General features: G+C 32.5%; 6 protein-coding genes and 1 non-coding gene across 7 annotated transcripts; 4 read left to right on the top strand and 3 right to left on the bottom strand.

The window, feature by feature from the left end:
* Window positions 1-4,478: 4,478 nt before the first annotated feature.
* On the top strand, window positions 4,479-10,600 carry LOC11422765 (dentin sialophosphoprotein). Its single transcript, XM_003589463.4, has 2 exons — window positions 4,479-4,766; window positions 6,931-10,600. The coding sequence occupies exon 2, from the start codon at window positions 7,047-7,049 to the stop codon at window positions 10,107-10,109; it is 3,063 nt and encodes a 1,020-aa protein (XP_003589511.1). The 5' UTR covers window positions 4,479-4,766; window positions 6,931-7,046; the 3' UTR covers window positions 10,110-10,600.
* An 8,169-nt stretch (window positions 10,601-18,769) lies between these two features.
* LOC112418040 (protein FAR1-RELATED SEQUENCE 5-like) lies at window positions 18,770-23,578 on the top strand. Its single transcript, XM_024774226.1, has 3 exons — window positions 18,770-18,809; window positions 21,106-23,312; window positions 23,399-23,578. The coding sequence occupies exons 1-3, from the start codon at window positions 18,770-18,772 to the stop codon at window positions 23,576-23,578; spliced, it is 2,427 nt and encodes an 808-aa protein (XP_024629994.1).
* Window positions 23,579-35,848: 12,270 nt separating this feature from the next.
* Window positions 35,849-41,261, top strand: LOC11445571 (endoplasmin homolog). The gene is made up of 15 exons (XM_003589457.4): window positions 35,849-36,007; window positions 36,184-36,304; window positions 36,399-36,552; window positions 36,964-37,044; window positions 37,393-37,504; window positions 37,595-37,721; window positions 37,825-37,963; window positions 38,551-38,671; window positions 38,799-38,995; window positions 39,103-39,318; window positions 39,413-39,578; window positions 39,720-39,858; window positions 39,955-40,105; window positions 40,208-40,612; window positions 40,720-41,261. Exons 1-15 carry the CDS (start codon window positions 35,941-35,943, stop codon window positions 40,978-40,980), a joined length of 2,457 nt encoding a protein of 818 aa, XP_003589505.1. The 5' UTR covers window positions 35,849-35,940; the 3' UTR covers window positions 40,981-41,261.
* Window positions 41,262-43,181: 1,920 nt separating this feature from the next.
* TRNAL-CAA (transfer RNA leucine (anticodon CAA)) lies at window positions 43,182-43,265 on the top strand. Its single transcript has one exon. It is a non-coding gene; the product is annotated as a tRNA-Leu (tRNA).
* A 3,841-nt stretch (window positions 43,266-47,106) lies between these two features.
* On the bottom strand, window positions 47,107-49,294 carry LOC11428091 (thaumatin-like protein 1). The gene is made up of 3 exons (XM_003589456.4): window positions 49,069-49,294; window positions 48,271-48,967; window positions 47,107-47,792 (listed from the first exon to the last, which is right to left on the bottom strand). Exons 1-3 carry the CDS (start codon window positions 49,121-49,123, stop codon window positions 47,573-47,575), a joined length of 972 nt encoding a protein of 323 aa, XP_003589504.2. The 5' UTR covers window positions 49,124-49,294; the 3' UTR covers window positions 47,107-47,572.
* A 6,127-nt stretch (window positions 49,295-55,421) lies between these two features.
* On the bottom strand, window positions 55,422-56,050 carry LOC112419819 (ananain). Its single transcript, XM_024777771.2, has 2 exons — window positions 55,732-56,050; window positions 55,422-55,618 (listed from the first exon to the last, which is right to left on the bottom strand). The coding sequence occupies exons 1-2, from the start codon at window positions 55,979-55,981 to the stop codon at window positions 55,506-55,508; spliced, it is 363 nt and encodes a 120-aa protein (XP_024633539.1). The 5' UTR covers window positions 55,982-56,050; the 3' UTR covers window positions 55,422-55,505.
* A 3,992-nt stretch (window positions 56,051-60,042) lies between these two features.
* On the bottom strand, window positions 60,043-60,699 carry LOC11411581 (ananain). The gene is made up of 2 exons (XM_003589451.4): window positions 60,376-60,699; window positions 60,043-60,262 (listed from the first exon to the last, which is right to left on the bottom strand). Exons 1-2 carry the CDS (start codon window positions 60,623-60,625, stop codon window positions 60,219-60,221), a joined length of 294 nt encoding a protein of 97 aa, XP_003589499.1. The 5' UTR covers window positions 60,626-60,699; the 3' UTR covers window positions 60,043-60,218.
* Window positions 60,700-64,501: the final 3,802 nt, after the last annotated feature.

Here is a 64,501-nt window from a genome sequence, read left to right as displayed (position 1 = left end):
AAGACACTCTTTAACGATAATTAGCGAAATATTTAAATTATCAGATAAAGTTAAAAAAATAAAATTAGGTATGATCCGTTTCCGGGACACTCCTTATCGATAATTAGCGAAAAATTTAGATTATCGGATAAAGTTAAAAAAAAAACAAAATTAGATACAATCCATTTTCAGAACACTTTTAACGATCATTGGCGAAAAATATAGCATTTAATAAAACCCTGTTCCAATTAAAAAAAATTACCATTTTTTAACGGTTAACAAAAAATTACAATTTTAATGGGTGCCTTATTAATGATGTAAGCAAAATTTTATTTAAAAAGGTACCATAACAAAAATAAATCCAGAATAATAACTTCATATAAAGAATTTTTTATGATCAGTGATTTTATATTTTTAAGATTATTAATTCTTTTTTGGTTAAAAAAAAACATTATTAATTCTTTGGTGAAAAAAACATTATTAATTAAAGCCCAACAACTCAAACAAAATGAAATAATATTGTTTAATCTGTAGGTGGGGCCGTTGCTTTTGGTGTACCATGTGCCAGCAAAAAATTAAAGCAAGTTGCATGTGATAAATCTAAACGGTTGGAATAAAAAATCAATATATCAATGATTCATATTAAACTTTCCCATCATAAAAAAGAACTCCTCATTCTCATACTAAACCTCATCTTAAGTTTGAGGTATTAAACATTGTTATACCAATTTTTATTTTGAAACTTTTTGGTATCTGGTTCTGGGCCAAGAAGTAACTAATTGGAGGGCTCAATGGGTTGCAAATATTCGTGGAAATAATACAAATTTAGTGACTGGCGGTTGGTTTGAATTAAGGATCAATACTAATATTTATTTAACAGGGTTGCTTTTGCTTGAGATGTTTGATCAACTTATAATTTTTTTTTAAACATTTAGTGCCTTCTCAAATACGAGGTCGTATAGTACACTAACATCTTAAGGTAAGAATTGTTGTCCACTGTTTTGAGTACTGTTCTGTTGGGTTTTATTTTGTAGCCATTGGCTTTTTGGTGAGTAGAGTCAAGAAGAGAACCATTTGTACTTATTTCCAACTTCTACTTTGAATATATTGATACTATGCTGTTCAAAAGATAGTACCATTTGTACTTACTTTCACTTTGTATATGTTGATACTTTGTAGCTCAAAAGAAAATCTTCTATAACCAGATAAAATTTTGAAGTTTTATATGGTAGTGAATTGGGCTACAACTATATATGCTCTCTCTAATCCCACTTTCAAGATTTTTGTATAATTTCTTTCGGGAAAAAAATTATTTGTTTATAATCAATAGTCATATATACACTTTTTTTTTTGTGTAAAAAGAAATATATTATTATACATTATGTATTATAAATAAGAAGTGCAATTATCAATTCCTTTAGATTTGGTCATGTAGGAAGATTTGAAAATGTAGTCACCCATTTGCTTGTTTTTCATGTATTGTCTAGGTCCATTTTCTTCTTTTAATAAACTCAAATGCTATTTGTACATCAACATCTATCTTTTGTAGATCTTCATAACATTGTTTTTGATGTGAACCATATATATCCTTTGTACGCAATTGTCAAGATCAATTCCTCAAACTGCTAATGAGCAAGATGAGTAAAAATATTCACTTAAAAGGTTTAATATTGTTGCATTTACTAAACTGAATTTGAACTAGAGATTCTAACTAAGCCGGGAGAAATCTATTATCATTTATTTAAAACAAATAAACCAATTCATTAAGAATTTTTAGATGCAGATTATTCCATTTACATAGCGGGCATAGAGATTTCAATATTTTGCTATGAGATAATAATCCTCATATTTTTTTCTCTCTTATTTTATTCATGTTTTGAACGTACACCCTTAATCAACCATTCTCTTTTTTTTTTCTCCCTTCAAAATTCCAAAACCGTATCCTCTTTATAACTTCATTCTCTCACATTCTTTCCTCGCAATGGTTTCAAAATGAATGGATCTTTGATCCCTTGTTAAGCTTAGTAATTTTTGTGTAGTATCTGACTATCTGTTAAGCATCATACTAAACGCTAGGGGTGTTTGCGGTGCGGTTTAGTTCAGTTTTGAAGGTAAAAATCATCCGAACCGCAGGATAAAGAAGCATGCGGTTTGGTTCGGTTCGGTTGACTTTAAAAATAAAATCTGAACCAAACCAAACCAAACAAATGCGGTTTGGGTTGGATCGGTTATTGCTGTTTTTTTTAGCCGATATTATTTTTTGTTTCCAACATTAAAGTTAAGTTAAAAAGCTGAAACACAACCTATTTTTCGTAATGTTTTAAATTTCATCAAACATTACAATTTAATTTTCATTTTACAATGTTTCCAACAACATAGACCAAGTTAAAAACCTGGAAAAAAAGTATTCATATTTTTTAAGAAATGAAAAGACTAAGATTTTATCATTATCTAAGAGTTCAAGTAGCACATAAATACGTTTTTGAAATAAAAAGCAAAGAAGGAACTTAACGAGAGAGAAAAATGTCATTTTATAAAAAATTTCATTGAGTTTATATGAGTATTGATCTAGGTGACATATGTTTAATTAACATTTTTATTATGTTGCGGTTTGGTTTGGTTTGGTTTGGTTCGGTTGATAAAATGAAAACCACAAACTAAACCAAACCATATGTTGAGTAAAAAAATGATATGATTACATCCGAACCAAATGCGGTTTTTTGTGGTTTCGGTTGTGATTGGTTCGGTTTGCGATTTTTCTATTGGGTTGGTTCGATTTTGAACACCCCTACTAAACACATCCCTATCACGAGGAAATATCCAAATTAAGATACTACTTCACAAAACATTTTATCTAAAATTAACACATACCGACAATAAAGTACATCTTAGTTGAGAAAACGTTTCACCTACCTTCAAAAAATTATGAGTCCGAGTTATGAATGGGGAAATGGAGAACACTAATAATTTTTTTTTTAAGATATTTTATTTTATCCCTTAGTAATCTCATTTATAAATTAAATCCATCTTTTTAAAGATAATTTTTTTAATAAGTTTTTTCAGCAATATACAAAATGCTTAAGAATCTTGTACCTAAAAAATGCTTAAGATTCAAATACTTTTTGTATTTTTTTTATAAACCAAGGTATCATCTTTTTTTTTTAAGAACCTAAAATGGAATATATTACTGAAAATCTAGAAATTTCAAAACAAGAAATGCAAAAAAAAAAAAAAAACAGCAAAAAAGGTATCAATTTTCATCACAAAAATAAGAAACTAAGAAAAAGGTGAAAAAACCACCTCATTACAAATGAATATCCAAACAAGATAATGGGTTAAGACACCGCAAATGATAAGAAAAAGTAAAATTTGGACGATTTGTTTTTAGCCACCATTAAGATTGCAGTTTAATTTTATCATGTAATTGTTGTTATGAAGGCTCTTTTTGTTGGAAAACACGAGTATTTATTTCATCTCAGATCACTCACACACAATGGAGCCAAATGAGATTGAGAGCTAAGCAGATACCCTTTAGAAAGCCGTCTAAAGTCCCAAACTGAAGTAAGTGATTTGATAATTGAGCAGGGTGAACCGTAACGAAACCCCGTACCAAATTTTCCCAAAAAAATCGTAGAAGAGGAATAAGTGATTAACATCCTCCATTGTACCACACTTACCCGTACAAAGATGAGCATTTGGTTGAATGTTGTATTTCCTAATTAAGTTGTTTGTTGTAGGTAATTGATTACGCAGAAGACATCAATCATTACGCAAAAGACATCAAGCAAATAAAATGACTTTGAGAGAAACCTCCTTGTTCCAAATTGGGACATTGTTATCAATTGGTGAAGTGTTGTCCGATGACATCAAGTAATTGTAAGCACTTGAGACATGTAATTTTCGAAAACTTGTAATTGTCAAAGCCACTTGTTAGGAAGATTAAGCTGCAAAACAATAGTAGCTAAAATCACATTACACTCCCTAACTTTACCCTCCTCCCAAACTGATAACCTTCGCCTTCACTTCCACGCAAAATATTATCAATTAATTATTAGATTAATTTTTTTTCTCATTCTTTCAAAATCTCCAACTCTTTATCTATTAGTTCAAACCAATTGAACAATCAAACCTCAAACCAAAATATCATCTAAATGCAAATTCTTTGGAGGTATGAGACTTATTTAAATAGTTAACTTCTCTCAACAATTTTTTTCATAGACATCAATAAAAAATCAAACACTAAACTAAATATTTTATTATTATTAAAATTGTGTCACTGCTGCTATGTTATGTTAGTAAGAATATATGTATTTGTTGTTTAAATTTCTAACTAAATAGATACATGTATGTAAGTTTATGAAGAAAGGGGTGAAATGAAATGAATTTCATTGAATAACACGCAAGCTCACATCACATCAAATGTGAACAAACAACTTATGAAGTCGCACGTGTTAATGCCCAACTCAACTCTAACTTTACAAACCAAAGAGGAAACTCACATAAACAAGAAATCAAAAAAATAAAATCCGAATATCATTATTATTATTCTTCACTTCTTACTTAGTATTTTCTTTTCCAACATCAAAATCAACAAATTTCAATAACAACTAAAAACGTTCGTTCTTTCTTCTTCTCATTCATTCAATTTCTTCTTTCAACATTCTTCCAAAACACACAACAATTAATTCCAACACAAAAACCCGAAAAAAGAACATTCTAGATAAATTCTCCATAAACCTAAGACTGTCCAATTCAGCTTAACTAGGGTTTCGATTTGTTTCACCGAGGTAATACTCAACAGAACATTCTTCAATTTTGTTCTTACAGTACTTTTTTTTTTCTCGTACTTATTCTTAATTCATGTCTTTTGTTTTATTTTTTATTTTTTATGATTCGTGCTCCTCGTAACGCATCTTAGATTTTCTCGTAACGTATTAACTTCATTTAATTTTTACATTTCGATACAACAATTAATTTATTTTCTCTTCTTTTCGGGATTTTTTTAGTAAATTTAGGGTTTTTCAATTTTTCCCCTTTTACATTAGAATTTATTATGTGTTACTCTTGGTTCAAAATTAAGGATTGAAATTAGGTTTATTTGCTATTTTTGATTCTGAATTTGTTCTTAATCATGATTTATTTGTTTAATTAAATTAGGTTAAAAAAACATTTTTGTATGTTTGGGATTATGATTTTGATTCTGGTTTGGCTGTTACAAACTTGCAATGATGAATTAATGTTGATGTGAATTGAAAGTTAGTAACTTTTCATTAATATTGCTTTTTTAAGTGTGACTTGATACCTGCTATTGAAGTGATTGCTAATCTTATTATTGTTCATAGATTTATTTAGGTTTAGTTAACTTTATCACTCATCAACGTTCTACTTGATTTTTTCGATGTTGTTTGATGTTAGGTAGTTTGTGAGTGATTGCTGAATCTGCTTAAAATATTTCCCTGAATTGGTTGTCGTTGTTTAACTAATTCTGAAAACAATTCTAGATTGTTTAGTTCTGGCGCGTAACGCTTCTTTTGGCGGTAATTAAGTTACTTTGTGAATATTACAAAAATAATATATTTTTCTTTGTTTGCCTCGAGAATTCAAAACCATGTTCAAATATGAAACATTTTACATGAACTAAACTTTAGGGTCTTCCAAACTTGTGCTCATTAATTCCACTCATGTTGATTCAAAACCTGTTTGAATCAAAGAAGTTACAAAAACAGAGAATTCTCGGGAAGTAGAAATCTATATTCAATTGAAATAAATGTAAAACAAAGGTGTTTCCATGTTGAACATTTGATTTTATTGGAAATTGCAATGATGGGGAAATCTCTGCAATTGCATATGGGGTTCAATTATTATTATATATGCTAATTAGAACTAAGATTCTGCATTTGGCATTCCTTCAGTTACGGTTTTGTCAATATAGATTTGATATGCTTCTCTGCTGTCATTGCAAAAGGCTGATTTTGCGATTTTTTTTGTTTAGAATTATATAGATTGGAATTAGGAGTAACCACAGACCTACGTTTTCTTTTCCAATTATAGGGTTGTGAACTGTCCAAACTATAAATTTGCATCATACAGTAACAAAAGTTACTACATTTTGCTGTAATCTTTTATTAATCAAACCATCAAATAATAGGATCTTGAGAACTCTTATATTTATCACATCAGACATATAACAGTTCTTACATTTTCTTTCTGACATCTTAAGAGAACTTGATTTTCTCAATATAAGTTGTGACTAATTTACGATATGATAGGTTGCAGCCAAATGCAGTTGGTACCGTAACCATTACCATTTAAAACAAGACTGACAGAAAATTATATTTATCTAATGAGCTAGAGTAGCTGATTTGCATTACTGAATCTGCAAATATTTATAGTTGACAATTTTTTTCAATAAATATCCCCTTTTTCCACCGCTTCAAAACAAAGAAAGGCGCTTCAAAACAAAGGAAGGCGTTGGCCGTAGGCTTATGGACTAGGTTCCAGGGGCAAGGATTTGTTTGATATTTTAGACATGTTATATGATAGGAATAATATGCTGGTTCTGGACACTGGAATGCTCTTCTTTTATCTTGTTTTGTGGCCATAATCCTTCACTTTGAATTTTTTGTTCCAAAGATGTTCTATGAGCCATAGCTGTAGTTGTGGTTTATCCTTTATTATTCACTACTGTCTAGCTATTTCCAGTGTCTAAAGACTATCAACAATGTTATCTGTTGTTCATCTTTTGCAAAAAGCAGAGTGTGACTGCAAGTTTTGGTGCATATATTCTTTAAATGATACTTTGCTTACTGTTACTGTAATTTGGAACTTGATTTTATGTTACAAAACTGTGTGAAGTAAATTTCCTCAATACTTTCTTTAAATGACATTAAACTGCTTGTTGAGAATAATGTGTTAACAGGCATACTTACTTTGTTATTGTATTTTTTGCAGTGCGCGTTTTTGGAATTTTTTTCCTCTTAAATCCCAAATATTTATTAATACAGGAAAAAGTTCTGGCGTACCAAAAAGACAACTTTGACACGCTGAGATAGCTTATGTGAAACAATATGACTCTTGAAGACTTCTTTACTTTGACCGAGATGAAAGATGGGCTCACAACCCCTTCTCGAGTGCAGGAGTTGGTCTCTGTGATGAAGAAGGAGCAAGACAGTATTGTGAAGAACACTGGTGATGCAATAAGACAATGGGCTGCTGTTGCAAGCACTATTGCTGCTACAGAGAATAAAGATTGCCTTGACCTTTTTATTCAATTAGATGGACCGTGGTTCATCGATAGATGGTTAAATGATGCTCAAAAATTGGGTGGTGGTACAAATGATAGTGTCATGGAAGAGTCAATTACTGCAATGTTACGAGCAGTTGAAAAGCTATATCAAGACAGTGAGAAGCTAATTTCATCAGGAATGTGGGCCACTGTAAGTAACCTTCTTGGTCATCACAGCTCCAAGGTTCAAGATAGAGCAAGAGCACTATTTGACAAGTGGAAAGAAGTTGGAAATGGAGATGCTAAGTCTCATGATATGGATACTGGTCAAAGAAACCATATGATTGATAAGAATCTCAAGGAGGAAGGCCAGTTGTCTTCAGTGAGCGGGGCTAGTAATGACAATGTTCATGTGTTGCGACTTGAAGGGGGTGAGAAGTCTGTACTGAGAAGCTCAGATACTCAGATACCAGATAAGGCTGCTAATGTTAAGAAAGAGAGTTCTGACAATGCACATCAGTCCTCTGCAAGTTTGAATTGTGAAGAGCTCAAAGAGAGATCAAACCATCTTACTACTGTTTTGACTTCTGTTCAAGAAAGTGCTTCCGCAAGTGAAAGTGAATTGACATCGTCTGGGATCTGCAACTTACCTGTACCGAAACAAGGAAGTTTCAAAGATCAACCTGATGATTTACAGTTGAATGACTTATCAATGAAGGAGGAGCAGGAACTAAATGATAATGGCCCTCCAGAGAAATTAGGAGCACCAATAAATCCTAAGCCTGAATCTGTTTCTGTTGGTGCTAGTGAAGCACAAGTTAAGCCTGTGCCTGCACCAATAGTGCCTGAATCTTCTTTGGAACATGATGTCAAAAGCAGTGAAGTTGGTATTTGTGATAAAGTAATAGTTTCTGGTAGCATGAAAACACCTGCCTCTGATAAAATGAGTGTGGTGGATGGTGCCAGAGCCACAGATTCTAGCAATCCACAACTATCTAAAGCTTCAATGGAGGAAGAAGGCAATAGCCAAGTTTCTAATCACGTCGACGATACCTCAAATGGCTCTGATTCTTTTAAACAAAGAAAAGATCCGACAAGCCCCAACATTATTGACAAGAGTTCTGACATGGAACTCGATTATGGTATTGTTGATGCTTTAGATGTTGCTCGACAAGTTGCTGAGGAAGTTACTCAAGTTTCTGATCAAGATGATGATACCTCAAATAGTTCTGATTCCTTCAAACAGAGCAAAGTTTCCAGAAGCGCTAACATTGTGAACAAGAATTCTGAAATTGAACTTGACTATGGCATGGTTGATGCTTTACAAGTCGCTCGACAAGTTGCTGAGGAAGTTGAGAGAGAAATCAATAACTCTTCTTCAGAGAAAAGCTCAGAAGGTGGAACAAGGCAAGCTGGCAGCCCGGAATCTGTTGGCAAAAATGATGACCTTGCATGTGCCCTACCCGAGGTGTCATCCAGACAAAGCAACTCCGCTGAAGCATGTCCTGAGGAGAGGCATATGAGTGTTTCAGATGATGTTGTAGCTGAGCCAGAATGCATCCCTGACTTGGAGTCTTCGCAGTTGACTGAAGCAGCTCAAGATCCAGGAGGTAATTCAGAGAAAAGCCTTTGCACCTTTGATCTTAATGAAGAATATGGTTCTGATGATATGAATGTTTCTGCAAATACCATATCTACAACACCGATACCTGTTGTCTCTGCTTCAAAACCTGCACAGACTTCAGGATTGCCAACAGCCCCTCTACAGTTTGAAGGAACACTTGGATGGAAAGGGTCGGCTGCCACCAGTGCCTTTCGTCCTGCATCACCTCGTAAAAATGCTGATAATCAGAAGAATGTTTCTGCTGGTGGGAACTCTGATATTTCCAAACAAAGGCAAGATTTTCTTGACTTTGATCTGAATGTGGCTGGGGGTGAAGATGAACTGGTAAAACAAATTGGTGAATCTTCAGGCTTGCCTTCTGGGCAATCATCAGTGGAACATAGCCCTAAAAGATCAAAGAGGTTTGAATTAGATTTGAATAGTATTGGTGATGATGGTGATACCCAACCTTCAGATCAGAGGATGGAGGGGCAGCTCTTCTTTGGAAGAAATGGCTATTGGAGCCCATCACCTGCATCATCATCGTCGTCAATGCAGCCGTCAGTTCGAAACATTGATTTGAATGATAGACCGTACTTTCAAACTGATTTACTGGACCAAGGGCCTACCAAATCTTCTTCGAGTATTGAAGTATATGGACTTTCCAAATCAGATGCTCCTGCAATATCTATTTTGGGTGCCAAGGTGGAAGTCGGTAGAAAAGAGCCTGTTCCTCAAATTTGGTCTTTGCCAAATGGCAAGGCTGTTGAGCCTGCAATAGATCTTACAATGATGCCAGGATCTGGTGGCGTTTCAGGGATGGGCCCTGCGGTATCCTATAATCATTCAACTTTTTTGGGATATAATGGACTGACATCAATGCCCCCTTTGTCTTTTTCACCAGCCGTGTATGGATCAGGTGGTACAATTCCTTACATGGTGGACTCAAGAGGAGCTCCGGTGGTACCTCAAGTTGGGGGATCTTCCTCAAATGTCCTATCATCTTACGCTCAGCCCCCATATATTATGAGCATGGCCGGTCCACAACTTGGTTTAAACGGTGTTGGACCTTCCCGTCCCAACTTTGATCTTAACTCGGGTTTCATGATTGATGGCGGGAATAGAGATGCATTGACTGCACGGCCGTTTTTCTTTCCTGGTCAAAGCAGAGCTATGGAAGATAGGACCCTTCAACAATCCTCAAGTTCAGGGGTTGGTGGCAAAAGAAAAGAACCAGATGGTAGCGGGTGGGAAACATATCCATTTGGCTACAAACATCAGCAACAACCTCCGTGGAAGTAGCTCTAATATATGTTTTTGTCTCTTCTGATCTGTTCATAGATATAGCCTACCAATTGAAGTTTATATTATTACCTAAAATGGTCCTGAAGAGTAGGTCAATTCATCGAAATCCCTTATTAAAAGAAGCATCAGAACCAATAAAAAGGTGGAGGGTGATGGATGTTATACGATTCATGATGTTTATTGGCAAAGGGGGAAAATTTAGGCTCTATTTCTGTTTTTCTTTTCATGCAGTTTCATAGAAAGTCATCAGTACAGGCACATAAAGCTTGTCATATGTAGTTGTAATTTCACTTTGATGTCAAAGAAATTATAGGCATAGTATCATGTTTATCACTCATCAGTGGTACTTGAGTCCATGGCCACAATTTTAGTTGATTTTAGTGAGTTTTCATTATCAAAGCAATAACCTGTAAAGAGAAAGATTTTTGTTCAAAACTGTTCTGCTTATATAAAATACAACCTAACTTGAGACAAGTTGTTCTGAACAATTCATGATCTTAATTATGCGTGTTTGGTTTCATATCCAATGATTGGTTGTTGTTGTTGTTTGTTGTTTCATGTCCAATGAATTATTACCCTCCAATTTCCCATATTTGTGCACTACTGGTTCCATAACTAAATAAGAGGAAGTTGTCTTTTACTATTTAGATATAAAGTTTACACTTTGTTTTTCTTGAGGTTTAAGCTTTTACCATTACGTTGACAACTCATAGATCGCATTTATCACTTAATATGAACGATAGAGTAAATATCACTTTAATCTTTAAAATATCAATTTTGGTTGCAACTTATTTGATGATGACACGAACAAACTTTGTATTATTGATGGCTATGATATATGATTACACTTTTACAAATTAAACACACATGCACAATATTTATACCCGTGTTAAGACTAACACACACTAACCTAACAAACTATTATCCATCACTACCAAAAAAAAAAAACTATTATCCATAACTATAGTTGGATATCTTTGTGGACAATGTCATGACAATTCACGATGACTAATATTTTCTCCAATTTGATGCCTAAACTATGCAAGTATAATAAATAGTTTCTATATTATATAAATTTCATTAATTTAGGCTTTGTTTGGGAGTTTGGAGGGGAGGGGAGGGTTTTGAAAGAAAGAAAGGAGCAAGTGAAAGAAATAGAAAACATTGGAAGGAGAGGGCTTTTGGAGGTTAATTTTTTACTTATAATAAAAAATCCCCCTCATTTGGGGGAACTTAAAAATTGTATTGGGGGAGAGTTTTGGGGGGGTTATGGAGGGTTTATATCAATTTTTCAAATTCAATCTATGTTGTTATAATATTCTTAAAATTAAAAGTATATGTATTAGTTTATCATTCTCTAAAAAATTGTTCTTTCAAAAAATGTGAATTTTTTTGTCCATTTTTCTATATATTTTCAACCCCCAAAGCCCTCCCCTCCCTTCCCTTCCCTTCCAAACTCTCAAACAAAGCCTTAGTGTTTGCTATTGTAAAATATAATGGATTAAATTGATTGGTAGAGTTTAAATTCATCTCCATGTTTGTTTGAAAAACTAAGAAACTACGTTGGTGCCGCACATTTGACCAACTCTATTATTTGTGGCTTCTACAAATTCACGTTTATATTACATTGGGACGCAAAAAAGCATTCGAAACGTCCATCAAAAGACATTATTCATGTGTTGCAGTGTCGTTTTTTTCTTTTAATTGGTACTAATATTATTTTTTTGTAAACGTACCCAAAAGTAGTAGTGCACCTTCACCAACTTTCTCTCGTTTTATAACCTAGCGTGGTTAAACACCACCATTTTCCCCCAGCAAAACAAATAACACATGCAAAGCTCTACTCACCATTTTCTATGCTTTCGTCTTTCCTTTTTTCATTTATACAGCAAATATTAATTATAGAATTATTAAACCCAAATCACATCATGTAAGTAAAAGTTCAAACAATACGTGTCAACTAGATTTTGTTGGTGCAACCAAAGTGTGGGCGATTGTGGTAATGAGGAGGATATCAACCATCTTTTTTTATCTTGCGATTTCTTTTGCAAAATTTGGTTTGATATTTATAACTTCTTAGGTTATCTATGATTCACCCAGCTCAAATCTCGAATCATTTATTTGAATTTGGTTATGGCTTCTCAAAGAATGTTCATAATGTTCTTCATTTGATTTACCTTTCTAGCGTTCGGATCATTTGACTTGAAAGAAATTCAAGAATTTTTAAACAAAAGAGAGATTCTCTATGTCATCTTATCGAGAAATTAAGTTACAATTTTTCTGGTGATCGAAGGAAAATCATCTAACTTTTGCTTCTACCTATCATATGTGGTGGTTTGACCCTCTATTGTGTTTGAAGTTATTACTTAATTTATTTTTGTGTTCCTTTTGAGAGATTGTATTTTGCATCTTTTGTTAGTTAAACAATTTTTAAACATCTGATGTTACTGTTACTTCTTTGTCTTGGTCTTTCTTGACACTTCTTGTGCACCATTGACTAAGAAGTTTAGTTTATATATTACATTTTAACTTCTTCGGAAGAAACTAGATTTTGTTTGTGAGAGATTGAAGTTTGAAGAATCGCGTCTTTTGAAACATTTCTTTATTTTTTTATTAAATAATTTATTTTAAGATTTTTAATCTAAAACAGTTGATTTCTATTTGCCATATGTCATGCATCCGATTAAAGGACTGAAAAACTAGATGAAATACCTTGTTGGACCAAATTAGTTTTAATATTCATTATTTCTAAGAATTTTATTAGACTGAAAAAAGGTTAAATTAGTCGCCCACCCTTTTATTGAATCGAATTAGCCCATCACTAGTCACTTTATTTCTCTTTCATTTATCAAAATGTATTCATTCTGATCCAAATTGGTCCCTCCCTTCATTAATATATATCATTCCCTCTTCCCTCGTGTTCTCCTAATCTTCATTTAGACCGTACCAAATAATGTATCGGAAGTTATACTCATAACTCATTATCATCCACATTCATTAATTCAAATGAAGGGAACAATATATCAAAATATAATAACATTGATAAATATTAAAGCAAAATGTTGATTCACAATATTGACAAAAGTTGATAAAGAAGAAAGATGCACAACATTATCAAAAGTTAATACATCAATGTACCAAACCAACAAACAATTGCAATCATTGGCTTATAAAAAAAAATCTAGACTTGTAGTGGAAGGTTCAGAAAAAGTTACACTTGAAGTAGAAACATCATCTCCTCTCTTATATCCAGCAATTTAACCTGGAAATTCCAGCAAGCAAACCGAAACTGATATATACATGTTGTTTCATTATGAAACCTTAAGAACAAATCAATTATCCATATAAATCATCCTAAACCAAGATTTACAAATTAATTACAAAGTATACAAATTATAATATTGTAATATATCTAACTATAAGCTAACTAATAGAAAGAGAAGAAAATATTTGGAAGTCAAGAGAGCGTGGAGAGCAACAACAAACTAAAACATGACCACAAGAGACAGAGACGTCGATCATATATCTATCCAAAACATCTCTCGTATATCAAATATTTAGTTCATTCATGGACTAATACTCACACTTGAACTCAACACATGAAGTAGATGTTTCTAGATATGAGGAAGGTGAAGAGGAAGTTTGAAGTGAAGTTGTGATGCCGGCGAGCGATCCGCCACGCCGTGCCAACAGATTCCACCTTTACAATAAGACATGGTATTGTGTTGGGAAGTACGAGGATGTTGGTCGACAAAAACACACTTACTAATCTTCCGAGACAAATCCCACATTAAAGTTGCCACCAAAATCAAAGCCACCAACGTTGTAGACACAGTCACAACAAACACACCACTAAATCTTCGTCCATATAAAACTTCATAAGCCTTAACAAATGATGTAACTGCCACATAGATTATTGTAAGGTTACTCGCTACTACATCACAAACACCCATATATATTGATATTGAACAAAAAAAAAAAGGAACAGGTAACTTGAAATAGAGAAGAAAAACACTCTATCTAGATGTGGATTTATTGGATTTGTGTTGGGAATGTTTAGGATTTTAATATTAAATGGTAGAGTACGCAATAGCTTATAAAAATGTGAATGTGGGCCCCTCCTTTTTCTCGGTTGTCTGAAATCTCAGGGAATTGCTTACTGCATCATTCTTATCTTCTTCTTTCTTTACTTGCAAAACAAGGGAGTTTCACTTTGAGATTATCTTTCGACTCACTTTAGTCACCATTACACCTTGAGCAAATCAAGGTAAATCATATTTACTGTATAATTTTTTAAAGTAGTTAGGATTAAAGTTTTTTTTTTTTTTTTCTAGAAATTTGAACTCAAAATCTTGCATATATTATGGATTGTCTCTACCAATTAAGTTAAGCGCACAAGGACGATTAAAGTCTAATATTTATTTTGTGGTGTTGAGGTTGAAATCCCAAATCTTACATATATTATGCATTGTCTATACCAACTGAGTTAAACTCACGAGCACAAATTAAAGTCTAGTATGATCAAATGATCTAACCAATATGATCGATATATAATTTTAAAAAATTATGAATCACATTTGTATCTACGCCAAAGTAAAAATAGAATTACATATGCATTAAATAAACCTTATGATGGAGATATTTTAAAATTTAATATATAAAAGTGTATAAATAGTATATAACTAGATGTATGTGGATAATATATTTATCGACTAGCTATATGGATAATGTATTAAAACTAATAATACACATCAATTAAATCCAAAATAAATGTTTCAAAAAAAAAAAAAAATCCAACATTAATTCGGTCAAAAGAATATATTACTAATTTATTTTCTTTATTTAAGTTTTGAATGTTTTAAATTCAAAATTAATTTAGTCAAAAGATTATATAATTGCCTTTTTTTTCTTTATTTGAGTGTTGCATATTTCAAATTAATTGTCTCCCTTAAAAGCTTTCCCAATTTAGTCTCAATTTTTATTGCGAGTCAACCGACTCCATGATCCATTTTTTAGTGTGTTATTAAAATTGGGTTGGTATAGAACTTCATTTTTCTTAACGTGACGTAGTACAAAACGTACCTCTAATTTGTATGCTTATATTTTTGGAAACAAATTTGTATGTTTATGTTATCCTGCTTAAAACCATCATCACTGTTTTATTTTAACTAATAATATAGTATAATTCTACTTCATGCTGTGTGAATCAGTCATCCTCTATTGCTTGCATAATTTTTATCTCCAACAAGAAGGTGAAAGAAACATCTTTTAAGAAAACAAATCTCGTGTGTACTACTTTTTGTCTAGTTTGGTCACGTTGAAACTGTGATATAGGGCAGGGTATGGCATGGCACACTGCTACACTTGCCGCCAAATAGCGTGATATTCATAACTATTGGCGGTGACACACAAGACAACGTTAAATCCTAATAACTTATTCACGTTCCTTCGTAATGGCTCAACATATATGATAATATATTTTCTTCTACTACTAGTACTACTACTTAAATTTTTGGTATGACGTTAAGTGTGTGAGAATCATGATTAGCATAGTTTTTAAAAGTTACATTATGTAATTTTTATAACATTATGGTAGGGTGGAAGTGCTGTAAGTCACTTTCGACGAAAAATAATGTGAATTGTAAAGTTGTATGGAGAAGTGTTGAACTCATGTTGTAAGCATCATAAAGTTTCGCGTCTACCGTCTTTGCTTCATGACAAAGTTATATAATTCATTTTTTGTGTAGTGTTTATTCATTTGTATATAAATTTGTTTATTGCGAGGCATTTATTCTAAGTCCAATATTCAAGGCCTAAAGTGAGGGTTTGGGGTCGCCTTTACCTTTAGGCCAGCCCTGACCCTATATAGGCTAATAAATCTTGTTGAGGGAAACAAAACTCTAAAGACTCTCTTAATGAAAAGAATTTTTCCTTGACACAATGGGAGAACAAGCTAGACCCAATTACTGATTCAATGATTGCTAGTGCAAAACTTATTGTACAAGACCTGTTGTTATTATAATTCTTGATGGCTTGCTTTTCCAATTTAATAAATACATCATGATAATTGTTCTTCAACGGAAAGTATCGTTTTGAGTAAAATGTTATTGCTTTTAAAATTGGCACAACAATATTTGATGCCTTGTCTTTTCTTGGTTGGCACTAATATCACACTGTCTCATTCGTGTATATATTGTTCTTTCTTTACCACATTTAATTGTTGTAGTCTAGTTAAAGTGGATATATTACATTGACAAAAACTCTCCCAATCGTAAGAAAAACTATAAACTTGCTACGGTAGATCGGTCCAACATATTTGGAAGCTTAAAGCAAATTCTATAATGAGATAACACAAGGTTTATAAAGATAAAATCTTGTTTTGTTTAGTTCAAGATTTAAACTTACGTCAAAAATAATATAAGATTATTATCTTAATTTGACTAACTGTGTCTATAACTAATTTGTCACGCACACTTATAAATTTAAATGAGATTTGTTTAACATGTGCAATATTTCGTGTTAAAACAATTAAAAAAGCTTTTTTTTTTACCCAAAATTTTGAACCTTAAAATCTTAACTTGGTTTGCTAGGACCTTGGGTCAGCCTTGTTTCATCCCGTGTATTTTTTTTTATCGATACGAATTGAATTTGATATCTCAAAATTTACAATTATACAAATCACTTTTATTTGGGTTATGGAGTTATATGTACGAAGAGTTTCTTCATCAATTCTTGCCACATATTTAAGAAGTATAAATCCATTAGCACTTGGTTGGATCTATTGTTGGTTCCACATCACTTTATATCAACACATGTTTGTGGCTCATTCTATGTAATAAATCCGGGTAATGGTTTGAGCGTAAACAAATAAATGATTGTATATGTAATTAAGTTCACTTTAAAAAAAAATATATATATTGTACCAACTTTGGATGTTGGTACACCTCACCATTATTTTACCATCTTTCACAATTTAATCCATAAAAATGATATTTTTAGGTACTAGAGAATGAAAGAAAGCAAACTAACTCTAGATCATCACTTGGAGGCACATCATCTAACACATTCATCTCCGTATAAGACAAGACAACCTAAGATGAATCGAGCAACTTGCGATTCTATTTATGGAAAGAATCGGGAAGAAAGGTTTCATCGAGTTGAAGACTAAATCAGGTGACCGTCCATTTGATAAGCCATGTGTTCAAATGCCTAAATTGGTGTAGAAGAATGAATTTGAGAGACACATAATTTCATTGCAGTAATTATACAGTGGAATCAAATCAGTAAACAGTGAGAGTGTTTTGGCTATAATGTATAGCAGATAACATTTTACCTCTATAAATAAATTTTTATTCATTAATATTTAGATCATAAGACTTACGCTTCTGCAAAGTTTTGAAATAATAGAAAATCCTTATCAATTGATCAGGTCATAAATTTCAATTTTTCGGATATGGATTTCAAGAGGATTAGAATTTAGGGAGTTTGAAGACCTTGTAATGTTGATAACAGAAAGTGAATGGAAAATTTCTAATAGCTAAATAATAGGGAAAGGAAAACTACTAAGAAACTCTATCTCTGATCATATTCTCTAATACTCCCCCTCAAGTTGGAGGGGGAGGGTTATGAACACCTAACTTGCCCATAAGGTCATGAAATGCCTATGCCAAAGTTTTTCCTATAAGGGTTATGAACACACAAATGTCAGCTTGATGTTGCTTGGTTGGCAAGTAAGTTGTGGTTATGGCCCCTGAATGTATATGCTCCCTGATGAAATGACAATCGACTACAATGTGTTTAGTTCTTTGATGGTGTATTCAGTATGAAGACTTTAAGCTTAAGGGATCCACAACTTATTTTTGTATACATCTCTAAAGCATAGACACCTCTTACATTAAGTGTGTCCGGTGTCCGATACCCGTACGACACGTGTCAGACAAGTGTCCCAATTTTTTTATATTTTTCTAAGCTTCAACACACTTACACTTCTATGGGGACTTAAAAATGTGTCGAAGTAGTAATGTTCAATGCAAGGGTTGAAGAAATTAAATTCGATGAAGTCTAATAAGGTGAAAATTTGTCATATTTTGTTTAAGAACTTTTTGGGATCTACCATCCTCTTACTTCTTTTCCCTTTCTACTAAACCTAACTCCATTCACCATTTCAAATTATCATTAACCATACACTAACAATACTCACAACAACCAAAAGATTTCTATATCTAAAATTCTCACGTTCCTTAATTAATAACTTGATTCATTATTTCTTTCCATGAAAGATTCAAAGACAAATAGCAATCTAAACATTCAAATGAGATTGAAAAGCAATATAATGCAACATGAAAAAAGAAGCAAATTGCAATGAATGCAAATACAATAACAATGTAATTATTGGCACACTCATATAAAGAAATTTCTTACAAACCAAAAAAAGAATAGTCATTGGTCCAGAGGAAAGCGCAAGAGAAGAGGTCTGATCAAAAAAAGAATCTTGTTTTTAATGTTGTCATATGCCGAAACGCCATCATCAAAAACTTGTGCGTGCAGCGCTAGGTTTAGGTGTGTAAATAACATTCGAGTAGAGTTGTTTTGGTATGAGTGAACTTAAACATCCAGCGTGATCATGTTGGATCACAGGGCCTTTGTCTGTTGCTACTATGGCATCGGCGATCATGAAGAAGGGAATTAACAGTATTGGTATGTTGATGGCGATGACCAATAAGAGAACTAACCTCATGCGACTATGATCTCGATCCATGGATTGATTGATAGGAAAACAGAAAGAAAGACCGATTGGATTCTGATGATAATATAGGTGTTGCTTTGTTGGTTGGAACTTGTTAGGGACATGGAGCTGGGTTGGTTTTCTTAGAAGAATATATATGCAGCTCACTTGGAGGCACATCTAACACATTCATATATTCACACTTTTTCTACTTTTACTAATGAACCAAGTGTTGTTGAAATGATTAAAAATGAAATTGATGAATTGAAAAATGAGAACAAGACAAAGGATGAAACCATGAAGATGATGGCATCAATTCTTGCTCAACCCCTCACAAAATCATCAATTTCTCATGAACGTCTTGCGATTATAGTAGGGTTTTCCTACTTAATTTCGTACCAAGTTTTAATTATTTACATGTTAGGATCATTTAGTAAAAAATAAGGATCGTTCTGCATTGGATTAGATGTTTGGTCCCCGTGAGCTTAGCTCAGTTGGTAAGAACAATACATAATATATGCAAGGTTTTGTTTTAGACGGAGCAATGTATGATCATCAATTATTAATGAAAATAAATTATGCTCTTGTACTTTTTTTGGGGGTAATTGTCACATCTTAATTTTAATCGTATACTCCTTTCTTTTTTGCTAACAACCGTATACTCCTTTGTGCTATGTGTATTTGTTATTCCTTTGTCACAGCTTATTATTTTTAACTCATTAGAAAATGGCGTCGTTATGTACTAGAATGTTATCGGCCCTTCCATATATAATACAATTAATGTATTATTTTGAACAAGGTTTTGCAACTCGAGAGTTTACCTCAACTCGTTTTAGCTAGGTAAACTCGAATCGTAAACTCGTACGAGTTTACCTAAAATTGAAATTTTATACAATTTATTATATGCATACATATGTAAGCTAATATAATACCGTAAAAAGATCAATAGTGAAAAATATAGACTTACTTATAAATGCAAAGTATACCAAACCACCATAAAAAAAGTGGTATGCTTAACTTAGTATCAAAATAGAAAAATTAACACACAAAAGCATAGGTTTCATAAGTCTCTAAAGTCTACCCATCCCAAAAAGAAAGTTTTACAAGTTTCTAAACTTGAGAATAAAACTATCCAAAAACCAAACTAGGTAATTTCTTCGAAAGGTCAATCTTCTAAAGTTCCATAACATCATTCTCATCTATATCTTCATCTTCGGAAACCTAATGTTTCATTCGCTCCCCTGTTCTTGAAAACTCAAAGAAAATGATATGAAATGTTTCACTTAAGTAAGTTGAAACGTGTTGTAAAGCTAGTAAGCTGAAACGTGTTGTAAAGCTAGAAAGTAAATATGTTTCATTTGGGCTTGAAAAAAATGGGCCAAAAACAATGGGCCATTTTTGAAGAAAAAAAAATACAGGAGTAAACTCGCAAAAACGGTAAACTCGCCCGATTTCACACGAGTTTACTGAGTGTTAACTCGGTCAAACTCGTCAAACTTTGCAATTTTACCAGAAATCGAGTTTACCTCCGAGTTAACACGTTTTTAGCACCTAAACACGTAAACTCGGTAAACTCGCTGAGTTGACACGCGATTTGTGGAACATTGATTTTGAATATGTTATAGGAGCGCAGATCAGCTCCAGTCTTTTAAATCCATTTACTGTCCTGTACTTTGAACTGATTGAAGACACGTGGCAAAAACAATTTCAATGGCTCAGATTTTAAATTAACAAATTAAATTATTTTTAATTAAAAAAAATAAAAAACGATTTCTCTTCTTCTCTCCGTCGAAACAAAACACGCTCAAACTTAGTAACACACATTCACCACTACTCTGCCCTACTCCGCCATGGTGCTGTCGTAACTTCCCGCCGCTATCGCAACTGCGCGCTGCCGCCGCCGTCACACTGTTACAAGCTTTCATCATATGACTCTCATTTGAAAAGGTTTGTTTCATCATATCAATGACTTTGTCATTTGAAATTTTGTTTCTCGTTACACTTATGGAACCGTTCCACCTTTGTGTTTGATGACAACCATGATAGGATTGTTATAATCTATTTCTCCTTTTTTTGTATCTGGTTAAAGTTTTTTTTTTTGTTTACTATTATCATCTATTTCTCCTTTTTTTTTCTCGTTAAAGGATTTTTTTTTTGTTTTTTTTTTTACATGTTCTTTTTATTTGTTTGTTTTAAAGGGTATATTTTTATTCTTATATAATCTTATCTTTGCACAATCACTAATATGATGACTCTGTTATTTTTCAGAAAGCATGAATCCGTCGTCTATTTTGGTAGACAATTCTGTTGATAAATTGGTAAACACTATTCTTGAAGAAAATGAGGAACATGGACAAGAAAGTATTGCCGACATCAAACCTCGCTTGGATATGATATTTGAATCCGAGGTAGCTGCTTATGAATTTTATAATGAGTATAGTAAAAGAATTGGATTTGGTATTCGTCGAGAATATGGGAATAAAAGCAAAAAAGATGGGGTTTTAACTTCAAGAAGATTCACATGCTACAAAGAAGGTACACGAAGTGTTGACAAAAGACGTCAACCGACTGGGGAGTCTACGGCAGAAACTAGAACGGGGTGTAATGCACGTATGGGTATTTCACTTGATCGAAAGATAGGGAAATACAAGGTTGTTGACTTTGTACTAGAACACAACCACCTTCTTCAACCGCAAGAGTATGTTCACATGATTCGCTCTCATCGTCGCATATCTGAGGTACAAGCATCACAAATTATAATGGGAGATGAATCTGGATTAAGACCAAAAGAATTGCATGAATATATGTCCAAGCAGGCTGGTGGGATAGAGATGGTTGGTTTTACAAGAACAGACGCTAAGAATTTGCTTCGAACAAAAAGGATGGACTCACTAAAGTATGGTGAAGTGGGTGCATTGATGACTTATTTCAAACAAGAAAGCAAAAATCCATCTTTCTTTTATGACTTTCAAATGGATGTTGAAGAGCAAATAACAAACATATTTTGGGCAGATGCACAAATGATCAATGATTATGGGTACTTTGGTGATGTCGTTACTTTTGACACCACATATAAGACAAATAAGGGTTATCGGCCATTGGGAGTATTTGTTGGACTTAATAATCATCGGCAAACAATCATTTTTGGTGCAACATTGTTATATGATGAAACAATACCTTCTTTTCAGTGGTTATTTGAAACTTTTCTCAAAGCAATTGGTGGAAAAAAGCCTAAAACCATTCTAACGGATCAAGATGCTGCGATGGCAAAGGGTATTTCTTTAGTTATGCCGGAGACATTTCATGGATTATGTACTTGGCATATAAGACAAAACGCTCTAAGGCATGTGAACCATCTATATCAAAGGAGTAAGCATTTTTGTTCTGATTTTGAAGCTTGCATAGATCTACACGAAGAGGAAGATGAATTTTTGAATGCATGGAACTCTTTACTTGTTGAGCATAATGTTTTGGAAGGTTCGTGGTTGCATATGATTTTTCGATTTAAGGAAAAATGGGCATGGACTTATGTTCGAAAAACGTTCACTGCAGGTATGAGATCTACGCAATTAAGTGAAAGCTTTAATGCTGATTTGAAAAACCATTTGAAGTCGGATTTAAATTTAATACAATTTTTTACACACTTTAAAAGGGCTGTCAATGGTAAACGGAACAATGAGTCAGAAGCTGAATATGAGTCAAGACATAAGCTACCTAGATTGAAAATGAAGAAGGCTCGAATGCTCGTCCAAGCCGGAAATGTTTACACCCCAAAAATATTTGAGGAATTCCAAGAGAAATATGAGGAATATCAAGACACTTGCATAAAGGTGTTGAAAGAAGGTTTGTATGCTGTCACAAATTATGATAATGTAAAAGAGAGGACAGTTATGGGAAATCCTATGGAACAAAAAGTTTCTTGCGATTGTCGTAGATTTGAGACACACGGCATCTTATGTAGTCATGCTTTGAAAGTGTTGGATGGCATGAATATTAAGTTAATTCCTGAACACTATATACTAAAGCGATGGACAAGAGAGGCAAGGTTGGGAAGTAATCAAGATTGGAAAGGGATGCATGTTGAACTAGACATGAAAGCCCATTTCATGAAGCGATACAGTGAGTTATGTCCTCCAGCGATTAAATTGGCCAACAGAGCTTCAGAATCTCATGAAACTTACACTTTTTTGTCCAAAGTTTATGAAGAGTCCAGCAAAATAGTTGAAGATATGTTGGCCAAAAAATGTGTGGATGGAGAATCAAGTGGAATGGTTCAGGTAACCATATCACTTGGAAATGATAAAACTCAGAACAGCGTGGAAACTGTTGTCAAGGCAAAAGGCATAAAGAAGCTAGATTGTTCACGTTCCACTAAAAAACGAGCTAAATCTTGGGTTGAGAAAGATTCTAAAAAGAGAAAGAAATACATTCAGTCTCAAAAAAAGAGAAAATCACAGGAAAAACAGTCGTTAGCGGTAAGTTTTTTTCTTTCTTTCTTTACTTATCAATGTTTTAAATTGTTTAACTATATCATTCATTTCACTTTTCTTATATTATGCAGCAACCACCTAACCTCAATTCAATTTCTCTCAATGGAACTCATCATCAAGCTTCAATTCAAGGGACACAATCAAGTCAAGCTAACAACGGAATTCTATGTCAAACTGCAATCCAAGGGACACAATCAAGCGAAGTTGATAATGGAGCTCAATGTCAAGCTACAATCCAAGGGGCACAATGAAGACAAATGACACGTTGAGAAACATATTTTGATGTATTTTGATCGGAAACATATTTTGATGTATTTTGATGGGAAACATATTTTGTTATATGACAATTTACTTGTTTATGGTTTTACTAGTTTTTTTTAATTATATGACAATTTACATGTTTATGTTAGTTTACTTGTTTATCATGGTTTATGTTAGTTCTCTACTGTAAATCAGATTGCAAATAGATTGCAACATACTATACTCAGAAGCAGAAGTTTTAGAGTGATATTTTTGGCCGATTTATTTTTAACTGCAATGAAACATAGCAGAGTTTTTACAACAGATTTTTTAAATATCAAGAGCAGAATTTTAGTTGATACCACATGAAATTTGTATCTGTAACAGAATTTTTATATGTCAGCAGCAGAAGTTTTAGAGTGATATTTTTGGCCGATTTATTTTTAACTGCAATGAAACATAGCAGAGTTTTTACAACAGATTTTTTAAATATCAAGAGCAGAATTTTAGTTGATACCACATGAAATTTGTATCTGTAACAGAATTTTTATATGTCAGCAGCCGAAGTTTTAGATTGATATTTTTGGCCGATTTTTTTTTTACTGCAATGAAACATAACAGAATTTTTAGAACAGATTTTTTAAATATATATCAAGAGCTGAATACCACATGGAACTTGGATGAGCAACAGAATTTTTATGCCAACAACATAAGTAAGTTTTAGAGTGATATTCTTGGCATAATTTTTTACTGCAATGTAACATCAACAGAATTTTTACAGCAAGTTTTTTAAATATCAAGTGCAGAATTTTTATAGCATTTGACAACACGTCTACACCAATCACAGGACTTGCAAATGCTTAATTACTAAAATCTTGAGAGGCATACATGAGGCACAGGCATATCTGAAGCCTGAAGGATTATTTTTGGGTGAAATTCAATACTAATACTCTTTAAACACCACTAAACAAACAATCTTTAATTTAATCACCACCAAACACGCTCTCATCGATTTCAATCGTCTCCATGAATCTTCAATTCGGTCCTAACCCTGCAAAAAGGAGGAAATAGTGAAGATGACGGCGAGTCAAAGAGGGGAACCGGAAATTGTGGCGGAACACTGTTGAAATGCAGAAGAGAGAGAAGAACGGCGACGTACTAACGAAGAAGATGAAGGAGAGGAGAGGGGCGGAGAGGAGTGACGACGGAGAGGAGTGAAGAAGGAGAGCAGAAACGTGCACTGTTTCTCGTTTTATTTTTGTTTTTGTCAAAGCAAAAACTGATTTTGTTTTTAAAATCTGATCCGTTGAAATTTGACCCTGCCACATGTCACACATCGGTTACATTAACAGGAAACTGGAGCAATTTTGTAATGGAGCAGATCTGCACTCATGTTATTGATGCATATACTTTTTGATTGTTAGCTTTATTTTATTTATTTATATTATATATAAAGAATATATAATGGTGTAAGAATAATCAAACTTTATTAATATTTATATTTGAAACCAACAGAAACCTTTCCAAAATAAAAATTCTACATATATACAAACAACCCACCTTCAGATCTATGACACTAAAACACACATCATCAAAATATCCATCAATTTATCTTTATACCAAATGTCAAGTATCTTCACCAAAAAAAGATGCAATTTGTATTACATATGCCTATAGATTCAAGTTACAGATTTGTCATAGCCTCCAAAGCAGCTAATATGAATTGGGGAAGGGATTATGAGATGAAGGATGGGCCAGAGTCTTGTGTCGATTTGATGCAAAATGAATATAAATAAATGAGGCACACTTCTTAGCCAATCATACCTTAACTCACAGTGACTATGTATGGCTTGAAGATTGTACTTCATCTATTCTTGATATGTAATTCCTATCTATTAATATCGGATCGTGGAAAATATTGGATTGCCAAAAAATCCAATATGACAAATAGCGGATAGCGTAGCAGGCAAAGAGCGGAAACTGCAAAACTGTTCAAATAAATAATTATGTATAAAATAAAGCATGCGAACACACAAATAGAAGTTACATAAACAGAAATTTAAAATGACTTCATATAAAACAAAAAATCTCCATAGTTAAACAACTAGTAAAGCATGATGCATAAATTATTGCAGAAAGCCATTAACAGAAATTAAAAGTGACTTAAAACTCAAAAAATCTAAATAATTGGTAGTTTTAAGTTTTAATCGGTGATAAAAGATCTAATTATTCTCTTCTCCAACATAATATTATCCTCATTTTCAGATAATGAGGCATATCCTTCAACTTCTTCAATTGAATCATCGGAATCAATGTCCTCAAACTCTGCTTCTGATTCCACCAAGATAGATTTTTGGTACTATATTATTGGTCAAATGCATCTAAAGGTTTTGAGTTTTTCGTTTTTTCCAAAGTGGTTTTTAAGTTTCAAAAGTCCCAAACAAGTCCTTTAAGTTTCAAAAGTCCCAAACAAGTCCTTTTAGTTTTCGAATCGTTTCAAACAAGTCCTTTTAGATGATGATGGTGATGATTCGAATGATAGCAACAAAGAACATTATCCACCATTTGTCATGCCTAAAAAGATGACTAATTTTAAGTGGGTGTTACAAGTCAGATTTGGTACTAAAGATGAGTTCAAAGAAGCAATTACAAATTATGCTATCTACAATAGGACTTGTTTGAAACGATTCAAAAACTAAAAAACTTGTTTGGAACTTTTGAAACTTGGGGGGATGTATTGAATTAGGATTCTATGGGATTTTAAAAGACTTTTTAATTATGAAAAAGTCTTGTGGTATTCAATCAAGACTTTTTGCAACTTAAAAAAAGTTTTGTGGTATTCAATCAAGACTCTTTGTCATTTTAAAAAAGTCTTGAGGTATTCAATCAAGACTATTCATCACTTAAAAAAAGTCTTGAGGTATTCAAAATCAAGACTATCTCTCTCTTCTTCTCTCTCTCTCTCTCTCTCTCTCTCTCTCTCTCTCTCTCTCTCTCTCTCTCTCTCTCTCTCTCTCTCTCTCTCTCTCTCTCTCTCTCTCTCTCTCTCTCTCTCTCTCTCTCTCTCTCATCCCCCCTCTCCATCTCTCTATCTCATAAAAAAATAAAAAATTGTATTGAAAATATTATGATAGAGAGTACGTCGCAATCAATGTTCCGCAAATCGAGTGTTAACTCTCCGAGATTATCGAGTTTACGTTTTTAGGTACAAAAATCGTGTTAACTCTGAGGTAAAATCGATTTCTGGTAAAATTAGAAGGTTTAATGAGTTTGACTGAGTTAACACTCGGTAAACTTGTGTAACTCGACCGATTTGTAATGGCTGACACAATATTTTCTTTGAAAGATTTGTAAGTGCTGACATAATTTTAAGGCTAAAATATGGTTTTGGTCCCTGCAAATATGCCTCGTTTTGGTTTTAGTCCCTGCAAAAAAAATTTGTTGTTTTTGGTCCCTGCAAATATGTCTCATTTTGGTTTTGGTCCCTGGCTCCACTTTTGTGATAATTTGCACACGTGTCACATGATGACTTAACCATTTATTAGAGAAATAGTCCCTGCAAAATCTTTTGATTTTGAAAAAGGTCCCTGCAAAATATTTTGTTTTTGGAAATAGTCCCTGCAGGGACTATTTCCAAAAACAAAATATTTTGCAGGGACCAAAAACAACAATTTTTTTTTACAGGGACTAAAACCAAAACGAGACATATTTGCAGGGACCAAAACCATATTTTAGCCTAATTTTAAATATGTACAATTGAATTTTGTGGGAATAACATTTTTAACAAATAAAAAATGTGTATTGAGAATAATGTGTTAGAGTGTTTTTTAGTCCCTTAAAATCTTATAAAATCCATAAAATTCTTAAAATTTGAAAATCAATAGTAAAAGAATTTTTTATTGGTTTTATTTTTCTTTATTCAAACGCTAGAATTTATTTGTTCATTATTTTTAACATTCACGCTTGTAAGTTTGTTCTTTTTCCCTTAAAATTCATTGAATCCTTTGAAATTTTAAAATCACATAAAATCATTTGAAATCCTTAAAAGTCAGTGTGATAAATCCTTTAAAATCTTGAGTGTGTAAAGTCTTTTACATTAAAAGTCTTAATCAATACAATCTCACACAATCTTTTAAAATCTTAAAGATATTTTATATTAAAATAGTCTTTTAAAATTTTAATCCAATACACTCCCCTAAAACCACTTTAGGAAAAAACGAAAAACTTAAAAGGACTTTTAGATGGATTTGACATATATTATTATATTGACTCTAACCATTTAACCAACCCATCAATTTTCGATATGCATGCCATGACTGATATACCAGATTTGTGCAATCTCGCTGATATTTCGGAAATATCGAAGTTGCTAAATCATATTGAATTTTGTATCGTCTACTCTAAAATCCGACACGGAAGAGCGATATAGCGCCGATACACCGGATATTTAATAACACTGATATTGATTTGTTTCAGCAATAAAGAGAAAAGGACCTCGTTAGTTTACCAATTATTTTCCATGACACTAGATGTGACTTTCCCTGCCCGGCACTTGCTTCTGCACTTGTTCTTGCCATGATGTTCCCAGAGAGCGACGACCACTGTTAGAACAATCAGAGTTAAAACTCATTTATGGTTGTGAGTGAATATGTGAATTCCATAAAGTTTTGATTTTGAAGGTTACCTGTTCAATGAGCATAGGGCTCCCACCAGAAAAGAGTACGGTCGAAAGGCATGAGAGAAGAAACATTACTAAATGATCAAGACTCATACAAGAGCAGAGACATCATTCCAAAAACAGTGATATTCAAGCATGCATTCAGTAACAAAGACTAAAAAAAAAAATCAACAGATGCGCTTCAAAAACACAGATTCATCATTCATAGAAATGATCATGATTGCAGAAATAAATGATCAAGATTTTTAAATAAATGAGAAAGATTTTTACATAAATGATTAAGATTTATACTTAATGATCAAGAAACATAAAAAACTGAGACATCCATCATTCCAAAGCATAGATTCATCATTTATACAAAACTGAGACATAATTCCAAAGTCAGCCATGTATTAACTGATAGTGCATACATAAAACAATTAGATGAGAGCCACAGAAACTTTAGAACTGTTACGGAAGAATAATTTTTCCCATTATTTTTTTTCTTAGCATTCGAAATAGAGATCAAATAGTTTTAATTTTGATTTATTATAATAGATTTTGATTTTGATACATTTACTTAAAACGGATTGTACGAAAAATAAATTTGATCATAACAATTTGACTTTCAAATCAAGTTGCAAGTTGGCATATGAAGACATGTGCATCCAATCCTTCTTTGGGTCTGCTGTATATGCAAAATCCCTATCTTTCTCAGCAACATATAAAGGAAATCTAAAAACCATTCAAAAACGCTACACACATCAGAAGCCATAAAGCAAACCTGTTGGAACATTGATGTGATCTTGGAAGAAAAATTGGAAGATTAAATAAGTAATTATACTTTGATATAATATTGTGTGAATTGAAAAAATAGAGTATCGGGTCACACATAAAATAGAACACACACATAATGGGAAAAAAATAATAGTAATTATTATTTTTATTCGTGAATATCACTTCCCATAAATTTAGCTTATGGTGGTCGTAATAAGAATAAGAATAAGAATGAATTCAACTGAATTTCCTATCTTTCCTTCGTCCATATCCAATGAATTTGTTTCCTCCACTTTTGTGGTTTTATTTCTTTTGATCTTATCTACAAGTGTTGTTGAACTCATTAATGGATAAGTTCCCTTTTGATCTTATCCGTTAGAGTAACTACTGCTGCAACTTTTGCTAAAACAGTTACAAAATCTCTATATAAATAGAGAACTTCACTCAGTTCAAAAATTACACATATTGAGTTGTCGAGAACTCTTTCTCTCTTCTCCATTCAGCTTGTATTGACGAGCTATTCTTTTCCTTATCTCCTTATTTCTCCATATTTGAGTGGTCTCAACACCATAATAGAGTGGTAAGAGTATCATATTAAAGTGGTTTCAGTATTAAAGGGTGGTCTTAGTACCATATTTGAGGGTGTAATTCTCGAACGGTTTTCTACATTGCAGTAGTTAACCGCACAGTTGTAGCTGAGCTTGTTTTATCCTGGAGGCGATATGGTTGATAGTCTGCCTTGCACAACTTTAGGCAATGCCACGAAACTTAACCTAGTCGCGACTCTAGTAACAACTTCGGTAGATATTCTTTAGAATTTGGGAATTCAAATACAATAATTTGAAAATCCAAAAAACAACAAAACCTAAACACTCTCCTCAAAAAACATGAAACCTCAAAAAACTATGATGATCATCTTGGCATTTACCACTTTCATTACACTTATCTCTGGATCCTCAAGTGAATCATTTCCATGTCTTGTTGATGACAATCTTTCACCTGAATTTCTCTCCTCCAAGACAATATACTTCAACATGAGTCTCGATCAAATTCCAAAATCTGTGGATTGGAGAGAAAGAGGAGTTGTCACCTCTATTAAAGACCAAACCTCTTGGTGTGGTGAGTGGTTAACTATGAATTGGTAGTGTGATAAGTTCTCTAATTTTGAATTGGTAGTGGAATTTTAGTTTTACTTTGGAGCTATTTTACTACAAAGTGTAAAATACTTTTCATTTGAATTAGTATGTTTTCTTAGACCCATTTGCATTATTAATTGAAATTTAATCTCAATTATCATACCTGAGGTCTGCAGTAAGATTTCTCAATTATATCATAATCTCAAATTTAAATTGTATTGTCTAAGTCATTTGATTGAGATTAATCTAAATTGGTCAACTTAGATCGGAAGTGGGCAACATTAGAAATATTTGACATTACTTAAATTTCTGATTAGTGAAATGTGATATAAGTTCTTTGTCTTAATTTATTTTGAGCTTTCATCAGTGAACTGTGATAGAAGTGATCTTTTTCGTGTTGTGATTGTAGATTATGTCAATAAATTCATCTACATGTGTTGGAACTATCTTGGTTATAACTTGAAATTTCAATTTAATTTTGGCATTGAGAATTAGCTTTGTTTTGTAATTATCTGTCATTTGAGATTCAGGCTTTGTTTTATAATTTTATCTATTTTAGAGGCTACAACAAAGAGTAAGTTGGCTTAACTGAATGAGGAGCTTAACCACGGTTTTCAGGAAAACATTTTCTTAAGCTTTCTTTCCAGTATGGTGATAATATTTTGAAAACATGAGGGGGTGAATGGGTGTAATTTTGAGAAGGGTAAAATTTGGTATTTTTTATGGCTTGTAGGGGTAACGATATAATCGTTTTAGGGTAAAATTTCCTCTTTTTAAACTTATTTTGTCGAATGAAAGATAATTGTCACTCTAACATAACTTATTTTGTCGCAGGGTCTTGTTGGGCTTTTACTACTATGGCAACTCTAGAAGGCTTGTGGCAGATAAGAACAGGTAATTTGATCTCACTTTCAGCTCAACATCTAGTTGATTGTGATATGGGAAGCAAGGGGTGTAAGAATGGTTCTGTTTTTAGTGCTATTAAATTTGAAACAGAGCAACACGTTGGCGGTGTTCCAAGTGAAGTTGACTATCCCTATAAAGCATTTCAGGGACAATGTCATAATGATATTACACCATCAGCATGATTTGATCGGTTTCTGTTAGTACCTCCTGGTGATGAACATCAGCTACTACAAGTCGTGGCCCAACAACCGATAGCATCTTCAGTCGCTACTGGTACTGACTTTCGAAATTTCAAGGGCAGTGGGATTTTTGAAGGATCATGTTCAAACAAAACGAACCATGTTGTTGCTATAGTGGGTTACGGGGTAAGTGATGATGGGAGGAAATAATGGATAATTAAAAATTCTTGGGGTGAAAGATGGGGGGACTTGGGATATGCCAAACTGATAAGGGGAAATGGACCAGTAGGTAATTGTGGCATTACTAGTTGTTCCTCTTATTATCCCACTCTCAAGGTTTATGTTTGAGATTCCCTCGATCACACTATATAGTACTTTTATAATAAGTTTCCTGTTATGTCCTTAAACTATTGCTTATTAATTTTTATTTTGAAACTAGTCATGATTGAGCAACAATGTCCTCATTGAAAGAATATGTTTTACTATTTACAATTGGTTGTTTTTAGTTATCGAGCAACAATGTCCTCATTTCAGACTGTTCAGGAGATGGAACATTTTGTTTCTCTCGTACTGCACTGCATACTATTTATAATCGAGTGATGTCTTTCTATTTCTAAATTCCTCGCTCCTATTTGTGATGCAGCTATGCAGAAAGTTAATTAGAGATGTCAGGGGTTACACACAGAAGGTTTGTTCTTTAACTAGAGATGTTAGGGGTTACGCACAAAAGGTAATTTGTTCTACTTGTATGCACATTTGTTGTAATGTATATTTTGTATTCAAAGCCTATAACTTAACTTTTTATCCGTGCAGTTTGTTGATAATGGGAAAGAAAAGACCATCACATATGGACTTAAATACTCACTAACAACTTATAACTTGGGGAAATCAAATGATGCGGATACTAGAGCTGGAGTGTCACATATTCTCAAAACACAATCAGGAAACCCCCATATTCCCTTCCTCCTCTTCTTTGTTACACTTCTCTTCCTCTCTCCCACTATGGCTGAAATTATATCTGTAGCCATCAATTCCGACACTCAACCTATAGTATCTTTAAGAAAATTTGTTTTCACCATCAGAGGCTGCATCAGTATCTCAGTATCCTCAGTCACCGTCCTTTCCTCCTCCGCCCAACCTACATCATCTTGTTTCGGTTTTTTCCTTGCCAATGATGAAGGCTATCGTCTAGCCAAAATGGAAATCCAGAAAAACCCCAACTTGTGTTTCCTTAATTCTCGCTTCATATACCGTTTATTCACTTTTCGTGACCTCTTTCCTCCTCCATTATCTTCCTTCAACTATTCTTTCCCCGTGTTTGCTCCTAATCAATACACTCTTTTTTTCGTTGTTTGTCTTTGTGAAACCTCAGTTTCAATGCTGGTTCGCACCGAACTATTCAACATTAATTCTGATGGCGGGAAAGATTATTTGTCGGCAGAACAAACCCGTCTTCCTTTAGTTTTGTTACTCTTCTTTTTAGCATACGTAGCTATTGATATTATGTGTTGCGGTGCTATAATGTGCGTTGTCTTTTTGTCTATAAGTTTTTTGGAAACCTCAAGAACAGATGGGAAGACAGTTTCTGGCAAAGTTGACCATTTTTAAGTTGTTTGGAATAATGGTTATGTCATATATGGGTTTTTCCAGAATCATGCCTTTTATTCTCAGGATTATTAGTAAGTTGAAGTACTGGTGGGTGATTAATGTTGCTAAAGAGATTTGTGGGCTTCTGTTTTCAATTTTCGTATTCTACATCTTTAAGCTAATAGAGGGTACACCTGAAAGGGTTGGAGAAGTTGAGATGCAACCACACAAATGGAATTGGACTCAGAAGAACCTGAAAGGTAATGTCTTTCCTTCTACAGTTTTGGTCATTTTAATCACTATTTAAAATTAATAATGAAATCAATAATGGTGTTTAGCTTCTAATTTTGACGTGGTTCTCGACCCTTTGTTGTGTAGCTCTGGTTCGATCATGTAGGGAGGGGCTTTTGCTTTTGCATAATGGTGCTGCCTACAATTGGAGAGGTTTCTAGGAAGTGGTGGGTGTCAAGTTGTTCCGAGCATCCTGTGTTGACAATCTGGGAGTGCTTTGGCAGAGTGCAATGTTTGTTGATAATATGAATATATGTCTTAAATTATTTGCATGGACCAAATACACATTTTAGCCTTTTATAAATTATTTGAAATTATCATAACTTTTTGTAAATCTACTTCACATATAGTATGATCTATTTGGTAAGAATTCAATTTATGTCATACGACATTATAAATGTTGTAGTATGAATATCTTATTAGTAGATAATATATAAGTACTTCCAAAAAAAACTCAAGTCTTGTAGTTTCTTAGACAATGTATAAAAACCCATTGACAACAAAATACATATACCTCCGTAATAATTTGTTGGCCTTAAATCAAAGCTCCTAAGCTAAATTGATGTTCATAATGTCATGAAGAGTTCAATTTAAAAATAAGTAAAGCCTGATAAATAACTAATGTTGTTAGAGATCAACCATGGATACTCAATTTTTAATGAAACTCATTAAGCATTTAAGTTCAACCAATCACATTATTGCCTAATGATATACTAAATCTCATTTTTTTTAACGGTAAAATTTATTAATAACCAAATCTCTCCACAAGATGAACATCGCGAGTAAGACATAAACTACAAACAAAGGATGTCATATATAGGTAGAATATCCAAAATGAAATGCATAAATCGTTCATACCAATAAAAACAAAGCTTCAAAACCAAACCAACACCAAAACCAAGTTAAGCCCCCACAAACCAACATAAACCAAAAGTTGAGCCAAAACCTCACAACTTCATCATGAATGGCCACAAAAACAAAATTCAAACACCTATTGTCAACTACTAACACCCGCATAAACCCCTAACAACAACACCTCACCTTCTCATCACCACAACTCAACCAAATTTCAGCACTCATTCGAATTCCACCACCAATTAATCCTCGGTTTATTGGAGAAGACATCAAAACAAGTCAAAAAAATTTAAGTCAAGAAACTGACGCGGATCTTAAATAAAGTACGATCGATACACCAAACCCCATAACAAATTACATTTACTAAGACACCCTCAATTCGCATAGAAGACACCTTAATCAAATATCATTGACTATAACCAATGAATATCATTCCACGTAGAAAGCAAAAAAATATAACCAATGAATATCTGTGAAACCCGGATACGAGATACGATACGGATACGATACTGCACTGATACGTCGATACGGTAAAATTTCAAAAATCAAGATACGATACGGCTGGGATACGTTAATAAAAAAATTATATAATTAAATGTACTATATAATTATAACCATTTTTTTATTATGCAAGTATATTAACAAACACAAGAAACCAGGCTCGTAGCACATTAATATAAATATAATATTGACGATTAAGAGAGTGGTCATTAGCCAATTACATATGCAATATATACCAAAAAGAGCACCATCACTGTTATACATCAATGCTACACTATATCCAAAATGAACTTGTTAGTGATATTCTATATCGATCCAAAAAAGAATCACTATATTCAAAAAAAGAACACATCAGTACTAAGAGTTAACACTAACAAGTAACTGATGTTTACATCTCCTCTCCTCCATTCCCATCATCAAGATACAGATCAACTTCCAAATCCGGTTCATCCAAAGACAACTCTGCTAACTCAATTCCAACACCATCAAGCGGTTCATGCGCATCTCCTCTAATGTCCCACATTCTTGATTGTCCTTTCTTATATCCACATTCTTTCCTTGACAACAGTCGAAGATTAATATGCACATAAACCAAATCTTCTACCCTTTTTGGATCCATTTTATTTCTTTTCAAAGAATGGATAAAAGAGAAAGTACTCAAATTTCTCTCACAACAGGAGGAAGAACAAGGTTGCACAGGAAGCTTTAAAGCAAGCTTTTGGATAGTTCGACGATGGCCAAAGTGGACGGCGACCACTTTGGAAGAAAAAGTTGAAACCCTAATTTCTTAGAAAGGGAAAGATGCAATTGGTTGTGTGGTGTGGTGTGGGTCGTACTGGCACCAAAGAAAGATAAAGGAAATGTATATATATTATAGTAATATAATGTTTTTATTCTTATTTTTTACACAAAAAAAAACAGAAATTAAAATAATATAAAAAACACAAGTATCCGTGCGTATCGGATAATTATTTTTTAAAAAAATAAAATTTAATATTTGGATACTCTCCGGATACGTATCGGGAAGTATCGAACATGTATCGGTGCAGGATACGCAGGGGATACGGTACGTCATCTATTTTGAAGTATCGGAGCTTCACAGATGAATATCATCCTTGTCACATAATCAGAAGTATCACAAACGGCAATGGTGGACTTGAAAATTCCAAGTCGTCCATGTGGGTCCATCCATTACATAGTGACACTTAACTCACTTAACATCTCCACGTCGAAGCAACTAGATCAAACCAATTAATCAACGCCACGTTGCACTGAAACCCTCCTTAACCGTCAGATCATCCACGCTGGCAAATCCAACCGCTCCCATGCTTCGTCCCAGCAAGGAAAATAAATTAAAATTCAGGTCACAAATACAAAATCCGAGAGAGTATATATACTCAAGAAGTGTAGTAACGAAATCAATCTTCATTCTAAACTAAACGTTCTGTTAGAACCTTCTCGAAATTGTTTACACTGTCATTGCAATGAGGAAGTGGACGATTCCTTCCACTCTTCTTCTTCTCTCTCTTCTTCTTCTTCTCGCAGATCAAGGTTCGTTCATTCTTCATTCTTCAATTTCGTTTACGAATCGAAAGTTTCTATGGATATTTCAATGTTTATTCATAGTTCAATTTCGTTTACGCATCGAAATTTTGTTATGAATAATTTCTACGCACATTTCATTTCAATGTTGGATTTCGTTTACTAAGTGAAAATTTGTTTGTTAGGTCAAAAATTTCAAGCGAATGCGGAAGGTAATTCAGATGAAATCGTAGATCCACCGAAAGTGGAGGAAAAGCTCGGCGCTGTTCCTCATGGACTTTCAACCGATTCAGATGTCGTTAAGAGGTATCGATTTCTCTCTGATTTGAATTTCGATCTATGTTTCTATGTTTTTCTGTATTGATTTGTGATTTTGAGATTGAAATGTGTGTGAATGAAGGGAATCGGAGTCGATTTCGAAGAGATCCCTTCGCAGTAATGCGGAGAAGTTTGAGTTTCAAGCTGAAGTTTCAAGGCTTATGGATATTATCATCAATTCGCTTTACAGTAATAAGGATATTTTCCTCAGGGAACTGATTTCAAATGCTTCTGATGTAAGCTCATTCTCTTTTAAGTATACAGATATATGCTCATTATGTACTTTTTGAGTTTTGAATCGGTGTGTTTGGTTTTGCGGTGACAAAAATTGATTAGGTAAAATTGATTATGGCATAAAGTGAGTTGAATGTAGTCTAGTTTATATTTGTATACATTGAGTCTAAAAATTAGTTTTAGAAACCAAAGCTTTACATTCTAACTTCAAGTTAGAATTGATTTTGAAGGCAAAATCAATTATATTAGAGAGCAACCAACCAAACATATGTATGTAAATCAATTCTACACTTTTAGAATCAATTTTGGCTCCTCCAGAAGTGGAACCAAACATACATTTTGAAAATCCTTGCATTTATAATTTGTACATGAAATTGAACTTGTATTGATCACAAATGAGTTCTATATTGTAGGCATTGGACAAGATTAGGTTCCTATCCCTCACTGATAAGGACATTTTGGGTGAAGGTGACAATGCCAAGCTTGAAATCCAGGTTTGTATACTTTAATTATTATTATTATTCTATTTTCATTTAGTTAATTAGTTTGTCTCTGTAGTTTTTTTTAATGATAAGGACTAAAGAATGCTGGTATTTTAAAGCTGTTTTAATGGGTTTATATTTGGATGGCTTATATGAACTTATTTATTGGCTTAACTTGTTAAACTATGTGGGATAGCTTATTTAAACTGCTTATAAGTTTTCAGCTTGTTTCCATAAGTTTTCCATGATAGCTTATGAAAACAACTTATAGCTTATGTGAAAACAGTTTGACTTTATGCTATAAGTTTAATTAATTTGTTTATCTAAAAAAGGTCTATATCTTGTTACTTGCTGATACAGATCAAGTTAGATAAGGAAAAGAAAATTCTATCTATTAGAGATAGAGGTATTGGTATGACAAAGGAGGATTTGGTAAAGAATTTGGGTACCATAGCAAAATCTGGAACTTCAGGTATGTATATATTTTTGGGGTCTTAGCTGAAATGTTTGCCCCTTGTAATCTGGTGCGAAGGATTTTAAATGGAACTGCGTTTGCTTGCAGCATTTGTTGAGAAAATGCAGACAAGTGGTGATCTCAATCTAATTGGGCAATTTGGAGTTGGTTTCTACTCTGTGTATCTTGTTGCCGACTATGTTGAAGTTATTAGCAAGCATAATGACGACAAACAGTGAGTGTTTTAGACTTGAAATTGCTTTTCTGATTGGTATGTTGTGGATGTTTTCGGAAATATTATCCAAACCTATTGATTTTGGAAATGATCTGACTTTCAGGTATGTATGGGAATCTAAAGCTGATGGAGCATTTGCAATTTCAGAAGATACATGGAATGAACCACTAGGACGTGGAACAGAGATTAAAATACACCTCAAAGAAGAGGCCAGCGAGTACGTGGAAGAGTATAAGCTCAAAGTATGCCCTAAACTATCACTTTAATTATAACCAGTTCCTTGATTTTAAAATCACATGTGTTCTATTTCTATTTTACTAAACATAGTTCTTATTTTTCACTCCATGGGGGATCATTTAGTTTATAGCCTAGATGTCAACAATTTGCACTTTACATGTATAGCGAGGGATACTACCTACACTTTGTTCATGAGGTGTTCTTGAAGGTTACAAAACAAATTTGTGGTGTCTTATAGCTTCTTTAACTCTCTGGCGTGCTTGCATAAGGCATGTGTTTTTGAATTGATTGCACGTGTTGTTGATTTTCATTGAGTAGATATACAATATACAATAATAAGTAGGGGTAGTGTTTCTATGGAGTATGCATACCTTAGAAGGTAAACTCTTATGGGTTAAATTAAATTATCACAGAGTGATTGGTTTACGAAACCAGCACTTGCCTAACTATGTTTCTTGAAGTTTAAAAGAGGGCAGGAAAAAAAAAAAACAAGAGAGAAATCTGTTTTAATATATATTCTTTAAGAAATCTGTTTTAATATATACAATTGGTATATTGCTAAATCTGGTTTAATAACTTCTTTTTTTCACAGGAATTGGTGAAGAGATACTCTGAATTTATTAACTTCCCTATCTATATCTGGGGAAGCAAAGAGGTTGATGTAGAGGTTCCTGCTGATGAAGACGACGAATCTTCTGAGGAAGAGGATACAAGTATGTATAATTTAAGGATTCAGTTAGCTCTTAATTTTTGAAGATTCTGTGTTTTGTTTTATATTAAAATTGATATATTAGTAGAAATTTAAGTTGTCTTTCGTACCATATTTTACTCTTCAATCAGCTGAAAGCCCCAAGGAAGAAAGTGAAGATGAAGATGCTGATAAAGATGAAGATGAAGAAAAAAAGCCTAAAACAAAGACAGTGAAGGAAACAACTTACGAGTGGGAACTCTTAAATGATGTGAAGGCTATATGGCTGAGGAATCCAAAGGAGGTTACAGAGGAAGAGTACACAAAATTCTACCATTCTCTTGCCAAGGTAATATTGCCATCACCATTTATGTGATACCCAACGGAATATATAAACATATCCACTTCTCTCGGAGCTTATTAATATTTATAATGTTGGGGATTTATGTTTTGCAGGATTTTAGCGATGACAAACCTTTATCATGGAGCCACTTTACTGCTGAAGGTGATGTCGAGTTCAAAGCAGTCCTTTATGTGCCACCTAAAGCACCTCAGGACTTATATGAGAGTTATTACAATTCAAACAAATCCAACCTGAAGTTGTATGTTAGACGAGTGTTCATTTCAGATGAATTTGATGAATTGTTGCCCAAGTATTTGAGCTTTTTGAGCGTAAGTTGATGTGCTGTGTTATTGTACATGCATATATGTTATGAAGATCAGAATAGTTTTTCTTAACAAATGTTCTTTTTGGCATTTGAAACAGGGCCTTGTTGATTCTGACACTTTGCCATTGAATGTATCACGAGAAATGCTTCAACAACACAGTAGTCTGAAGACAATAAAAAAGAAACTTATTAGGAAAGCCCTCGATATGATCCGTAGGCTTGCTGAAGAGGACCCTGATGAGTCCACTGACAGAGAAAAGAAAGGTATGGTGTAATGACTGTTTGGTTTCATGTGCAAGAATCCTAGTTGTTTTTGGTTTCTCATCCCTTTTCAAATGTAAGCGAGCGGTTTCCTGAATTCCCTTCACTGACTTTGCACTTCTACCAATTTAACTCTTGATGCAGAAGAGACATCCTCTGATGTTGATGAGAAGAAAGGTCAATACACCAAGTTCTGGAATGAGTTTGGAAAATCCATTAAACTTGGTATCATTGAGGATGCCACCAACAGAAATCGTTTATCAAAACTGCTCAGATTTGAAACGTACTACTTCTTTCCTTGTTATTTAACTCTTATAGGAGTGTCATTTCCCCATTTCATCAGTTAACAGTGTAGCTGATTCTTGGAACTTATTTACAGCACCAAGTCTGAGGGTAAATTGACATCTCTTGATCAGTACATATCTAGAATGAAAGCTGGACAGAAGGATATCTTTTACATAACTGGAACCAGCAAAGAACAACTGGAAAATTCACCATTCCTTGAGCGTCTGAAGAAGAAAAACTTTGAGGTTCAATTTAGAATTGTTTTGATATTTATGTGTAGTCTTGTTTCCAGAAATTGTATTTATTTTGACATCTTCTGAGTCTATTTTCTTTACAATATGCTACAGGTTATTTTCTTCACTGACCCAGTTGATGAATACTTGATGCAATACCTGATGGATTATGAAGATAAGAAGTTCCAAAATGTGTCCAAGGAGGGTTTGAAACTCGGGAAGGATTCTAAAGACAAGGAACTAAAGGAATCCTTCAAGGATCTAACTAAGTGGTGGAAAAATTCCCTTGCAAATGACAATGTCGATGATGTGAAGATATCCAACCGATTGGATAACACTCCTTGTGTAGTGGTGACATCAAAATTTGGTTGGAGTGCAAACATGGAGAGAATTATGCAGTCTCAAACTTTGTCAGATGCTAAAAAGCAAGCATACATGCGCGGCAAGAGGGTTCTTGAGATCAATCCTAGACACCCTATCATCAAGGAACTCCGGGAGAGAGTAGTTAAGAACCCTGAGGTACATTCTAAATTTGAACTTTTGTATATTGCCTTATTTTATGACTCATGTCTCTTTCCTTCAATATAGTTGGGCTTTTTAGTTGACTCAAGTGGCTTACTTTTCAGGATGAGAGTGTGAAGCAAACGGCACAGCTGATGTACCAGACTGCACTTTTCGAAAGTGGTTTCTTGTTGAATGATCCCAAGGATTTTGCTTCCAGAATTTATGATTCAGTGAAGACTAGCTTAGACATCAGTCCTGATGCAACAGTTGAAGAGGAAGATGAGACTGAAGTTGAGGTTGAAAGTGAAACAAAAGAAGAAGCACCTGCTTCAAATGAAGCTGATGAGGTAAATGACGATGGTGATGTCAAGGACGAGTTGTAGATTTGCATGACATCCTCTTTTTTTACTCATGTTGCTGTCGGTTGCAGTTATTTCTTGGTTCAGCTTTGAGATACATCTGTAAAAGTTCCCTGTCATGAGCTTTAGTTTCCTAAGTTAAAGTTAAAGGACCCATACGTTGGAATTTTGCCTTAGCACAGTCATTAGTTTTAACATATTGTTTAAGAAATACTATTTCTGTTTTGCTTCCTTAATTTTTGTCAAAAATAGTGTAGCAGCAATTCCACCCGCTTTATAAATGATCAGCTTTTATTTGCCTCCAATGGTAACCAACATTTAAAATGCACTGCAAAACCAAATTTGATAAACATTGTGTTTAATTACCCAGCTGTAAAACATCTATCATGCTTAATTGATGACCGCAATACGAAAAGCAATATTGGCAGTATACATAGAATTATTACTGTCCTCAATTTTGGCCGAATTTCTCTCTCTAATTCTCATAGCTTAGATATCACTATCCCGCATAAGACTTCAAGATCATTTTTAGTGTGGATGTATAGTTAGTAAAAATATCTATACTTGATTCACTCGAGTTTTTCGTTTTGTCTATGATGATCAAATCTTATTCATCAGTCAAACGTTTCAGTGTCTTCCTTCACTGTTTAGATTTAAATCACTCGTTAGGCATAGGCATGGCATCATAGAGAGGATCACTGTCTTGGTGTAGGTTAGTCCACGAAATTCTGATTGCAAATTTTTAATTGTTTAACATTGAGATTTGGTACCTGCTGCCTTGAGGTTTAATTGGTGACATAAGAGACTTTTAATTTTGCATTCTTAATATCGCAAATAGAATATATATTATCATAATCAAATTAAAAAATAATAATAAGGGGTAAAAGTGGGACTTGGAGGACTGTTACTATCATTGGCATCTCCCTGTTCCTGTTTCAAACCCAATTGCAGAAGGAGGAGGTGGTGAATAATCTCTTGCTGATTTTTCGTTGCATATAAAAAACAGAAGGAAAAAAGTTATATATTCAAAAATAAAAGAAAATGTCACACATAACCGTAATTCATAGCTACCAAAATTGTAAGGGTATAAATATTATATTTTCTTCTTTATTCTCATTTCTCTCACTTATGATTTCTTCAATTCAAATTACACACGATTTTATATATTTGTTTTTATTATTCTTTTATTTTCTTCTTGTTTTTTATCATACATTTTTTATCTGTTTGAATGAAGTATATATAAATTACCAACATTTATTGATACGAGTGCAACTAACCGAACCCAAATCCCTTAATCAAAGTTTCGGATTCGAGTCTCATGGATGGAAAAAAATATGGTTAGGACTTAGGAAGAAAGACCCTACTGAAGTTGGCAAGCAAGATTCCCCAACAGAGATTCAACGACAAGTTGGTGAATACTTTGCATCAATGGCATGATTACCTAAAAAATTATATTTGAATTGCTTTGACCATGCTAATCATGAGGTTATCACAAAGAGCACAATATATATATATATATAACTTGTTAATATACTTCTTGAAATGAGAAACAATGAGCAATGACTAACATATGATTGCCACAAAGGGAATCTATGTTGTCAATGAAGGTTGACTTAGTTGGTAAGGAGTTGACTCATCGTAAGCTCGTGAGTTCAACTTCCGCCTGCTGTCGATGTGAATATCTCTTTGGTTGATGATTTGTAAGTACCTCTACAAACGCTCCTTGATCCTTGAAGCCTGAAAATAGAGTCTATGTTTGATCAAATCAAAGCTCTCAAATTTACCATCTTCAAAGCAAGATTAAGCAGGAACTTGGAGGAAAGGAAATCAAGATGTAGCTTATGATAAACTTAATTATTTGTGTGTGATTGATATTTTTTGTAGGGGAATGTTTGATTGATAAGTTTTTTTTTTTTTTTTTTTTAAGTTCACTAGACGATGAATAATATCAAAATTCATAAAATAAATAATCCGATGCATAATTAACGACTATAAATATATCTCATAAACACTTGTTTTCAAAATTAAAGTTTTTGTAAGTATTCTAAAACAAAGTTACAGAAATATGAGTTTTTTTTTGGTACAAAAGTTTTAAAATATTTATTTACAGGATAAAGCAAATACATGAAAGAGAGGAGGAAACCAATTTTCAAAATAAATTTGTCTTGTAAAATATACTATTATTAATAATATAAATACTACATGTGAGAAATAAGTAACAACAAGTCAGGATGGCCGAGTGGTCTAAGGCGCCAGACTCAAGTTCTGGTCTTCGAGAGAGGGCGTGGGTTCAAATCCCACTTCTGACATTTCTTTGTTTTTTTTTTTTTTTCCTTTCTTTGTTATTTTTTTTTTTTGGTAAGGACCTTTCTTTGTTATTTGCAATTGAGTTCAACTTTTCTTGTGCTAAACGACCTTTGACCCATTAAATAGATTTTTATAAGAATATTATTAGATAGAAAATTTATGTCTCAATTACATAAAATAACTTCCAATAATTTCGGTTAATGTAATTAATACTCGTACATCTAAATTTTTCAATGAAAATAATTTAGTTTTTATCCAAGTCAAAATATATATATGCTTATCTTGTTAGTATATATTTTTTGAAGAAACAAAGATAATATATTGGTAAGATCAACATACTGGATGGTTTATTGTATTAGCTTGTAATTTTATTTGATAGAATAAAATTAGAAATATTTGATAAATAGATCCACTTCATGTAGTTTTATAGTTTATTATTTTTTCTTTCAGCTTCATTCTTTTATTTATTTTATTTTATTTTATTTCTCTTTTAGGATTTCTTAACTTGAAAAATAAGATAATATCAAAAAACTTATATGCGGGTCTGATCATTTTATACTGAGGGGATTGAATTTCGTTCTTTAAGGTTATATGAATAAATAAAGGGTGCTGCTAACCGGTGCCTCCGGAGCACCTGTTAAGGAACAATAAAATTAATGAGTCTCATTTAATTTACTTCAATTAAAGTGAAAAGTTAATCAACTTAATTAAATAGCAAAACGATGCATTTAATACTCTTTAACATCTTAATAATTTTTTGAATCATTTTTTTAATCATCTTTTTTTTTTGGTTACAATTCTTTTTTTTTTTAATCATCTTAATGCTTCCTTTCATATCTTAACAATTTTTTTTCTCCTATGAATTTTACTCTAACCCATTTTTGTTTCCGTGAATTTTTTTTAATCACTTTTCCCTTACAAAAGTTTTTTTTTTTAAATTTTAAAATAATAATATTTGGGCTTTGGCGGCAATCAGGCTTGTGTTATTCTTAGTTTTTGTGAAATTATTTTCGTAGAATACAACATTTTCCTTTTTTTATTTAAAGTTGTAAAAATATCCATGCCTTTGAGAATTGAGAGAGTATTTAAGATAACTTTTATTAATTTTAATTTGTTGACTAATTTTACACTTTTATTATGGTAAAACAAGTGCAACCCAGCAATTAATTATTTTTAAACCAGTGCTCTGGGGACACTGGTTAGCATTGCCCATAAATTATTAGCATTTGAGTTAATACTTCATTAAAATTGTCCTAAAGATAAGAGAACTAAAACTCTTTCTTTAAATCTCCAAAATTTAGCTCAAATAAGAGAGAGATCTCCGTATTTTCAAAATCCATATTTAATCTAGACATCAATGTGTCTAATAAAGAATATATGTTGCTCCAGTTAGCTTATGAGGTTTTCACGAGACTTGATCTTGTGAAATGAGAGACCATTGACATATAGGGCTTTAAAAATTTAAAGTTAAAAAATAAAATAAAAAATTGAAAATAGGTTTTAATGGTGTGGATTGTCACACATGAGAGAACATGAGAAAGATTTAACGCTTGCATTTTTAGGCTGAATTTGAACTTCTTTCACCCGATTAAATTAAAAGATATCTCATAACATCTTATTAGGCTGAATTTGAACTTCTTTCACCTAATTAAATTGAAAGAGATCTCTTAGCATCTTATCAAAGTGTTCTTCAATGTCACATTCTCAATTCTAATACTACGTGAACCTTGATGGCAGTCGGCAACAAGGTTCGTTTTGCTTAGGTAAACTCGACTCGGGTTTACCTAAAATTAAAATTATGTAAAATTTATTATATATATATATATATATATATATATATATATATATATATATATATATAAGGTAATATAATATTGTAAACAGGTCAATAGTGTAAAATATGACTTACTTACAAAGGCAAATTATACCAAACTACTATTATAAAACGTTATGCTCAACTTAGCATCAAAATACAAAAATTAACACAAATCATAAGTTTCACAAGTCTCTAAGTCATCCAATATCACAAGCCATCCATGACACTGATATTTGGCTGGGCTTTAAAAATGAATTGGATTTTAATTAAAATCTATCCAAAACAAAAAAGAAAATTTGTTTTTTTTAAAAGTAAACTCGCAAACTCGAACAATTTTACTCGATTTTACTGATTTTAAGCCGTGTTAACTCGGTCAACTTTTCAATTTTACCAAAAAACGAGTTTAAGTTCGAGTTTACACGATTTTGGTATTTAAAAACGTAAACTCGGACAAATTTATGTTTTAACACTTGATTTGCAAAACCTTGGTCGGCAAACGTAAATATTCAACCATAAGCAATGTTTTAGTTCTTTTAAGAAATTGAATACAATATTTTTATTGGAAAAAATTAATTCAAACCGAATGTTTCAGTTAATATCAAATCGGTAAAAATTTCATGTTTGCATTGCACATGAATCAGTCTTTGATTAAACTTTACTTACTTCATTTCATTATACTTATTTCCTTGATAATTAGAGTTAAGAAGAAAAAAAATCAAGCTGTTGTGGTATGATAGGACATGGAAGATCCCACCAGCACGAGGCATGGAATATTGCACTAGATTTTATGATAAAAAATGTTTGATTATAATAAAATTGTTGTATGACACCAAGAACCAGTGAAATAATAGCATTAATTAAATATGTGGCGAGAACCACACCACTCCTTATTAGGCTTAAGCCTCGTTTGGATAAACAGCTTATATAGATGCTTATAGCATTAAGGCTTATAACATTAGAGCTTACATCATAAGTTCTTATATTTGATAAACTATTTATGTTTGGATATGTACACTAAAAAGTACCTACATAAATTGAAGTGTTTGGATGTGACATTATATAAGCAATTATCAAAATTTTAAATATTTTTAATTTAACAAAAAAAAAATCAAAGAATTGAACCACAATTATCAATTTTTTTTTTTTATGAAATTAATCAAGGTGTAAAAAAACAATATTATAATATATTAATTATAATTATATATATATATAGGCGCCATATATATAATATAATATAATCAATATTTGTCCTTAAAAAAAATATATCAATATTCATATAAGACAAAATTAACATTAACGGTGTAAATAAACTTATCATATATATATAGATATTAGTGTACAGTTTGTTGCAAAAAAAAAAAAGAGAAGTTAAGTTTTTTTTATTCAATTTCATTTTGTTACGTAACAAAAAAAAATAATAAAAATCTTCTTTAAAAAAAAAAATCTTAGTTAGATGTGCTACTTTAATGAGATAAGTATATAGCAATTTTGTTACTCATGCACGCAAAAGATAACTAACATTATAATTAAAATATTCCTTCAAAAAAAGTTATAATTAAAATATATGTTTTGAAAAAGTGGATCCAGAGAGAATCGAAGGAGGTTACATAAATTCATAAGCTCCTTGTTAAGCCGGAAGGTAAACTGAAAATTTAAGCTTATTAAAATATGACATAAGCAGCTTATGAAACTATGATAAACTGTTTTTATTTATTTACCCAAACACCTTTAAAAAGGCTTATGCGAGTAGATAAGTCCACATAAGCTCAAAATAAGCCAATCCAAACGGAGTCTTAAGGATGTTAAATATTACTATTACTATTGCAAAAGTTCCAATTGACACAAGTAAAATACCTAAATGCCCTCAACGGATAATAAATCCAGAGAATTGCAGGGTTAAGCATGATGTTAAAAATTCTAACAATGTTTCTTTTTACCCCACTTTTACTATTAGCAACAGTGCTCAATACTACACCATTGAACACATGTAACCACAATTACAAACATGAAACATTGACACATTGAGGTATGAATATGCAAGATTGAATACAAAGAAGGTAGACAATAATAATATACACGAACATCCATTTCCTTATTGTAGCCAAATATTACATTCTCCAACCAATAAATGAATCCCACCCCCGTCAATACAAAGAATTCAACAATAGTATGCCTAGTGATCTATAACATGGGATAAAAATTACAACTAGAACAATTTTAGCAGTAGAAAAGTCAATTTCCCTAACTACATCGTCACCTATATATTGCTACATATATAAATAAATAAATGAATGTGGTGGTAGCTTGGCCTCCTGCACAAAGGTTTTTTAGGACAAAATGTCAAGGGTTGTAGGACCTTTTCCCTTGAAATGAGTCATGTCCTAGTCAATAAGGCCAAAATCCATGAGCCATACTTAACTCACACATTTGGACCCACAAAACGTGATTATGGGCCTAACTACACTAGAAAATGCCCTAAGAATGAAGAACTCATTAAAAGAGTTGGCACAACCGCCAAAGGACCATAGTGATGCTAATAATGCACGCAATAGTTTGTGATTGGAGCAGGAGCACATGGGTGCACATGGCCTTTGAGATTTCACTTTGATCAATACCACCTTCATAAACCATTGTATTGTCATTGTTAAGCTGAGGTGAGGCAGAGTTAGAAGAACTTTCTTGTTTTGTGTCTTGCCCTTGTGTTGACTTCTGACTGAAAATACATTAATAGAAAAATTATCAAAAATCTAAAAAAAAAAAATCACATGTAAAATAAGAGTCACAACAATGTAATTTTCCTAACGGTCACTTTTTGGTAACTTTATTTTGATACTACCAACCAATAGTGAGTGTTGTTGTGTAACGATAACCCTTGGCATGTGTGGTGTGTGCCACCCATATTTTGCGAATCCAATGTACATCAATTAATTAATATTATTTGGTTCTAGATATGGTCCCTAGTATCTGCCGGCCATTATGTTGCTTCACCTACTAGATTGCTTGCAATTGCAATTTGCAAACATGGTTTCCCTTTGCATCTATTGAAATTGATTACCCACCAATCATGCTGCCTAAAAAGTAATCTCGAGTTCATCCAATAATTCGTCATTTGACAAAACTCATTAATCGCTTTGTTTAATCAATAGGTGCACAATGGTAAATTTTTTAGAAGTAAAAATAAAGTAACTAACCTTGTGGTAGGAGAAGAACAAAATGTGATAGTATAATCTACTGCATTTGCACAAGTGAAAGTGCTGGTCTTATCATCATATGCATAGCTATATGCACGTGGGCAAGCGTTCTTAAACAATTGAGAATAAGTAGAAGGTTTGCAAGTGTCTGGTGTCCCATACGCGCCGCTGCAGCAATACTCCGGTGAATTAAAAGCTTCGCACGCGCTTTTACACGCGACACCGTCTTTCCCATCCACACTCATCACTCTAAGCTCCGAAGGACACGCGCCGTTGAGATCACTGATGCATCCTGTGGTGGTGCAATTATCGCCAGAGCCTCCCTGAGGGGCGACTAGCATAGGCACATTGTAACCGTCAACAAGACTAACATCGAAGAAGTCAAGACCACCAGAGCCGTCTAATGTGAATTCGGCTAAAGTTGCCGGTGGTGTGGCTCCGTTACCGGAGCATTCAACCTTTCCGGAGCCACAATCGCCGGTGACACATGAGAATTTTCCATCAGTGTCTTGGGAGCAGAGAGTTCTGCCCCAGAAACGGCCACCCCATGAGGCTGGTGCAGCGACGGTGGTGGTTTCGCCTGTTTGGAGAACGAAGCCGGTGGTTGGAAGTGTTGGGACCCCAGCATTTGAAAGAATCCCTGGCCACACTGTGTAGTCACATTTGTTAACAAATGTGAATGTTGTTGAAATTACACCTGCATATTAAATTAAAATAAGAGACAATTTGATCAACAAAAATATCGAAACATTATGAACTATAAAAAGTTTATTTTGTTTAATTGAATTGTAAAATTACCTGAAATTGATAGATGAAGTGCTAATAAGAATGAAAAAATTGATAGGTGATCCATGTATATATATGTTGAAGCTATCTAGCTAAGCTTCAAAAGCTTATGCTTAATATGAAGAATGTGAATAGGGGTAAGGATATGAGAGAATAAGTTATGAAAGTTTTTTTCTTTGTATAAAAGGGGAGAGAGTTATGAGATTTGATGAAATGAGGAGCATAAAGGTATTTTATTTATAGAAAAAGTTGGAAGTGAAAGGGAATAGGAATAGGAATACTTTTACGTGGTTTTTTCATTAGGGAGACAGCATCTGACCAAAGTAACGTTGAACGTTACTTTTGCTTTTCTATATATTTCACATAATGACAATTCTTGTATAGGGGAGAGCCCCCAATCATGAAATTGGAGAATTTTGTTCCAAAAGAAATAAAATTTAGTTAAATTATGCAAGTAACTAATCATGAAATGACAATTTCCTATGAAAAATACCCATGATAAGAAGTTTTTTTCCGTAAGAATTGTGGGTATATTAACCAATACCTAATCATGAAAATTAGACACATGAATAAATTTATAAATGGAGTAAAATTAATTTGTGGATACCACTTGCAAATTTATTTATGTGACTAATTTTCTTTGGATGTTTAGATAAACAAATCATAATTCTTCAAAAGCAATCTAGGAATCATTCATAGATAATCTCATTGAATTAATGTTCAATTTCAGCAACCTCAACTTCATTTTTCCGTATATAAATTATAAACATAAAAGTTAAGTGAATGAAATTTTGAATTTGAAACACGAAACTTAATTTCAAGAAAATTGTTATTCTAAAAAATTCATAATCATTATATAGGTTTAAATACTTCTTTGCAAATGTTTATCAACAAATTTAGTCAAATTGCTCAACGTGTAAAGAACAAAAGTGTGCTTGAATTTCAATTGAATTTTGTTATGTCTGCTGGCAACTTGTTTACTACTATTGCTGCTTAGTTGCCAGCAACTATAACCTTTTCTGGGGAGACATATACCAAATGGATAAGAAAAAGAGAGTCTTATTTGGCAACGTTTGCAATTTTGACACGATTTGGACCATATTGATATAGATAGATATGCTCTATATCATATCATCCATTATTATTCTTATTATTATTTTATGTTAGACCATAGTATTAGTAAACACAAACTTAATTTATGTATTTTTGTGTTAGACTTGTAAACGCTACTTTTGACATTTTTCACAATTGTATAATGTATTCATGTATTGGTCAAATTAGCTTCAACTTCCCACTTTCTGGTTGGAAAAATTCATACTATTCTTGCACTGCTTGAGTTCTTGCTGCAGTTGAAATTGTCAAAGGAATTAGGTAGTTTCTCTAAATATTAGTCACACAAGAAAACAATAGTGTGGCATTTGAATTATAATTATCTACAAACTATGATAGTTTATGAATCACAGACACTTCTCAGATTAGACATGTCTCGGTAACGAACATGTAGTTAGTAGTCTATGAATCGCAGACATTCCTCGGATTAGGCGTGTCCCGATGTCGGACACGACACATGTCCAACAACGACACGACATGACACCAATACTTGTAATTACACTGAATTATGTGTTTTTTTTCTTCAAATTATTAGCTGTGTAGGTGTGCCAGTGTTTGTGTAGTGTCTGATGTCCGTATCAGTGCTTCATAGATCATAGTAGTATATCATAAGCCGCCACCATTTTTATAGACTTATTTGATTGGGGTATTAATTCCCTCTCTTTTGACGTTACCATTTTAAGCACGCAACTTTACCTAATACTAGTAGTTAAAAGCATGTTCAGTTATCCTTGGGATTGTTCTATCAGCATACAGTTATATACTTTGACTGCAAGCAGCCTCCAATTTGCTTATGACTCTTCAAAATACATGAATTATAGTAACTATCATTGAAGGGTCTAATTATTAGAGAAAAATCAATAGTAGAATAGAAGTGCATTTGTTTCAATTATCTAATTGGAAGTGAATTACAAGAATAACTTTATATAGAGCCAACTCAGTAAAATTGAATGGCCCTTGTACAGAATTGGGAACATGTAACAGTAAAAACAGAAAATGATAACTAACGAATTAATAGATCAATATTAGTTTGTCAAAGACTACACCTATTAATTGAGTGTAGCCTTTGTCAAGTGATCTAGTCAAATTTCACATTGCTTTTTATTTAATATTTAATATTTTTTTTTTGAACAAATTAATATTTAATTTTATAGACCCACCTACATGCTATAACATTCTTTTCAGGAGGTAAATTAGTTAATTCCCAAGCAGGATTAGTTTCAAAGAGCCTTTAATTCTGTTTTTGTAGCTACAAGAAATAGAATGATAGGATGAAACAGAAAATAAGGGGTGAAACATATTACTGTTGAATTCATTTGACGGTGACAATGAAAGTCTTTAAAATAAGAGAAAGGCTGCTTAGGATAGCTGATTTCAGTTTCTAGTTATTAATAAGTAAATTAGTCATTATTAATTAATTATTTTTAGAGAATTTAAAACGGTTATTAAACCAATCCGTTTCTCTTTAAATCAATTTGCTTTAATCTATGGAACTTAGTTGAGTTTGCAAAGAGGAGGTTCGATAAACCGGACGGAGATGTGTGGAGCGGACCACGAGCTCCAAACTAAGTTATGAAGTGAACACAATTATTTCCTCCACGATGGGAGCGAACATTGGAAGCTAGTCAATCAAGATTGAAAAGATACTTGATGTCTTGAATCGAAATAACATATTTATGATATCTATGAGTTGGCTCATAGAAAAAGTGGACACGGTGAAGAGAATCTTGTAGCAAATAATAACTTGAAAGTTCAAATCCTCATAGTAGAATAAACACTCAGTAAAATAAAAACGCAATTTTTTTTAAACTTTCTAATCGTAAGAAGCAATTTAGAAGGCATAGAGGAAGACTGAAGGAAAAAATGTAGAACCTGAAATTTTGAAGGCATATATTAGCAACATATACCAAAATTTGTCAACATTCAACGTCCAACATATAACAAAATTAGCAATTATATTTTCCAACATATACCAAAAATTTCGACATTAATCATTCAACATATATTAGAACCATATATTTTCAACAAAATGGAAGCCCCTAATATGCACCCTTTCAAAAATAAGTTAGAACCATATATCTCTTTGATTCTCAACTCGCAAGTTTGAATATTAATGCATTTTAAAGACCTGAAGCATAATGTTTTGACCTGAAGCATAAACACAATGTTTGTTAGCAAATAGGTAGCAATTGTATAATGTTTTGGTCTATCATTTGAGTTGCTGCTGAGTCTATCAGTCTAATGTTCAAGTTAGATTGAACTTCCCACTTTCTGGTTGGAACCATTTCTCGTTTTTATATGAATACATAATTTGTTAAACTTGCAAATTAACTTCTTACCTTTTTTATAAAAAAATGTTCCTTCTTCAAATAAAAGAGAAGAGACTTGTGATAGAAGGAAGTGAGAATTTTCTTGAAATGGGGAGGAACTGATTTTGTTGGATGCTACTTTTATTTTATTATGAACATGCTTTAGGCCATACCAGGAGCAAAATTTACAATCTCAAATTTCAATTGGATACCATGGCTTCATGATTTTTGTATAGATAAGAATTACATAATAGACTATGTTGTTTATTTATAGAGTTTTTTTAATTACACACTGTTTAATCCTGGTTGCACCCTAAAATGACAAAATTATCCTTCCAGAAAATTTAATTTTCAAAAAGCATCTTCTTTTTTTCTTGGTTACACCCTAAAATCTCTCTTCAGTTTAAGTAGGTCATGTAAACTTAGTTTCAGTAGATCATGTAAACTGAGTTTAAGTGTACATACTTAAACTCAGTTTAAGTAGGTCATGTAAACCGAGTTTAAGTGTACATTTAAAAGTTCAACCTTGTTCAAGAATTCTACGTAATCTCAGTTTAAGTCATAGTTGTCAAAGCGGAAACGCGGCGCAGTGCGGCCACCCCAAAAATTGACGCGGCGCGGTACGCGGACGCTATTACATGACGCGGACACTAATATATTTAATATTAAAATACCATACTATACAAAAAAATATACTAAAATACCTTAAACATTACTCAAAATTTATGAAGTATTCATAATTTAAAATAAATATAATTAATAACCAACAGTATTTAACTATTAAAATAATTTGTCAGAAAAATAACTATCAAAATATATATGAAGTAATATATTAAATATACGATTTTTTTTTTGAAAGAATATCAAACATAAGGATCATTAAGGCTTCCTTCAAAAAAATTAAGGCTAAAGACAATCAAATCATTTGAAAAAGAGAGTATAGTTAGGAAATTACCGTTAAAAATAAAATTCTTGGTAAAGATAAGCATTAAAAACATTGTAACCAAAAAAAGCATTAAAAACATTAAAATAATATTAAGAATAGCAAGTAATTAGCTGGCACATTCATTGTATGACTTTTCAGCAAGCAATATGGGTCAACGAAATCATAAATAAGCATTTATTTTAATTTTTATAACCAATAATGAGGTGACGTGAGATCTGAGATGAAGAGAAGAGATGAGATAAAGTGTTGATCTGAGATGAAGAGGTGAAAGAGATGAAGAGATGAGATGAAGTGTTGTTTTGTGATGGAATGAAGAGAAGAGAAGAGAAGAAGCGGCTGTGTTCTACAATGGAATGGATGAAAGAAAATAGGGCTTTGAAAATGACAAAATTAACCCTTCTAACGTTACTTAAGTGAGGGATAATTTCGTAATTTCGTTTCGATCCGGAAAAGCGGGCGATTTGACCCGCTACCGCTCCATGTAAAGCGGCCGCGAAACCCAGTTTTGGACCGTTTTTCCCTAACGCGCGATGCGGCCGCTATTGACAACAGAGAACATGTAAACTTATTTTAAGTAGGTCATGTAAACTAAGTTTAAGTGTACATACTTAAACTCAGTTTAAGTAGATCATGTAAACTTAGTTTAAGTAGCTCATGTAAATTGAGTTTAAGTATACATACTTAAACTCAGTTTAAGTAGGTCATGTAAACTCAGTTTAAGTAGGTCATGTAAACTGAGTTTAAGTGTACATCTAAAAGTTCAACATTGTTCAATGATTATACGTAATCAGTTTAAGTATGTACATGTAAACTTAGTTTAAATAGGTCATGTAAACTGAGTTTAAGTGTACATACTTAAACTCACTTTAAGTAGGTTATGTAAACTAAGTTTAAGTAGATTATGTAAACTAAGTTTACATGAACCAACTTAAACTGAATTTAAGTTAACCTCAACAATGTATAACAGAAACTGTCATACAGTGCAGTTGAACAAGAAGAAGAAAATTGAAATCGACGTTATTGAAAAAGAAAAAAAAATTCACTTATTTATATGCAATCGAGTATGAATGAAAGATGTTTTGATTCACTCTTTAATCTTCCATAGACATTAATTGAACATCAAGATTGTTTGATCGTTGGTGGGTGAAAGAGAGTGGAATTTTTGAGTGACAATGAATGAAATCAAGATTTTAAGAAAATTTATATAAAAGGACAATTTTGGTATTATCAAAAACTTTTTAAAAAACTGGGTGTAACCAGAAATATATAGGGTGTGAATAGAAAAACTCTTATTCATATTGTAAATTGGAGTATACCAATCTTTTTCTTCTTTTCTCTTTTATATTGCTCACTATAAATGTATTGTTGCCGAGTGTACGTGGCACCCTACGTTTGGTCTGTTTCCTCACATTTCGCGATGTATTACTTATCAACGCATGTCACATTGCCTCAAAACATGCACTCGTGAAGATTGCCGCTTTGGATGTGGCACTTTAAACATGGAACACAAGCAAAATGTTGAATTTTCAAGTTCCATGCGTTTTTGACTGGTTCTGACACTCCAACTATCTGCGTGAACTTTACTGGACTCAAGAAAGATTTGCCTATCTCGTATTTATTTGTTTTTGACTAATATTTTTTTGTGTGTATACACCTCCTTAATCTCATGTCATCGTTGGCAATTGGTGTTCCGAGCTCTTCCTGTGGTCTTTTGCCTCTTTGTGCCAAATTCTATCAATAATTCAAAAGGGGATTGATCTCATTTTTTCTTTCTTGGAGATTACTGCATTTTAAAGATCTAAAGCTTATTTAAAGAACACTTTTGACTACGTTATATCTCTTGATTTGTTAGTAAATAGGTAGCAATTGTATATTGTAAAAAAGAAAGAAAAAAACTACAACACCATCTATCTTTTTTGGGTGACTATCCATGACCCGCGAACAAAATATATGCAAAGCATAAATAAATAAATAAGAAACACAAAAATAAATAAAAGGAATTAATTATTTTTTCCATAACAAATCAAAACCGTTTTGAGTTTATTTTATAGATCAGAAACACGCTATGTGACGATCTAATTCTTTCATTGAAAATACCATTCGTAGTTGTCGTCGTCGTCCTCTACACATGATACAGACAACTCTTCTTCAGTTCGATCAGAAAATTGATTTATGCCAATTGTGTAACTGTGATTACCTGTGGAATTCATTACAGAGAAAGAGAAAGATATTTAAAATACTACTAACAATCGATAATCTCATCGATTATTGAATTGAAACTTAAACAAACTAGATAGATAAAAAAATTACCTTTGTTAAACTCCTTAACATGTTCCAATTTCTTCTTGAATAGTTCTCGACGTTTCTTCATCTCGTTGCTGCTTGAATATGTCCGATTATGCTCCAACATCCAATCATGAAACAATTTATCAACGGATGCTTCTGAAAGTGTTGGATATGATTCAAATTCAGAGAGTGTTATTGTTGGAGACTCATCAACAACAGAATAAGCAGATGCCAGAAAGATCATCATCAAAACAACAGTACTAAGCAGCTTCATTTTTTTTTAGTTGAAGGGAATGTTAAAAGAGATGAGCAGCTGCCGCACACTATATACAAATGTTTGCATAAAAAAAAGTATAATTTTTACAACAAAAAAAAAGTTTCAAATTCATTTAATGTTTCTTTATCATCCAATCAAAATTGATTATGACTCATCTATTTTACAACAACCAATCAAAATAGATCATGACACTCATTTGTTAATCAACTAGTGCAACGCCCCGTGCCAAGCATGAGATACATTTTATTTAAATATGTTTAACAGGGTTTACACATAAATAAGTTTTTTTTAGATATTATTTGACTTTTTTAATTTGATTTCATTCAGAATTTTGATATTATGTAGTATTTTGTCTTCATATTTAAAATTGAGACAGAGTTGTCAGGGACATGTCAACTCTGCCTAAAATAGTGAGAAAAAGTACAACTATGCTTAAAATATAAAACTACTATAAATAATTAGTATATTTTTAAAAATATATCTAATTAATAAGAGGTATGATTACCTCTGTTATAATCTACCATTATGGCTTTGCCCTCTCTTTAGAAATTTTCCGCCATCTCGCCCCCTTTTTTTCGAAACCTTCATCACTTACGATGTACCAACATGCAATGATGGTGCGATGAGTGGCGTCGTCCCCCTGCACCACCCTTTTTCCGGTTCCCACAACAATTTGTGCCGTTGGATTCCGATTCAACCAGTACCCCATCTGCTACGGGTGGTGGTTGCTTAGTTGTTGATATTCGTAAATTGTTGGTTGTCACCGGCGATCTTGTTTAGTTCTGTGTGCTGAATTCTCAATGGCAGAACCCCGCATTAGTTTGGTTGAAACCCAAAAGGGTCTGTTCTTTATCCTCTATTTTGCCACCGTTTTAGACCTTTTTCGCCGCCGTGTGGATTGGTTATGGTGGGTCATTCGAATCCGCCGTCTCCTCCCTTTCTTTGAAGGTGGTTGTGGTTCTATGTTGGGCCAACTGTTAATTTGATGTTGATCATAGCAGTAAATATTTAGTGCGTGTGAATTTGTTAATTACCGTGTTGGCGGTTGAATCTACTCCCCACTCTCAAGAATATGTATGTGTTTCGTATCCCATTAATCCTTGATTGACATGAGATTGTGTAAACTTAAAAGAGTCGTTAATGCTTGTTGTCGTTGTTGCAGGGAGTTGATAGCACGTGATCCGATTTTGTGTTGAAGATCGATCAATTTGCCAAATTATAGACCCGATTTGCCCTCACAAACGTCTATCGTTAATGGTATTCGTTTGTTAGAATTAATTAGGGTTGAATCCACTTTGTTGATCTTTTTTTATGTATTACCCGTTAGGGTGGATCCACTTGGATTGACTGGATCATATTTTTTGTCCTTCCAGGTTTTATATAATTTTTTTCCTTTTTTTAATAATATATATGAGCAACTGACAATCGATTAAAGTAGGGTACCAACTTAATTGAGATTATTCTTTTTGCTCTTGTCTTATAAAAATATAATAAAAAACCTACCACTTTGAATAAAGCTATTACTTTTTTTATTTAATCACTCTCTCGGATTTCAATTATAAAAAAAAAATATCTAAGTTCAAAAATTTACTTATATGTAATTAGTTTTCTCGAATGTTTTTAAAAAAATATAAAATTATAAAAAGTACCATCTATTGGAACTTGTTTCATGAGAATAAAAAAGTATTAAAAATAAAACTTACATGAATTAAAATGTATATTAGGATAAATAACATTAAATAGAGTCAAAGTAAGTTATATATTTTTTTTAATTTAAGATAATAAAATGTAGTTGTTTATTTGTTATATCTAAGATTGGAGAGAGTCCCTAAAAAAATATTGGAGAGAGTATTTCTCTCGGAAACCAAATTTTCTCTAGTGAGAAAAATTTGAGAAAACAATTTTATTTAATCTCCTCTCTTCATTTTTTTTTAATTAGAGATCAAGGGTCACAAATTAAAACAATCTAACCTAATTTCGTTATATTTTAGTGTATTTATGATTTCCAATTCATTGTTTCCCCTTTTTTCCAAGCAAACATTTCCTCCTTCTCAATGTTCCTAACTGAAATCCACAAACTAAAACCTCCATCAAACGTGGGGAAGAAAAAGGTAGGAGATCTATGTCAATCCACTCGATTTTATGCAAGTTCTTCAACTCCAATGGTGATCCTAAGAGTAAGATTAAAAAATTCTTATGGGATACTAATGTGGGATAGATCAGGCAACTAAAAATAAAGGTAATTGTTTTACCATTTATTAGAAAATGTATTCACTAAAAGGATTGTGGAAAAAAAAAATTAGAAAATGTATTCACTAAAAGGATTGTGGAAAAAAAATCTCCTTCATCAAAATAAGCATACATTTTCTTTAGTTCTTTTTGTCTCCATAATTTAACGGTTGAATTTGATCTTAGTTGATTGAAAAGAATTTTGTAACATCGTTTTCCAATCTCTAAAGAAACAAATAAAATGATTCAAGTAAATGAATAAATATGTACGTTTTAATGGTATTAAATAATCAAGTTGATAGTTATAAATACTTATCTAGGAACAACTTAATTTTTGCAACAAAATTGTGAGATTTGCCTTTTTAAATTTACCGGAAGATAGAAAAAAGAGTACGTTCAAACTGATATCTCTTAACAATTAATTGCCAAATAATTAAAATAATAATTAAATATCAGAATGTATTATATATTAAAAAGGCTTAATTGCACTTTTCCCCCCTATCTTTTGCCAATTGTGCGATTTTGCACCCCATCTTTTTGCCCCCTTTTTGATTTTGCACCCCATCTTTGTGTTCAATTGCACTTTTGCCCCATATCTTTTTGCTAATTGTGCGATTTTACACCCTCACTTATATTTTTTGAGCGATTTTTCACCCTATCTTTTGCCCATTTTCCCCTCTTTTAATGATGATTTTGAACAAAACACAGTTGGCAAAAGATAGGGTGCAAAATCGCTCAAAAAAAAAAGGGGGTGCAAAATCGCACAATTAACAAAAGATAGGGAGGAAAAGTGCAATTAAACCTATTAAAAATGAAAACAAATCGATTTCCTGGGGAGATGTATACCAAATGGATAAGAAAAAGAGAGTCTTATTTGGCAACTTTTGCAATTTTGACCGTATAGATAGATATGCTCTGTATCATATCATCCATTATTATCATTATTATTTTATGTTTTTTTTTTTAATAAATTATGATTTTATGTTTACTGTTATACCATAGTATTTTTTATGTCTGTCTGTGTGACTATGCCATGGCTTCATGATTTTCGTATAGATAAGAATTACATAACAGACTATGTTGGTTATTCATATTGACAATTGGAGTATACCAATCTTTTTCTTCTTTTCTCTCTTATATTGGTCACTCTAAATGTATTGTTGCCGAGTGTACGTGGCACCCTACGTTTGGACTGCTTCCTCACATTTCACGACGTTTTACTTACCTCACATTTCTGCCTCAAAACATGCACCCGTGAAGATTGCCGCTTTGGTTGTGGCACTTTAAACATGGAACACAAGCAAAATTTTGAATTTTGAAGTTTCATGCGTTTTTGATTGGTTCTGGCACTTCAACTATCTGTTTGAATCTTAGTGGACTCAAAAAAGATTTGTCTATTTCGTATCTGTTTGTTTTTGGCTAATAATTTTTTTGGGTGTATACACCTCCTTAATATCTTGTCATCGTTGGCAATTGGTGTTTCGAGCTCTTCATGTGGTCTTTTGCCTCTTTGTGCCAAATTCTATCAATAGTTCAAAAGGGAATTGATCTTATTTTTTCTTTCTTGGAGATTACTGCATTTTAAAGATCTAAAGCTTATTTAAAGAACACTTTTTCCAAATGGTAATTTTTTCTTATATAGATGAATTATATGATGAAACTTTTGACTGCGTTATATCTCTTGATTTGTTAGTAAATAGGTAGCAATTGTATATTGTAAAAAAAGAAAGAAAAAAACTAATACATCATCTTTCTTTTTTGGGTGACCATCCATGACCGGGGAACAAAATATATGCAAAGCATAAATAAATAAATAAGAAACACAAAAATAAATAAAAGGAATTAATTATTTTTTCCATATAACAAATCAAAACCAATGAATCATTGTTTTGAGTTTATTTTGTAGATCAGAAACACGCTATGTGACGATCTAATTCTTTCATTGAAAATACCATTCGTAATTGTCGTCGTCCTCTACACATGATACAGACAACTCTTCTTCAGTTCAATCAGAAAATTGATTTATGCCAATTGTGTAACTGTGATTACCTGTGGAATTCATTACAGAGAAAGAGAAAGATATTTAAAATACTACTAACAATCGATAATCTCATCGATTATTGAATTGAAACTTAAACAAACTAGATAGATAAAAAAATTACCTTTGTTAAACTCCTTAACATGTTCCAATTTCTTCTTGAATAGTTCTCGACGTTTCTTCATCTCGTTGCTGCTTGAATATGTCCGATTATGCTCCAACATCCAATCATGAAACAATTTATCAACGGATGCTTCTGAAAGTGTTGGATATGATTCAAATTCAGAGAGTGTTATTGTTGGAGACTCATCAACAACAGAATAAGCAGATGCCAGAAAGATCATCATCAAAACAACAGTACTAAGCAGCTTCATTTTTTTTTAGTTGAAGGGAATGTTAAAAGAGATGAGCAGCTGCCGCACACTATATACAAATGTTTGCATAAAAAAATGTATAATTTTTACAACAAAAAAAAAAGTTTCAAATTCATTTAATGTTTCTTTATCATCCAATCAAAATTGATTATGACTCATCTATTTTACAACAACCAATCAAAATAGATCATGACACTCATTTGTTAATCAATGTATAATTTTTTTGCCTATTTAATTAGATGTCTATTTCTCATTGTTGATTTGCACATCTTCCCCAACCTTTATTCTAATTGTATTATTCTAATATTTATGGTTATGTCAAATGCAAAATAGGTGGTTGAAAAGAGTATTCTTCATCTACAAATTTTAATCAACAAATTTAGTCAAATTGAATCAACGTGTAAAGGAACAAAAGTGTGCTTGAATTTCAATTGGATTTTGTTTACTGTTGTTGCTTAGTTGCCAGCAAGTGTAACCATTCCTGGGGAGATAGATACCAAATTGATATGAAAAAGAGAGTTATATGGTTTAATTGTCACTGTTCTAACTTTGACTCTTCAAAATACATGAATTGTAAACTTTGTAAGTATCATTGAAGACTCTAATTATTTGAGAATACAAGTGCATTTGTTTCAATTAATTGAAAGAGAATTACAAGGCAGAAAAATTGAATGACCTTACAGCAGAATTGGGAACAAGTAACAGTAAAAACAGAAAATGATTGCTAACTAATTAATAATAGATAACAAAACATCAACTAACTAACTAATTTATGAACTAATTATAGCCCCCCTCAAATTAGAGAGTACTAAATACAGAGACATGGACTATGACATGTTGATACCGATAATAATTTAAGAAAAAGACATAATTTACATGTGTTGGTGTCAGACACCGAAATGTGTCCAATAACGGAACACGTCTACTACAATAAAGACCCTATGCACGGATAACCTAACATTGCAATAGTTATAAGAGAAAAAAACACAGTTATACTGGACATTTTGTAGAATGTTTAAAGATATCAAAACAGATGATACAGTATTGACATATGGTTCCCTTTGGTTAGTTTTGGTGAAGTAGTTGATTACATTAGTCAAAATCTGGTCCACGAGACAGAGCCCAATACATGGAATTGAGTTATGTTTATTTATTGAATTGAATAAATAATGGTTTTTGTAGCAAACCAAACAATGTGTGTGTGTGACGTTATAATATAAAATAGTCGCACATGGAGTAATATTGTGATATAGGAAATATTAGGATGCTATGAGAAGAGAAGATTATGGAACTAGAAAAGCATGATCCTTGAGGCAGAAGGAAACAGGAAATGATGAGTGGTCAATTCGAGTTGGGTGTTCGCCCCAAAGCCTGGTTAGTTACGACAATTGGGCACTATGCCCAAACCCCATGGATTAATCTAGTTTTAAATATTTTTAATTAATGTTTTATGATTACTTATTAGAGACCCATGTCATGTGACATATACAAGGAACAGTGAATTGTTTGAATATCAACTAATCTTGGATATCTTTACTTATAAATTCAATTGCGGGAAAGTTATGCTTTTTGAAGGTGATAATATTTTCGTGACAATTATTTCTTTGAGAAGGAACTTGTTCAAGTCTGGGATGGTGAGGAACATTTGTTTACATCATATCATATGGTATTGGGTTGTTGTCTATATGGCATTTGTGGTCGATTTCAGGTGGTAGATTTAATCAAAAACCAAAGTTAAAATAGACTCCTTTATCTATACTATTACAATCCGATTTGTTGTATTCTCACATAAATAGTGAATTTAGGTGTTTGTAGAGGGGTGTTTTCTCTGTTTTAGTTTGGTGGGTCGAATATCCCTTTTGCAAATAAAAAAATTAAAAAGTAAACGTGGATGGAATTTATATCAAGTTATCGAGCATATATTCTTTTTACAATTATCCTTCAAAAGCATCAAAGAGAAGAAAGGGGATCCTATACATACCAAAAAAGTGGTCTATAAGTTAATAGCCGGCTTCACCCCATGAATTCTTTAACAACCAATATTCTACTCCATCATCACTTAGTAGGCTTTAAAGTCATTACCAATTAATGTTACAGCTACTCTCACAGAACTTGCATATGTAGCCAGAACAGCATAGCCATCTATATCTATATCTATATCTACGGTAGTTTAATTTGGTTAATGGGTAGATAGATTACAGGGTTGTTGTTTTCCTTGATAATTAAGGATATACAAATGCCGAGCTAACTAACTAACTAACTCATCCACCATTGCACCCATTGCTGTTACCTGCGTAGGAAGAATCTCCCTTGTGTGTCCTGTCCTACAGATAAACAACGCTGAAAACTACATTCAAATAACATGGTAATCTAAAATAAATTAGAGGAAAAAACTTTTTGTGAAATTAATATTACTATAGCCTCTATATAATATATTTCCAGTCTCTGATAAAATTAATATAACTAACAATAAGCACAATCAAAATTAAACCAAGGAAACTAAGAACAGTTTTCAAGTTACAAAATAAGTTAATAAAATTTATTGTTTATAATTCTGGAGAGAGGAGGAAGAGGGAGTATTAATTAATTAAATCAATGAATACCTCTATTTATCATTTACTCTATTTGACTTTTTTAAAGAAGTTTATTATATTCTCATTTTCCTTTAACTAGCATTTTGTATTAAAGCCAAGTCAAAATGTCAAATACAACAAAATAGTATCTCCTACTCCAACAACAATCAATTAGAAGCGGTAGAAAAACCAAAAATCTTGAAGCATATAAATACTCCCTCCGTCCCTAATTATAAGACCCCTTTGAAATTTTTTTTATCCTTTTTTATAAGACCGTTTGTTATTTCCAACTACATTAATTATTTCTTTATATACATGCCCCTATTTATTATACATCTTTTTCTTCAATCAATAATAAATAACATGTTGAAAACATAAACTAACCTTCTTTCTTAAAGGATAAAATTGTAAAAACAATAGTGATTACAAACAACTTTAATACAAATATTCACTATCTTAATTCCCATAATTTTGGCAAAAGGGTCTTATATATAGAGACGGATGGAGGAATAGGTTTCACGATCAAGTAATGTTAAGAAGTCAAGTCGTGTTTATATTATATGCAATAGTGTTGTAATAATTTAACTTCAACAGTACTATATATAATCCTTCTATATTATTATTGTTTGGTTTAAGCTGCAAAAGGGAAAATACACTAGTTGCAAATTACCAAGAATCAAAATTTTAAAAAGTTTTGTGCTTATCTTAATTTGTGGTGCTATTAATATTTATTCTGGTGCTACTTATGAAAAGTATCAAAATAATCATATATTGATTGAATTGAGTTATGAATTCAAGATAGTGATTCTTTTAAAGTAAAGGGTAAAAATGGAAAAACAATTATACTGTTCCATCCATTTTTTAAATAATGGAGTGGGAAATTAGTTTTATTCCGTTGTTTAATATCCAAACAATGAAATAGAATCTTTGTTCCACTCCGTTTCATTCCACTTCGTTCTGTTTCGTTAATTTTATGTTATCCAAGCAGAATCCGACTAAAAAAACGTCAAGATGTTAATTAATGATGTTTATGGATCATTTTGAGCTTCAACTGTGACAGTTGAAGGATGCATAATAGAGGCACCATTAACATCACGGAATTGATGCTTTGAAACATGAGTAACTCAACAACGACTCCTTCATCATTCATCCCTTTGTTTGCTTCATGTTTTTTCTTTTCTTTCTAACTTTGGTTTTTTCCAATTTCGCATTTATAATGTCTCAACAAAGATTAAATAAATTGTCTTTATTATTGATAGAAAAATAAATGCTAAATGAATTGATTATGATAATTTAATGAATC

The sequence above is a fragment of the Medicago truncatula genome, chromosome 1 (genome assembly GCF_003473485.1).
Source record: "Medicago truncatula cultivar Jemalong A17 chromosome 1, MtrunA17r5.0-ANR, whole genome shotgun sequence".
NCBI lineage: Eukaryota > Viridiplantae > Streptophyta > Magnoliopsida > Fabales > Fabaceae > Medicago > Medicago truncatula.
The sequence above is the reverse complement of the archived record's forward strand: the minus strand, read 5'-3'. Positions and strand labels throughout refer to the sequence as shown.

Excerpts from the sequence above, each read along its gene's own strand:
- LOC11422765 (XM_003589463.4), top strand. The coding sequence starts at position 7,047 with ATGACTCTTGAAGACTTCTTTACTTTGACCGAGATGAAAGATGGGCTC.
- LOC112418040 (XM_024774226.1), top strand. The coding sequence starts at position 18,770 with ATGGCATCGGCGATCATGAAGAAGGGAATTAACAGTATTG. Across the intron at positions 18,810-21,105 it reads GAAGGGAATTAACAGTATTG|AAAGCATGAATCCGTCGTCT; the intron begins GTATGTTGATGG and ends GTTATTTTTCAG. Across the intron at positions 23,313-23,398 it reads AGGAAAAACAGTCGTTAGCG|CAACCACCTAACCTCAATTC; the intron begins GTAAGTTTTTTT and ends TATATTATGCAG.
- LOC11445571 (XM_003589457.4), top strand. The coding sequence starts at position 35,941 with ATGAGGAAGTGGACGATTCCTTCCACTCTTCTTCTTCTCTCTCTTCTT. Across the intron at positions 37,964-38,550 it reads TGGAAGAGTATAAGCTCAAA|GAATTGGTGAAGAGATACTC; the intron begins GTATGCCCTAAA and ends TTTTTTTCACAG. Across the intron at positions 40,106-40,207 it reads TGAAGAAGAAAAACTTTGAG|GTTATTTTCTTCACTGACCC; the intron begins GTTCAATTTAGA and ends AATATGCTACAG.
- LOC11428091 (XM_003589456.4), bottom strand. The coding sequence starts at position 49,123 with ATGGATCACCTATCAATTTTTTCATTCTTATTAGCACTTCATCTATCA. Across the intron at positions 48,968-49,068 it reads ACTTCATCTATCAATTTCAG|GTGTAATTTCAACAACATTC; the intron begins GTAATTTTACAA and ends TTTAATATGCAG. Across the intron at positions 47,793-48,270 it reads TGTTCTTCTCCTACCACAAG|TCAGAAGTCAACACAAGGGC; the intron begins GTTAGTTACTTT and ends ATGTATTTTCAG.
- LOC112419819 (XM_024777771.2), bottom strand. The coding sequence starts at position 55,981 with ATGAAGCTGCTTAGTACTGTTGTTTTGATGATGATCTTTCTGGCATCT. Across the intron at positions 55,619-55,731 it reads TGTTAAGGAGTTTAACAAAG|GTAATCACAGTTACACAATT; the intron begins GTAATTTTTTTA and ends TGAATTCCACAG.
- LOC11411581 (XM_003589451.4), bottom strand. The coding sequence starts at position 60,625 with ATGAAGCTGCTTAGTACTGTTGTTTTGATGATGATCTTTCTGGCATCT. Across the intron at positions 60,263-60,375 it reads TGTTAAGGAGTTTAACAAAG|GTAATCACAGTTACACAATT; the intron begins GTAATTTTTTTA and ends TGAATTCCACAG.